Source organism: Neltuma alba, unplaced genomic scaffold (assembly GCF_004799145.2).
Source record: "Neltuma alba isolate B1F8T4 unplaced genomic scaffold, ASM479914v2 tig00011023_pilon, whole genome shotgun sequence".
Taxonomy (NCBI): domain Eukaryota; kingdom Viridiplantae; phylum Streptophyta; class Magnoliopsida; order Fabales; family Fabaceae; genus Neltuma; species Neltuma alba.
Window position 1 is genome coordinate 66307 of NW_021635776.1, and position 72089 is coordinate 138395.

The 72089-nt window shown below is 32.1% G+C and overlaps 1 protein-coding gene across 1 annotated transcript; it reads right to left on the bottom strand.

Annotated features, from left to right (window-relative positions):
* Window positions 1-30004: 30004 nt before the first annotated feature.
* LOC114760815 (GDSL esterase/lipase EXL3-like) lies at window positions 30005-35089 on the bottom strand. The gene is made up of 5 exons (XM_028950104.1): window positions 34777-35089; window positions 33900-34030; window positions 33573-33806; window positions 31168-31423; window positions 30005-30198 (listed from the first exon to the last, which is right to left on the bottom strand). The coding sequence occupies exons 1-5, from the start codon at window positions 35087-35089 to the stop codon at window positions 30005-30007; spliced, it is 1128 nt and encodes a 375-aa protein (XP_028805937.1).
* Between the last annotated feature and the right edge of the window lie 37000 nt (window positions 35090-72089).

Sequence of the window (72089 nt, forward strand, 5' to 3'; positions counted from 1 at the left end):
CTTGTTGATCTGGTAAGTAAAAACTCAAGCACTCTATAAAGGGATAACTATGATGGATATCAATGAAAAAATATGTCATGCACCTTCACAGGAAGAAATATACCTATAGTTTAAATAAGGAGAGATCTTGTCAAGACCATTGTTTCCATTGTCATAGTGATCATTGTTGTATATGCTAGCAACAACTCGATCGTTTCCTTTACTAACATACTTGAACAAATATTTTATTTCAGTTAACTGATTTGTTTCCTCAACATTAATGTGGGCATGAAATAGCTATAGCAAAGTCACATTGTAAGGAACAACATATCTATTATCCAATGGAACACCCTTCTTATTGATAATCTTACCATCGTTTCTTCTCTTCTATGTAGGGTAACCCTCCCTGTCTATCGAGGTTTGGTTAATCAATTTTTTAGAAAATTACTTAGAGCCTCTCCCATTAAGATGGCTATTTATAAGTCAGGCCTTACTTGCTTGCCTTCCAAGTTCACACTAATAACAATGCTTAGGTGTCAAATTGTCAAAGCTTCTTGCACTAATTTCCTTGCTTAAATTAATTCTAATTGAAGTCAATTTGCAAAATCAAAATCCTCTCTATTCCTAACTTGACAAGTGTCACCAAAATCCTCTTCATCCTAGTTTAACAAATGGTACAATGCTAGCCAAGTAAAGAGAAGAGTGTACTTTGTGCTTTATCAATACACTTTGTACTGAAATGAATTCTTTTTCCACAATTATAGTGTCCTGGGCACCTTAATTATTTTTTATCAAATCCATAATATATTCTTTATTTTTCTCTTTCAAAAATGCCCTCCTTTGTCACCATCACAAATAATTACTAATGGTAAAGAAGAAAACCAATTTACTTACCATAATAATGTCTTTACTCGGGAAGACACTTTTGGAGTTTCTAAACTCATAAAAGACTTCTATCTACTTTATAATCTCTTATTAATTCTACAGAAACCCTATAAATTTTCTTGAGATTTAATTATCCTCAAGAGTATTTATTTGAAATTTTTTAAATAAAAACCCCAATTAGCTTTTAAATTCTTTTAAACTTTTACTAGGGGTAGTTTGGGAATAAAACTACTTGTACAATGTCATATAATTCCCATGACACATTATCCCTATTTTTTCTCAATTTTCTGAGGCTTTAAAATATTTCTAATAATTAATTTTTGACCAATTTTTCTTAATTAGTCAATCCTCCATAATTACTGAAAATTTGATAATAATTATTTTTCATCATATTTCTAACTTTTGAGTCTAGTATACGATCCAAGAAAATTTTCTCTATTTTCCACAATTGTCTAATAATTTTGAAAATTTTCAATATATTTTTCAAAAGTACATAAACTTACCCCTAATTTTTGGAAATCACACTTTTGTCCCAATACTAACTTAACTTCAAGAGCTATATCATCTCATTTTTTCCTACCATTTTGGCCTTTAAGTGTCTAGGAACATCCCTACTCTTATTTACCAAATTACTGAATGTAATAACAACAGCGGTAGAATCAGCCACGTTGACTTGGTGGACAGTTAGACGGATGGAAGGTGGAGATTGTGGGTAAGTGAAATTTTTAATTTTATCAGCTGACAAATGTGTTTCTTAATATTTATAATAATTCATTTCTTCAACTCTTTCTAATTCATTTCTTATTTTCATAAATAACATTTCAATAATTTTTTCACTTTATGATTTATATATTTTTTAAATTCTAAATGTTATAGTAAGTATTTTTCATTTGATATTTAAAATGTTAACAAAATTTTCCTCACATAAAATTTAATGAAATTTTATCTCACAATTATATAAACCATATTTAATTTATTATATTTATCTCATAAATTTAATTGCAATCCTAATAACAAAATTATTTTTCAAAAAAATCAATTCAACATTTGTAGCCGATTTATAACCGCTACAAAGAACAGATATGGTGCTATTTTTCTCAAATTCAAACATTTGTAGTAGTTTTTTATATGACTGTAAATTCCTTTCGGCACCTTTTTTTTTCAAATCTTTGCAATTTGTAGTGATTTTGTAACCACTATAAATTTTGGCATCATTGCGAATTTTTTGGTTCCTGCCAAACAAAAATTTCACGTCATTCATTAGTAGCAGTTTTCTGTATTGTAACAAATTTTTAAATTTCATTTCCTGCCTTACATTTGCGTTTGTAGCAGTTTACAAACAGTTACAAATTGTCACTAAGTGATCTCATCCACGATGTTATTACTAGCGGTTAACGAACTGTGACAAATTTATTGTTTCTGTTGAACTTCTTGCACAGCGATTTCAACAATTGCTACAAAACCATTTGCTTCGGTGGGTTTTGTCGCAGTTGCTCAAACTGCTACAAGTAGTATTTGTAGCAGTTAAAACCGCGACAAATCATTAAATTAAACTGTGACAAATTGCTTTTTTTTTTTTGTATTGCATTAACTAACCAAATATGCTGAGCTGGTAGGTCTACGTGTGATCCATTTTATTTTATTTTTTCCAAGTTATCCACTTCATTCCTGGTTCATAACCTTAATACCATTTCTTCCCCACAAAAATAACTCTTTCTGCATATCTATTATTTCGTCATTTGCTCTTAGTTTAGTTCTTTTTATAAGAACCAAAGTAGAGCATAATAATATAGCAAATAATATATATATATATATATATAGAGAGAGAGAGAAGAAGCTCACAAGAATTCTTGAAAAATGTAAATGATGAAGTCGATTTTGAGAACAACCATGGACTTGGAAAGTGTAAAACCAATGATTTTCCCAAAGTTAGTGCTAAATCTTCACCTTCAAAAAAAAATGAAGTGGATCACATGTGGACCTACCAGCTCAGCATATTTAGTTAATTAATGATCAAATTTAACATGAATAATAGTTGGAATAATATTAATACAATTTGAAAACTTTTGGATACCAAGCGCTTCTGAGTAAAAACCAATGAACAAAAAACCGGACCGGATACTAAACCGGTCTAGCTAGTAGGTTAAGGGTCAATGGGTCAGACCGGGGTCAGACCGGTCATATTAAAATAATATAATTTAATTGGCAATGACAAAATAAAAATAACATTCATCAGTAATAACCATTCAACAAAATACAAAAAACAACCAAAGTGATTTAAACATTTAATTGTACTAAACTAACATTAACAAATATATATCTTCATCATTACAGAAAATCAAAATCATCATTAAATTCATTGGCAGGGTCAGGAATTGAGACATCAATAGTTGGAAGAGGAAAATTAGAAGGAGTAGCAACATCATCTTGCAGAGGTGGAGGTTCAACAATATTCATATCATCATCACCACCTAAATAAGACAATAATAAAGTGTCAATTAAATGTATGTAAATCAATATTAAAATAAAAATATTTATAACTTCTAAGAGACTAAGACAATAATACCTTCATTATCCCTCCCAGGAGTTGTCAAATTTGAAATGTCTTCATTGTTGACAACACTTTCAAATGTTGCCACATCTCCATCATCAAATTCTGGAACAGGATCTTCTTCAGTCACCCAAAAGTCCACCAAATCAATGTTTTCAAAGTCAATAGGATCATAGCTTGCCTTCTGCTTCTTCAATGTACTCCTGACAAATAAAATTTTAATTAGATGTAAATCCATATCAAAATAAAAATGTTCATAACTTATAAAATTACCTATACTTTAATCGCAAGTTATAGTTTGTGAAAACTAAATCATTTAGCCTTTTGTGCTCCAGTCTATTTCTTCTTTTTGTATGAATGCGTTCAAATAAACTCCAATTCCTTTCACAGCCAGAAGAAGAAGAAGTTTGACTAAGAATGCGCATCGCAACACGTTGCAATTTTGGCACTGAACATCCATAATATGTCCACCATTCATCTAAATCATAAAAATATGAAATATAAAATTAGTAAATGACCATAAATATACTATTAGCTATTAAATAAAACACTTACAAGGGTCAAGTTTCTGTGCTGCTTTTTGACATGATGGTCTACTGAAAGATTCTTTGGCTTCACGATAAGTAGTTGCTTGTTTCATTACCAAGAAGCCATCAACCTCTTCGTTTGACTAAGACTCCACCACATTAATTAAAGCCATCATTAACTTTGACTTGATAGAGCAGTCTGGAGCATATGTGATTGCAGGATTCAGCAAATATGATGCTGCATGAAGATTGGTCTTTAAATGCTTGTCCCATCGAGTTTGAATGATTGTTGTGTAGGGCTTATACAGCTCCTTGTTCTTCTTAAACATCTCCTTAATTGCCATTTTCGCCCTTCGCATGCCTTCATAAACATAAGGCAATGAAGGCTTCTCATCTGAATCAACAATTCTCAACAATTTTATGAGAGGAGATACAATTTTCACAACTTGATAACAATCATTCCAAAACCGATTGTCCAATATGATTGCACTAAAATTTTTTCCTGCTTCAGTCCTTGATAATTTGTGGTCCACAAAGTGTTTATCAACAACTAAAGCTTACAAGTCATTCTTGTGCATATATATGCTGTGCAATGTAATAAATGTGGTAGCAAACCTCGTGGCACCAAGACGCACAATTTCTTTCCAAGTTGGTCTTCTCCTCAACCACGATAAGAAAACCATATGATTATATGCAAATACAGTTATCTTTGATGCCTTTGATGCGAGGTCTGACACATGAGGCATGCTTGAAAAGTCTTTCAATACAAGATTCAAACAATGTGCAGCACAAGGTGACCAATAAATACTTTTATACTTCTCTTTAATCAATCTACCACATGCTACATAGTTAGCTGCATTGTCAGTCACCACATGAACAATATTTTTAGGACCAATCCACTCAATGACTTCACAAAATAGTGTGAATAGAGTTTTGGCATCTTTAACTAGATCTGATGCATCAACAGACTTCACAAATACCATACCATGTGTAGAATACACTAAGAAGTTTATCAAGGTACGCTGTCTAATCAGTCCATCCATCAGCCATGAGTGTGCAACCATTGTTTTTCCATTTAGCACGATGGCTATCAATGAGTAACTGACATGCTTTTCTCCAGTCACTCAACAAGTTAGTTTTAAAATCATAAGCACTAGGAGCTTTAAACCCAGGCCCTATTGAAGCAATGCCATCCACAGCTTTTTGAAATAAAGGACAATCAAACGCCTTAAACGGAATGCAGTTTACAATAGCCCATTCAGCAATCAACATTTTCACATTATGCTTTGTTTCTTTAGTTGCTAATGCACTCTTAATGCCAGGTTGGGAATCAGGAGTTGTCCTAGGAGCAAAAAAATTGTCTATGCTCCCAGAAGCTTTCCTCTTCCTCACACTACTTATGACATTTGGTGATTCAACATGAGTTTCTTCGACTTCCTCTTCTATGTTTTCAATAGTTTTCTTCTTTGACCCTTCTTTTAAAGACTCTGCCATTCTATAACGTACATCATGTGGAACTTTTTTACAAGCAGCTATTTGACCAACAGTGCCAGCAAGATGTTGCTTCATCCTATTTATCCCACCTCCTCTATAACTATTAGTACAAAAAAGACACGTATATATATTTTGTGTTCCTTCTTTTTTGTACGCAATATGTGCCCATGCTGGATCAGTTTTGGCACGTAATGAGGATGTGGGTGTGGAGGTTTCGGTAGGAGGATTTGAAGATCCAGTATTAGGAGTCATGTTGTCATTTCCAGAACTTTGGTTATTTGAAATATCCATCACTGCTACTCAAAAAAACAAATCAAAAGCTTAACACAACATTAATCATTAAACAATCAAGTTATTTAGTTTCAGATTTCATATTGAACAAAGTTGGGAACCGTCCATAATTTTACAACCGTCCATAGTTTCAGATTTCACTACTTCATTATATACAATGAAATGACCACAATTTTAAACCAAACACGTTCACAATTTTGAAACCAAACAAGTAATTCTAAACTAGAGCATCAAATTATTTCAGAGTACCATTAATTTTCAGAATATCCATTCCTCACGCATCAATTTTGGAATCCATTGATGAGTTTCAGACAATTAATTTTCACAAAATATCCATTCCTCACGCAGAAGCAGAATTCAAATTCAGAAATTCCAGAATGACAAAATCAAACCATAAAAATAATTAAAATGGCAGAGATTAATAGATTATCACCGTTACTTCCTCCAAGTTCGACTTTGCTGAGTGGCCGAGAGCAGAGAATGAGAGTTCAAAATCAAAACTTCAAACGAAAATTGGGAGGCTGGACTTGGGAGAGATCGGCGAGCACTCAGCCGCTCACTAACAATTTGGATCGGCGACGACAGGGCACCGACGGCGTGGGCAAGGCAACGAGCTTCAGGCGCGGGCAAGGCGAGGAGCTTCAGGCACGGCGACGGCAGGGCACCGAGCAGCTTCAGGCGAGGCAGGGGATGACAGTCGATGACACACCGAGAGTGAGGGCACAGAACCGTGTGCGAGCTTCAGCAAGCTGGGAGATTCAGTGAGCACACGGCGGCGAGATTCAGCGAGCTGTGACCGAGGACGCCGTAGCAAGCTGAGCACACGGCGGCTGCGAGGGCGATGGAGGACGAGATCGAGATTGCCAGAGACCGAATGAGGAAGAAGGACTGAAGGAGACGGGCGCTGGGTCGAGACTCGAGCGAGGCTGCGGTGCAGGACTGCGGGAGTTCGAGCTGGTGTTTTGGAATCAGGAATCGCCGAACCGGTTTGCAATTTTTTTTTTTAATGAAACGGCGTCGTTTTCGGGCTCTGGAGGGGGCAAAAAGGTGAACCGGATAAACCACCTAAACCGGCGGTTTACCCGGTTTAACACCGGTTCTTACCGGCTCAACCAGTTCACCACCGGTTCAAACCCTGGCCGGTTTTTTCCTTAACCCAGACTGGACATCAGGCCGATTCACCGGTTCACCAGTTGAACCGGCCAGTCCGGTCTGGTTTTTTTTCCCATGGTAAAAACTTCCAGGGCAAATGTGCACTTAACATAGAAAAGAAAATGATGTGGATGACACGTAAACATGCCGACTCAACATAGTTGGTCAACTAATGGTCATACTTAACCTAGATAACGGCTAGGGCGATATTGCTTTCGATTTGAAAACTTCCAAGACGACATTGACTCAAAAAATACTTTCAGATACCCAATGCTCTGAAGCATAAACTTTTGAGGTGAATTTGTACCTTTACGCATTAATAAATGCAAACGACTTGACCTAAGTTTTGTCCTAAATAATAAAAATTGGTTTTTCTGTTTTCTTTTCTCCCTCTATTTATAATTAATATTACGATATTTTTTTTTGGAAACAAGTATTAATAATACCCAAACATAGGTAAGGTCTTTTGTTTTTGAGAACAAGTATTAATTCTACCTAGGAATCTATATTTTGATGATTTACATAAGGACAAAAGGAAGATAAAAATTAGGACTTATATTTATGGACAAAGGAAGTATAAGTGACGACAGTATCATAATCAACAAGCTATTGATTTCTATAGTGATCATCTTTACTTGAATTGGGTCATATATTTCCCTTCATTCTTCATTATAAGTAATATTTAATTAATTCACACTGGCTCAGATTTGTAATTAGTTAAAATTAATTGATGTTCTTAAAATTACTTAATTTAATAAAATAATATTTATAATTATATATAGTGAGATTTAACCCAGTCTTGTTTATCTCTTCCAATTCATATTTCACTATAAATAATTAATAATATTCATGCCAAGAAAAATATTAAAAAGACGATATTAATTGCTTCATGTATAAATTTTATAAATTGATTTATAAATACAAAGATGAAAAGCATCTAAAGTCAAGAATGGAGTGAGGATTTGTTGTTATTATCATCACATGTAGTAGATCTAGCAAGAGGGCAGAAGCATGCTTGCTCCCACACGTACCTTTAATTCTTCTCCTTGGGACACTAATGTATTTGATTGGAGGGGCAGAGATAAAGATTTTAATGAGTTTGATTTGAAAAAAAAAAAAAAAAAATTGAAAATTTTAATTAATTTTTATTCCTTTATTTTATATATATATTTCCGATATTTTATTTTATATTTTTTATTCAACATTTATAAGTTTATTTATTTATTTTTAAATTAATTTTCATTGAAATCTCTTCACCCCTCTAACAAAATAGGGACGGAGTAGTATATTATTCGTTCTGTCAACTTAAGTTTATACCCAAGCTTTAAGTTCCTAGGGACGGAGGAGTATATTATTCGTTCTGTCAACTTAAGTTTGAACCCAAGCTTTAAGTTCTTTGGTTCTCTTTAGGTTCAAGTACACACACACAATTAGTTATATGTAGTTATTGGGCACTCCCCCTCCTCGGCAATAGGAGCGGGGCTAGCGATACTTAAAAGGTGGAGAATCAATGTCTGATTTAGAGGCTAGTATGCCTTAATGTGTTCCTAAATAAAGTTTTTAATTAATTTTCTTACTCTTTTATTTCATATTTTGTTTTTATTAAAATTCTATAGGGTAAAGATGCAAAAATATACATAAACTTTTATCTAAAATGTGTTAATCACTATAAGCTTTTTGGAAGTGCAAAAGTATTCATGAACTTGTAAAATCAGAGTGAAAATGACACATCCATTAAATTTGTCTAACATCCTTTGCTTTTTACAATCGGACCTTGAAGGTAAAAAAAAAACTCATAACTGAAAAAAGGTAAATGTGTAAAAATGCTTATAAAATTTGGAAGAATTACAATGAGATCTAAAAAGAAAAATAATTACAAAATAAGTCTCAAAAGTTGTCATTTTTTATTTTAGAACTTCTCATTACAAGTTGTTTAGGTTGTTATTAAAACTTTTTAATTATTTTTCTTTTTTGGGATCTCATTATAATTCTCCCATAAAATTTTACCTAAAATGAGTTAAACATCATATGTTTTTCTTTTCACATGCAAAAGTACCCATGACCATGCAAATAAATCAATTCTTTTAGTTTTGGGAACAAATATATGAAATTTTATTATAATATTGTAATACCAATAATTTTAGGGTTAATATATATACTTGGTCTTTTAAGTTTACATCAAGCTTTAATTTAGTTTTTAAGTTTATAAAATGTATTTTTAGTCCTTTAATGTTAACTCTATTAGTCTCATTAAAAAAAAAAACGTTGATTCAGTGAATTTAAATAGTAACTCTGCAATAAAATATTGAAATATTAATTTTCAGTTTAAAATTTGTAGTTGAAAACATTTAAAATAAAACCTAATGAAGATGTCATCTGATTTTTAATGAAATTAATGGTATTAACACTATGGGACTAAGAATATACTTAATAAATTTAAAGAACTTAATCAAATCTAGATGTAAAATTAGATGACTAAACTATACATTAACTCTAAAATTATTAATTTTATTATAATAGTATCATAAAATTTAATGGCCTTTTTTGGGCCAAAATTGAGAATTAATTTCTTATTTTTATGTTTATGTGTATTTTTATATATTTGAAAAAGTATATAGTGTTTGGCAGACTATAATTAAAAGTTTATGGATTCTTTTCATCATTACCCTATGTTGGTTTTTTTTTTTTTTTTTAAGTTAGAGGTATTTTGGTACTTTAATAATATTAGTGTGATCCCCAACACAAAAAGTAACAATAGTTAGACAAATTTAACTTATGTGTCATTTTTGTTCTTATTTTACAAGTTTATGAATGTTTTTGCACCTCCAAAAAGCTTATAGTAGTGAGCACACATTAAGTAAAAGTTCTTGAAATATTTTTGCACCTTCACCCAATTTTATAATCTCAATTTCTTTAAGTAACTCATTAAGATTTTTCTTTCTTACGCTTCATTTTTTCTCTTACCAAACAGATTATTAAAGATAAAACGATATCCCCTAAGGGAAGCTAGAAAATTTAGGTAAGAAAAATCACTATTCTATGAGATCTTAAAAATGAGCGGCCACCGTGACTTATTTAAAGTATGATTTATTACTCAAGAGACTAATACAAGATAATTTGTACAATTGAAAATAAAAATTAATTATTACAAAAAGAGTTAAAAAAATAATGTTGTCCAAGTTAAATATCAAATCGAAAAAAAGCATATGAAAGACCGTCAAAAATGTGTGATAGAGACAATCAATGACTACCGTTAGAGCAAGGCTACGTAGTTCTCATTTTAACGTTTTCAAAACGACATTGAATTTCAAAAAAATTTCGAATACCCACAGTTCTTATACAAAAACTTCTGTGACAAAATTAAATTTTAACCCTATATTTAAAAATAAAACTATATATACTTACAATTTATACATTAGGCCTTAATACTTTAACTATTGCAGTATGCCAAAAACATGTTGCAAATGCAATGACTTGTCTATGGCCTATTTGTTTATTGGAAATGTTAAGCATCGAAGTCTGTATTTAGTTTATTTCTTGTTAGAATTAGTTTGCTTTGTACTTGGGATCTTGTTGGGCTTTTTTATTGTTTTGGGCTTTATGGCTTGTAAGGCCCATCTCGCGCAGCTTAAATAGGCTTGTGCCTTTGTAATACTCGACTGATTTTTAATCTAAATAATATAGAGCAATTATTTAGGAATTCCCTTGCTCATGTTTTACATGGTATTAGAGCCATACGTCCAACGTCAATGCCTGGCCTAAGATGCTTTAGGGTTTTCCACAATGGAGTTGATCAAAGAATCAAGATTGTGCTCCCATTCACCCACATGTAGAAGAAAGAAACCCTATTAGAGTCGCTACCTTCCACGAGTGCGATGGTAGACAAGAAGACATCTGATAAACCTTTGCTTCAATTACCCCCTTTATCTCCATCCTTCGGACACATAAGGGGCGACAATCATTCAACAAGTTCTCACTGGGACAGAGAATTATACGATATGGAGCAGGGCAACGTGCGTTACATTGCACGAAAAACATAAACTTGGATTCATTGATGGATCCTGCACCAAAGAGACGAAAGAAGAGCACCTCCATGATCAATGGGAAGGGTGCAATGCGGTAGTGCTTTCATAGATATTAAATTCCATTTCCAAAGAATTAGTAGGTGGTATAGTGTGTTTCTAAGGAGCTTGAGAGGCATGGATCGATCTTAAGGAGGGATTTGATAAAGTTACTAGATCTAGAATTTTCAACATTCATTGGGAGATTTAATAGCTTCGTCAAGGCTCGCTCTTTGTTTTGGCGTACTACACACGTCTCAAGTAGCTATGGGAAAAACAAACTGTCTTGATTTCCCTATCTTCTTGCAAATGTGAGACTTCAAGAGTTTATGCACAAATGATCCAGCAACAGAAATTACTACAATTTCTCATGGGACTGGACGATTCATTCAGTCAGGCATAAGGTCAAATTCTTCTTATGAATCATCTTCCTTCTGTTAACCAAGCATACGCGATGATTCTTGAAGATGATGTTAGACTTAAGATTTTGATGATGACAAAATAGGTTGTTTTGTTTCTTTGCATTTACCTTTACTGTTAACTATTTATCGATGACCTTATTGATAAATGAGGTTTTTAAACACTTGGATAAATGGGTAAGTTTCTCTGCACTACAATCTGTTAATGCGTATTGGCTTATTGATGTGCGCATCAAATTTTATAATCTTCGATAACATGATCAAAAATTAAGTAAGGATTATTATTCTAAAGTTTTTCTAAATCACTTATGTTGTTTGAAAGGATGTTCGATAAAACTTTCCATGGTTTTATAAAGTTATATGTTCATTTATCGATAACTTCATCGATAAATATATTTATCGAATATCTTATCGATAAAAGTTAGTTTTTTGTCTCTCATTATCTCTGTCTAATCTTTTTAAGAGTCTTTTCTAAAAGCTTTTTGATAAACATAATTATCGATAACCTTTTTGATAAAATTGTTTAAAATGGATTTGAAAATTTACTTCAATTATCAATAACCTTTTTGATAAAGTAAGTTATCGATAACGTCCTCTATAAGGATCAGCTATTTTGTCTGAAATTATTCTTTGCGCTATTTTCAAAAAAATATAATATTATTCTATTTTTAAGATTTTCTCAACATTTATTTTTTATCTCATATTTTTATTTAAAGCAAAAATATCCCGTGACTCGGATGGGATTCAAGTAGCAAATCCTCATGATAAATCACTTTATTTTAACTTTCACTCTTTATCAATAACTTTTTCCATAAACACCTTGATTGATAATGACTTCGATAAATGAGTTTTATTTTTGAACTCTCACTTTTCCAATTAATCAATAACCTTATCAATAAGGCTATTTATTGATGAGATCTTCAAAGAATTAATTATGTGATTCTATGTTTTCTGATATGTAAATGTTAATTCTTAAGGTAAATTCCAAGATTGGTCATTCCTCCATTTAATTATTTGTTCTTTGATAAAGTAACTTACTACATTTATTATAAAGATATTTCTACAGGTTACAAGGCTCAATGGAAAATTATTGTAGGCTTAAGCTACCTGTCAGAAACGCATCAAATATGAAGCAACCGTTACAACTACCAACCTATGCAAACGCTACTTCAAAAGATACAAGCTCTTGTGTCTAACAGATAACCAAGATTCTATAAGTATAAAACACGAAGAGCATTGAATGAAGCAATGAATGAACTTGAGCTACCATCTGTGGAATTAATTCCTTGCATTCAGTACTCTATTTCTTAAGTCTAAGCTCTAGTGTTCATTATATATTCACTCTTACAGAGAGTCTATAAATCTTTTTATTCAATTAGTGAGTGACTAAAGAGTGTGGGACTCTTGAGGGGATTGTATTCTTACGGGAAATAAGGAGGAGTGATTGGGAGAGCTTAATTACTGTAGTGTGGTTCCAAGAGCTCATTGAATCTTGGAGTTTAGTGAAGAAACTCAGAGGTGTTTTGAGAACTGGACGTAGGCCAAGTGGTTAAGATCGAACCAGTATAAAGTCTTGCATGTTTTTTTCCTTCTCTGAATCTCCTTTAGTTAAATCTCTCTAAATTTATCTACTTTTCTTGATTTAGTTATTTTCTTTTAAGAGCAGAATTTTTTTATCACCCAATTCACCCCCTCTTGGGTGAAACTGCTACACTAATAGATGAGTCTCAAAAGAACATCGCCAATTCCTCTGTGGTGCAACTGGTTGAAGGCATAGTAATGATTAGCAAGGGAAGAGGACATGGTTGAGGGCATGGTAGAGGGACCTCATCAATGAAACATCCCTATTGTCACAGAAAGGGGCACACTAAGGACAATTGCTTTCAATTAGTGGGATACCCTGCGGATTTCAAAGGGAATTGAAGTAAAGGCAGCCAAGAAGTAAGCTTGAACCAGTCATGGAGTGAGACAGGACAACAAATTGAGCCATTAACACATGTTGTAAAAACAGTGTCCCCAAGCTTCACATTAGAGCAATATAAGAAGCTACTTGAGTTACTCAGGAAGGAGTCTGAAACTGCCATTGTCCATGTTACCTATACAAGTTTGACAAGTCCTATTCTGTATAAAAATGCTCATACTCATTGGGTTGTTGATTCTGGTGCCACTACTCACATAGTAGGAGACTTATTACTTTTAAATAGTTGTAGAGAATATATAGGACCTATAAAATCTATTAAGGAGGTGTTTGGATGAAACCAAACCATGATTTGGAGAATAGCTTCTGGAGAATACATTCTTGGGAGAATAAATTTTGTGAAAAAGTGATTATGATAAAGTGAGAGTGTTTAAATAGTTGTTATCAGTAGTACTTTTTATAGGTGCAAATTACTAAAAAAGATAAGTTAATATGATAATTACATAAAAGATAGATTTTATAATATATTTAATTTGAAGGAATAAAATTGTTAATAACATATTTTTTACCAACATAACTAATAATATATAAGATAATGTAATTGATAAATAATTAATATGTGTATATATATTTATAAAATATGAGATTAAATATGTTTATAAAAATAATAATTGAGGGGTGTTAAAATATCGTTGAGATATACCCTGACATGCACAATCATATTCTCCAATTTGAGTCAGAAACAAAATGAATTCACTTCTTTTGAAACCATGGTTTTGAGCCCAAAACAATGGTTTCTACTTTTTCCTCAGTGTTTGGCAATTTGTTTTTGCCTAAAACATGGTTTGGGCAATTACCCAAACAGGCCCTAAGATCCCTAACGGACAACGAGTTCTTGTTACTCACACAGGAGAGGTTAAATTCTCGAATGGAATTGAATTGTAAGAAGTTTGATATGCTCGTGAACTAAAATTCAACCATATATCTGTTTCTAGATTGATTAGGGAAGCATGTTGTATGGATGCATTCTTTCCTAATTATTACATTATACAGGCCCTTTAGGGTGGCAAAATGATGGGAACTGGTAAAGTTGTTGAAGGATTGTACCTGTTGAAACTGAATAAAGAACTTAAGCATGTAAATTTTGCTAATAAACATAACAATGTTGATTTTGATTCTGATGACATCTGGTTATTGCATCATAGACTTAGGCATGCCCCTATTTCTGTAATGAAACATTTGCATATTGTAAGAAATAAAGATATTGTTATGAATAAAGTTTGTGATATTTGCATTCAAGCAAAATAGACTAGAATCCCCTTTTCCCCCAGTTGTAGTAAAACACATAGCTGTTTTGAACTACTTCATGTGGATGTTTGGAGACCTTATAGGATGCCCACACATTTAGGGCATCAATACTTTCTCACTATAGTTGATGATTTTTTAAGAGCAACTTGGATATTTTTGATGAAGCATAAGACTGAAACTATAGTCAATATAAAGAATTTTATTGCTCACGTTTCTACTTAATTTTCTGCTTCTGTTAAGAAAATTCGAAGTGACAATGGAACTGAATTTATGAATAGTGATCTTAAATGTTTCTTTGGAGAAAGAGGAATTGTTCATGAAACTACTTGTCCTTATACTCTTGAACAAAATGGTATAGTTGAAAGAAAACATAGAACCTTGATACAAGTTGCCAAGTGTTTGATCATTCAATCTAGGTTACCAATTAAATAGTGAGGGGAAAGCGTTAAGATGGCCACTTTCCTTGTTAATAGATTACCTTCAAAAATCTTAAAGTTTCAAACACCTTATGAAATTGTGTATGGTAAACTAGCTAATTGCATAAATTTGAAAGTCTTTGGATGTTTGGCTTATGCCACTGATTTAATTAATGTAGACAAACTTAAACTTAGATCAATACCTTATGTCTTTTTGGGATATCCCAACAATCAGAAAGGTTTTATCTTACTCAATCTAAATAGTAGGAATATTTTTGTGAGTAGGCATGTAAACTTTGTAAGAAACGAGTTCCCTTTCAAAGATGCCATGAGTATTAACCAACGGAGAGTTAGCATGGATTTTAGAGAAATGTTCATGTTTGATCCTAAAGATACTCCAATAAAATTAGAAATTAACAAAAGAAATAATCCTGAAACTGAACATGATCAAAGAGTAGCCAGTCTTACATATATGGAGGACAACACAGAATTCCCACTAAACCATAAGGTTAAGCTCACCAAGAACAAACTTCAACTAGGCCAAACAGAGATAGTTGACCACCCATGTGGGCATAAGATTATGTCTACAGCATGGTAAGTTTTAGATAGAATCAAAAACAAGCAGGGTAAGCTAAATGTAGATACCTAATACTCCTTCCGTTCCTTATTATAAGAGACATTTGATGCTTATAGCATGTTCCTATATATAAGAGACACTTAAAAGTTGTCTCTACTTTTTTGTGTTGATTTCCTATTTTACCCATATTTATTGTCTCTAACTCACACTCTCTCTCCTTCCCACTTCTCTTTCTTTTAATAATTTACTATTATTCTCTCTCATGTTCTCTCTCCTTATTAATGAGGGTATTTTTGGAAAAGAAATTATACTTTTTACACATTGATTGTTCTTAACTAATTTTAACTGTTTTTTTGATCAACGTAATTCTGTTATTCGTCTCTTATAATAAGGAACGGAGGGAGTAGCAAAATACATGTCTTATGAAAATGTTTCTTCCCCTTATTTGTGTTTCTTGTGCTCTATTACCTCTAGCAATGAACCTTATACCTACAATGAGGCTGTTAAGGATGTTAAATGGATCAAAGCAATGAAAGAGGAAATAGAAGCCCTAGAGCATAATAAAAACTGGGAACTAGTTGATTTGCCAAAAGGAAAAAGAGCAATAGGGTGTAAATGGGTATATAAAGTGAAATATAAACCTGATAGAACAATTGATAAGTACAAGGCTAGACTAGTAGCCAAAGGGTACACCCAAAGGGAAGGAATAGACTTTTATGAGACCTTTTCCATTATAGTAAAGATTATTTCTATGCGTATATTTATGAAAATGAGAGCTGTTAATAACTGGAATCTTTATCAAAAGGATATGCATAATGTGTTGTTGTAGGGAGATCTTGATGAGCAAGTTTACATGACCATACCCTAAGGTTTTGATAATAAGGGGGAGAATATGATCTATAAACTCAAAAAATCCTTATATGGGTTGAAACATGCCTCTAGACAATAGAACCAGAACCTGTCTATGGCCTTGGTAAGTAGAGGATTCACTCAAAGCAAATATGACTACTCTCTGTATTTTAAGAATTATGATGATGGTTTTGTTTTTATATTAGTTTATGTAGATGATATCCTTGTTATTGGAAGTATAAAGCACCAAATTAAGGATGTTAAAGAATATCTTCATAGGAATTTCAAAATCAAGGATTTGGGATAAACAAAATATTTCTTAAGAATTGAAGTTGCTAGGTTCGGTAAGGGTATAGTGAAACATCTTTACTTTAATCCTTGATAGTACGCATTTAGAAGTGAAATGGAATACTCAGATTATAACTTAAGCCCAAAAATTAAAAAATTTCATTTAACTCCCTAGGTACTATTTACTGTGCTTTTTTTCAGATTACAGGTTTAACTTTAAAAAATTATAACTAATTCTACAAAAATCGTATGGAGATACTCCAAATTTCTACGCAAAGCTCTTTCAATGATCTTCAAGAAAAAAAAAATATAAAAATGGACTTGTCCCTGGCCAATTTGTATAATTTATTATCCAAATTTTACTATTCATTTGGTCTAATTTGGAACTTCCAGCTTCTGTGCCTCAACTTTAGAAAATCATATCTCCTTGTGTACACATTCATTGAGGTGATCTACCTCTTATTTTAAAGCTTAGGATGTGTACTATATTCCTGTCAAAATTTGTGGCTTAATTTTTTGCTAGGTCAAACTAGAGCTGGAAGCTGATTGTTCCAAGACCTATGTTTGATCCCTTATACAATTCTTACTTTGATTCTTTCAAGAATCCAAGCATGCATAATTCAATCTCATGCATTCTCATTACATCACATACTCATTTTTACATGCCATCAATGTCATATATAACTAAATTACATAAATTGGTATGTTTTATAATTATTACATCACTAGAGAATTTAAGTATCACATAGTAATCTTTGCATCTTTCTTTTGGCTTCTCTTCATGCAACCATTGCCCATCGTACTTGACCTAAATGGTTGATTAGGGAGAAGGGAGATTTGAGCGAATCTCAGTAGCAAACAATACCATATTAATCATGCTAGATGGATTTTAATGAATTATATGCAACTTGCTAATTCGCTTGTTAATTAGTGCATATTAGCATGCTTAATGCTACCTACTTAATGAATGGCAATGAAGACATAAAATACTCATCATAAATAGTAATTACAATAGCCAAAACATGTCACAACATCAACCAATCATCGCATACATGTCAATACACAAGCATAAAACATCAAGCAATATTAATATGTAAGTCCACTACCTTGCACCATAAGCTTTCTCTTATTCTTCAACTTGCTCCCTAAGCTTCCCAACCATCTAGCTTTCAATCAACCACATCCAAACCTTCTCTCGGATGTCTTAAGGTCCTAATCATAGCCACAAGGGTCACATTACTCACTAGGACCAAGAGATCACACAAAGTTCAAGACTTGCTTTGTGGGTACTGTTTATCGGTATTTTTAGAATTTTTGCTCAACATTGAAAATTTGAAATTAGTCTTAGGAAAATCAAAACTAAGTGGTTCTAAGTCCTACTGAAAGCTCCTTAAGTGATCTTTAAAGGAAAAATAGTTTTAGGAACCAATTTTGTGCAAAACAGTACCAAAGTTGTACGAAAGTTTCTTACTACTCTAGTGATCAAAACTGTTTCCAGATTTTAAACCTTAATTTTGAAAAATCACCATAAATCGTACACATATCCAAATGAAGTGTTCTACCTATGGGTTTAAAGGTTAGATAGTGTACTTTAATCATGCCAAATTTCAAAATCAGATACAAATAGTAACTTAATCGAAATAGGCATCAAGACATGTGCTAGAATCACCACATACCTTGATCTTGAACTTTGAATCTTGTTCCCTCCTCTTGGCCTTCACCCCTTCGTTTTTCTCTTGAATTTTTGGCAGAAGTTTTCCTCTACAAATGCTTGCAAAAATGTTCTTCCAAGGTGGGGTATTTATAGCCAAAACTTATATCTTGAATGAACCATTATGGCATTGAAAGCTAGTAGAAATTGTAAGGGCAAATTTGGAACTTCAAGTGCACCTTTACATCATCAATACATCATTTCTTATATCATCCCTTATATCATCCTTCTAGAAGAAAGCTAGGTGGCACAAATCTAATGGAGAAGAAAGGAAGAATAGATCTTGGCCCTTGGATCAAATTTAGTCTCTAAGTTTCCTTCCAATTTACTTGGCTCACATTTATTAGGCTTTCTTAATGGCCTTCTAAGGGGCAAACGTGTTAAATTAACGAAAATATACACTTAACTTACTTGCTGAAATAAGGATGAGTGGGTGTAAGCCACTCTCTTTGCCTATGTTAACAAAATATGAAATTGCTGGCCTATGAGGAAGGGAAAGACAAGCCAGATGATTTGGTCAAAAATCTAGAAGGATATAGATAGTTAGTTGGTAAGTTAATATATTTGACAGTTACACGATCTTACATTTCCTTTCCTATACAAGTCTTGTCACAGCTCATGCAGAGTCTACTGAAATCACATATGGCAGCAGTCTTAGGAGTACTAGGATATCTAAAGCAATCTCCAGGAGTTGCTATCCTTCCCAACCTAGAGGGAAAACTGGATCTAAAATATTTCTGTGGCTCAGATTGGGGAGCTTATGACAACACAAGGAAATCTGTCACTGGATATCTTCTCAAGTTAGTGGATCATTGATAGCAGGGAGAACAAAATAATAAAACATAGTTGCAAGGTCATCAGCAAAAGTTGAATATAAAGCTTTAGGAGCATCAATTTCAGAGGTGATTTGGGTGCTTAGGTTACCTAAAAATCTTGGAATTGATTATACAAGTGGAGTGCCTTTCCTGTGTTGGCCATATTTTGCAGACCAATTCTTTGACAAGAATTGTATTTGTAATGAGTGGAAGTTGGGACTGGGATTTGATTCAGATGAAAAGGGAATATCTTAAGCGAAGAAATCAAGAAAAAAGTGGACATGTTGCTTGGTGATGAGAGCATAAGGGCAAGGTCCATGAAGCTAAAGGATATTATCATGAATAATATAAAAGAAGGGGCTACTTCCATAGAGAACTTCAGGAAGTTCTTGGAATGGGTTAAACAGTAAGATGCTCAAGTTGGAAAATTCATTTTTTGATGGGAAAAAAATCTAGATAAATTGAGTCTCTAGGGTTAAGCTTAGAAAATATTTATAGATTGCCCATCAATAAGTTTTTCATATCAGCAAGGAGATTTGAACTCATAATCTTACGATTTATAAGCCGACTTATTACCAAATAGACTAGCTCTTGTTGGCCACGTTGGAAACTTCTATAAATTAATAATTATGTATTATACTTTTGCAAAAAAAAATTATGGATTGTCATTAATTAATTATGCGAAGAAATATTTATTTAAGACAATTAGTTTTTTTAATAACCTTATAGGTTATGAGTCGACTCTTTATCAAATAGACCAATTCTCTAGGTATTGGTTTATAACTTGCATTATTACATAAAAGGCTTACTAATCCATTATTTTTAGTCTTATTTCACAATTTTTTGTGTTCAAGTATGTTGGAGTTAAATTCTGAGTCCATAATTAACCATTTTTAGCCGTCACAAAACTTTACAAGGTTGAAGGGGAACTAATTAAATTCTAGGATATATGTCACTTATACAGGTTGCTGTTGCAAAACTCGATTAATTTTTTATGAGATGGAAAAACAAAAATCTTATTTGTTGAGACACTTCGCCAAGCCTTCATGACTTTTAAATGCATTTGAGCTTTGAACACAATTTCAGGGCCCATAATCTTCCTACTCTTCTGTTTAATTCCTGTGATCTTCACTTAATGGTTTCCATTCAGCTTATCTTTCTTTTTTAAATTGAAATCATATTCACAGATGGTTTAGCTTATCTTTGAACAACACAAGATCCATAAGGAAATATTTGTTCATGTATGATGGAAACAAGCAAAAGGAAAAGGATCCTCTATTTTTTATCCCTAAAACAGAGGCAACAAAAAAAATATTATAGTAGCATATTATAAGTATTTGGGCATATCTTGAGAGTCGTTCAACTTTAGATAGCCACATAGAGAGTTACGATGACGAACTCAGATATTTTGTTTCACAACAAATGCACCTTTGAGAGAAAAAGAGAGGGAGGAAGAGCAATTTTTCAAATGGTTTTCTAATTGTATTTTAAAATGAGAAAAACAACCTCCATATATCCATATTTACATAACCGTTCCCTCCTTTTTTTTCTTTTGTAGTTTAAAAAAAGTGAAAATCACAATTAGAGACCCGAATGTTTTGTTATTTGTACTAGAGTCCAAAGTTAATGGGCTTGGGTCCAATCCACCAAGGGTGGACTGGCCCATTTTCCTACATCTCCCACTTACACTTGGTGGATTAGATATTGTGGGTCTAGTCTCTTTCTCTCCCCTTAATTTCATACTTAGTGGTTTGTTGTGACCACGTGGGCATGGCATATTCACTCAGGTGCTTGTACTAGAAATCTTTTTTATAGGGCAGTCAACCTCTCCTTCATGTAGCTTGAATTTTAAAATTATGCCTCAGATGTCCTAGATTTACCTATATATACCTTTTCATGGCAAATCTAATCCCTCTCGAGTCAATGTTTAACTCAGATTGCCTTCCCCGTATGTCTAGTGTCCACACTTACAACAACGAAATGTTATAAGGGACATATCATAGATACTAGCATAGGTGTGTATATTGCAGTTAATCTTCCTTTCGCCTAAATATTACTTTGATATGAATCAGTCGATTTCTTAGCATAATACCTTAGATTACATCTATCATGACCATATAATACATGTTAAAGTAGTAGTCACTAAAACATATCTTCATGATATTGTCAAAGTCAAAGGACACCAATAGGAGGATTTTTCCTCCTTGGGACTCACACAGCAATGAAACAGGGATCTTTCACTTGCTTCCCTTTTGTGGTTCTTCCGAAACATGTGGTATGGAACACATACTACAGTGTTACTCTTTTACTATAGGAGCGTATGTTGTTTTGAACTTATAATTAAAACTGTACAGACTTAAGTTCAGAGACACTCAATATCTAAACCCAATTTCTTCAACTTTGCTTATATCTATGACATCGACGTTGAAGAGTTTGTTATTTGGCTACAGGTATTGTAGAAGTAGGATTCCAAGGTTTGATCTAATTTTATTTATGTGGATCTCATCTTGACTTGCTAGACTTTAGTCAAGGCAACATATAGTTTTTGTTTCTTCCCTACCATATCAGCACTCTTTACTGCTTTACTAGTGAACACAAATGTCTTATCTTTACACACTCCACTTGAGCGTCAAAGGTAGTTGCCCGTCTAAGAGAGCCAACCTTTTTTAACCTATACGACATACTAGACATTGTATAATTCTATACAGATACATAAAGTAATGGCAAAAAAAAATATCATTCCATTAATTATAAAAGCATATTACATAAAGTTTGCATATCACACTTTATGCATGCCAAGAGCTTGCACATGTTTCTTAAAAACTTTCTTGCCTATTGGCTTTGTCAGGGTGTCTACTACCATACATTTGGTTGACATGTATTATATAGTAATAATCTTTTGTGCTATGTAATCTCTAACAAAATTATACTTGATGTCAATATGCTTGGTCTTACTGTGATACTTGGGGTCTTTGGCATAGGCTATGGCTACAGTATTGTCATAATGTACTAACACCAAATTGGTACTCTCATTTCTAAATCCAAGGTGTTTTATGAATCTCTTCAGCCATAAAGCCTCTTGCACTGTTACGGTGCATGCCATAAACTGAGCTTCCATTAATCTTGCTGCTCTAACATATGGTGCCATTGTTCAGCAAGAAGGTATAACTTGAAGTCGATCTTCGCTCTTCCCCATCTCTACTTACATCAGCATCGGAGTACCTAATAAGGCATAGATCGCTTTCTTCGTAGCACAATACATCATTAGAACTGCCCTTTAATATCTCTTTACTGCTTTCTGATGCTTTTCACTAAGATTAAACTGGAATCTGCTTACCAGTCCTACTGCATAACAAATATTTGGTCTTGTACACATCATTGCGTACATCAAACTACCAATAGTACTGGCGTATGGAACTCCTTCTATCTTCTTTTTGGCAAACTTTGTTTTGGAACATATGTCAGGACTCAAGGCTACTCTAGTAGCAACTAGGATACTCATGGGATTGTTGTCTTTCATATTAAATTGCTCAAAAATCTTGTTGATCTAATTCTCTTATGAAAGAGAGAGGATTTATTTTGAATGATTTTTTTGGATCTTAACTCCAAGTATATATTCTATTTCACCCATATCTTTTATCTCATAATTCAATGAAAGCTATCCTTTAATAGCCACCACCGAAACTAGACTATTTTCGACCAATAGTATATCATCTACATATAAAGATAATATAGAGTCAGTGGTCTTCCTCTATCATTTGGAAGTCATATAAGGTTATTGCTTTGTGAAACCTCAAATACCACTATCTAGATGATTGTTTCAATCTATTAATAGACCTTTTAAGTTTACAAACTTTGTTCTCCTTTTCTTTTTTAATTAAACCTAATGGTTGTTCCATATAAATTTCTTCATCTAGATCACCATTTAGAAATGCAGTTTTTACATCCATCTGATGTAATTCCAGGTCTAAACTATTTACTATTGCCAGAATAAGTCTAATAGAGTTAAAACAAACAACAGGTGAAAAATTATATTGATAATCTATGCCTTCTTGTTGTGTGTATCCCTTTGCCACTAATCGAGCCTTATATTTGTTAATTGATCTGTCCACTTTTCTTTTAATCTTGAGAATCCACTTGTTCCCAATAGCTTTACGTCCTTTTAGAAAAATCAATTAATACCCAAACTTGGTTCTTTTTTATTGAGTCTATTTCTTCTTCTATCGCCTTCTTCCACTCCTTCTTGGTAGGACTTGACAAGACTTCTCATACAGAGTAGGGCTCATCATCTCTTTTTGGAGTAACTAAGAAAGATTCACCTTCTATATGAAAGCTTCTTTTGGGAACACTTTCCCTATTACTCCTTTTGACGGGAGCTACTTACTTATCTTTCTTTCTTTGTTCAGTCTCAATGTTGACCTTTCTTGGCTCCCACTTAGATTGATACACCTAGATGATTCTGGTTTGTCAATTTGTTCTGTATTATCCTCTTCTTGTGTCTTGTAAAGAAAGACAGTGCGGTCAATATCTCCTCTATTAGGAAATTCAATCTCAATGAATGTGGTATCTCTTGATTCTATTTCAGTCATCGTTCCATCTTTGTTTTCACCTATAAAAATGTGTTCTTTTGATTGTTCAAAGTACCTGATAAAGATACACTTCTTTCCTCTAGGACCCAACTTCCCATGCTTATGGGAATCATCATGGACATATGCTGCTAACCCTTAGGGTTTGTGTTTCATCCATAACTCGTAGGGTGTGGAAGCGACTGATTTTGAGGGCACACGGTAAAGTATGAAGGTTGTCGTTAATAAAGCATCACCCCAATATGAAATTGGCAGGTTTGCTTCAGCCATTATTGACCTAACCATGTTTAGAATAGTTATGTTTTTCCTTTTAGCAACTCCATTTTGTTGTGGAGTACCAGGGATAGTCAATTGTATAATTATTCTTTTTCTTCACAAAGTTGCTTGAATTGTTCAGACAAATATCCACGACCTCGATTAGTGCGTAATGCTTTAATTTTATTATTCATTTGATTCTCTACCTCGTTTATGTATCATCTGAAGCGCTCAAGAGCCTCAGACTTATGTGAGATCAAATGGACATGACCATATTATAAAAATTCGTCAATAAAAGTAATAAAATACCAAGCTCCATATCTCGCTCTCACACTTATTAGACTGCATATGTCGGAATGGATTAATTATAATGGATTTTTAACTCTTATTCCCTTACTAAAAGGCCTTCTTGTTGCCTTATCAGCCGGACAATTTTTATATAGTGACATTTCCATATATGGAATAGAACCTAGTAACCCTTCTTTGGCTAATTTAATCATTCTATTTTGATTAATATGTCCTAGTCTAGCATGCTAGGTATTTATATCAACATTACTTGAAGAGATAGCAAAGTATTCATTAAGATTAAAATCACTAACAATATCCAAAACAAAGAACTTTTTGAATAAGAAAGCTGAACCATAAAAGACTGAGTTGCTCATAATGTCTACAACTTTACCATGAAAGTTTACATCAAACCCAAATTCTAAAAGACATAAAACAGAGATCAAGTTCCATCAAATGTCGGGAGTGTAAAGCATATCATGGAGTATCAAGGTCTTTCCACCACGCAAAGTAAATTTGCAGGTGCCAAAACCTTTAACCTTGATCCTCAAATTGTTCTTGACAAAAAGCCACTTGTTTTGATATGGCAATTGACGGTACTCGATAAAGGATCCTTGATCTCTGGTCATGTGGTCTGTGAAGCTTGAGTCAACAATCCAAGAAGAAGAAATAGTTTCTGTTAGAAAAACAGTACTAGAAACATATGAAACATGTGAATTCACATAATTCACTAATACCTTTTTGCTCTCAGCCTGTTTTGAATAGTCACGTACGAAATGACCCATTTTCTGGCAGGTAAAGCGCTTGACCTTCTTCAAGTCCAGCTTCTTTTTCCTGCTTTTCTTTCCCTTCTTCTTGAATTGTTTCTTTCCCTTTTTAGATTGAGGACCCCCTTCTTCCCTTTCTTTTAGAACTTCTTACTGAATCAGGTTTTGATTGGGAAGTGCCAGCATCCTTAGTGAAATAAGCTTGTTGAGAGGCCTTGTAAGCCTCTAAACGTTCATCCTCTAGCTCCAAGTGCTTAGCTACATCGTTAAAAGTAACGATATTTTTATTATTAGTTAAATTAACCTTCATATGCTCCCAACTAACAGGGAGTGATCTGATAACAACTTACACTTTTTGCTCATCAAACAGAATGTGTCCAGCTTCCTTCAATTCCCTAACCATGTTGGCCATCTCTCTCAAATGTTGTTTCAAAAGAGTGTTTGGCTTAAGTTTATAGGTGTCGAACTTAATTGTTAACCTCCTAAGTTTAGTACCACCAAACTTATCCTTCAATGTTATACACATAGCCTGTGCAGTTTTGTGCTTCTCAAACTCACACATTATGTCATCAGTCATGACACTCAAAAGTGTGATTCTTGGTATGCTGTTTTTCTTCTTCCATACTTGGTAAGCCTCTTGGTCTCTCCTGTGTTGGACCGTAGTCCCAGCTTCAAGTTTGATTATAGCAGTTGTTAAAGGTTTAATAGCATCTTATTCCTCTAAGATGTATTTGATCTTTCAGTGCCAAATATGCTAGTTATCCCCATTAAGTTTTTCCCTTTTATTAAAATCAGTAATAATATTCTTAATTGCTATTTTCAGTTCTATGACAAATCTATCCCACATTAATCTATGTTCTCTCTAAAACAGAGACGAACCATAGAATATTCTAGTTATATAGCACAGTGAAGTATACAATGTCATGTACTTATATTATTCTTGATTCGAAAATAATGACACTACAAAATCCATGGTTAAGAGTATACGTTTGTATCTTCTATCACACAAATACTAGCAATAATCATTATGTTCTATCAAAAAATTCTATATAAGCATGTCAGTAAAATTGTGACTCTTAGAAGTCTCATCTTCTAAAAGCTCCCACTTATAAAGAGCATACATAGATTATTCACAAATAATCATTTAACAATAATTTAAATATCCTTCATTGAATAAAATAAGACATTTAGTCTATTTGCAATACATGAACTTAAATCCTTAACATAACAAACATTAAGAAAGCAAATACAAATATTACATCATTTGATATGAGTATGATAATATTCAAGCATTGTTTTCCTTAGCTTCCTAAGTTTGTGTGATTTGGTCATATAGGAGGATACTAATTCCATAGACCAAATCCAGTAAGATTTCCTTATAGGTTTGCCTTTAGGTCTGCCTCTAACTCTTGTTGCTCTTATATATTCCATTATGACTTTAAGGTAGAATTCAGTATTCTTCTTATTGGTCATGTATTGGGTGTAACTAGTGAGCACACCATTGATGTCTTTTATATTTATCAATTTGGCTACATCTCTTTTAGCTATACTCATAGCTAAAGCAGGGGTATATGGTTGATTAATCTCTTCTCCTTCCTCAACTTCGGATTTATCGGGAAGAACAAGTGAATCTATAAAGACCAAGTGAGGTTCCTCACAGAGGGGTTCAATGGGGAATAAGGTTTTTGACTCTGGTTCAGAATCTTCATAGACCACTTGAGGTTCCTCAGGTGGCTATTCTTCCATTAACTCCTCTGGGTCTTCTTTAGGGAATTCATCGAGATCATCCTGATCCTCTTTAGGGTCCTCCTTAAGTTCATTATCCTCTTGAAGTTCTTTAGGATCTTCTTCTTCAAGAAGTTCCACTTCCGAACCATCGCTATGAGGATCATGTTTTGGAACTTCATCGTCCAAGAATAAGAAGTTTAATGAATCATATTTAGTAATTTCAATGCTGCTTGAATCCCCTTAGCTCTTTTTTTTTTTGCCTGGGAATTAAATAATATAAATTATTAGAAGTATTCTGAAATTTTTAACCACATAAAAATACCAAAAATGTACAAAAATGCTATAAAAAACAATAGACTCAAAATTGCCCTAAAAATGGGCCAATTATATATTAAAAAGAAGATCTTGATATTTAGGATTTAGGGACAAACCTTACCTCAAACAGACTCCCATGCTCCCTCACGTGCCCCTAGAAGATAAAATCTAGGAAAAATATAAAAAAAATTGGATAAGCGCACTCTCAGCCACGGCGCGTGTACTACAGCTCTACTGTGGAGATCCCTAATGACAACACACGCTGTCCTCTCTGGGACAAGCCTAGCCACATGTTTATTGGCTGTGCCACATGGCCTCATGCGCCACGTGGCATTGTCTGCCAAAAAGAATATAGTTTTTATTTTATATATTTTTAAATGTTTAATGTTTTTTATTTGGACTGGTTGGGCTTAGTCCAATTCGAACCTAATAGGCCTCCAGCCCAACCAGTGTCCCTTCTTCCTTTTTTTTATGGTATGCCAAAATGACGCTGTTTTGGCATGCTGGAGGTTGTCTTCAACCTCCAGGCAAGTCTAGCCAACCCGGATCCCTTTGCGGGTTGGGTCTGTCAGACCCAGAACCTTCTCTCCTCCGTATCTCCTCTGTCTGACGTTTGTTCTTCATGTTCTTAGAGTCATTTTCATCATTTTTGTGAGATCTTTCCAATAGGACTAATTTTGAAGTCTAAATCCTAGGTTTTCAAATGACCCAATTTCATTTTTAATTTATTGGGTTCTGTTTTTGCCTTAACCATGTGCCATTTGCTTCTAGACTTTCATTTAATGCTCTTATTATGTGTTTATGTATAATTCAACACAAACTCATCACAATGAACACAGGTTATATGGATAGAAACGAAAAAAATCTAGATCATACATGTATCTACTAAAGAAAAGAATAGCAGACCATTTGAACAGACACATATTTCATGTATCATACAGATCATAGTGAAAAAAGCATAGTCTACTCTCTAAACAAACCATGCTCTGATACCAATATAAGTTTTCAAGCATACCTAGAGAGTCGTTCAACTTCAGATAGCCACACAGAGATCCGGTTACAATGACGAACTCAGATATTTTGTTTCATAACAAATGCACCTTTGAGAGAAGAACAGAGGGGGAGGGAGAGCAGTTTTTCGGATGGTTTTCTGATTGTATTTTAAAATGAGAAAAACAACTTCCATATATCCACATTTACATAATTGGTCCCTCCTTTTTTTTTTCCTTTACAGTTTAAACAAAAAAAGTGAAAATCACAATTAGAGACTCAAATATTCTATTATTTGCACTTGAGCCCCAAAGTTAATGGGTTTGGGTCTAATCCACCAAGGATAGACTAGCCTATTTTCCTACACATATCAATACATAATTGGTCAATTATTGTTCTTTACACCATATACTTTACCTCCGTGGTTAATATAGGGGTCTGATAGCTAATTTATAAATATTAAGAAAATTAGTTCAATTAGTTATTTGTAATAAATGAGTGTTGTATTTTCTAAAATATCATTTTTAATTATATGCATTAGAATAGATAACTTTTAACATGTATAATTATCATGAACACTACTTTGAGGAAAATAAATAAATATGGGAGAAAATGTGAATTGTGTCTTATATTAGAATTAAATTTAATTTTTACCTAGTTCTTATATTTAAAACTCAAAGTAATATAGTCTTTATCAAGTCAAATCTTAACACTCCACTAACTTAAACATGATATCTATTGTTTTATCATTGTGTTTTTTTTTTTTGTTAGGTCTGCTTATTTCATTTTCCAAGTTTGGGAAGTATGCACTGAACAAGCATTCATTTTCCAAGACTTCAAAATGTTTCTAAATTTGGAGCACTTGGACAAGATGGAATAGGCTGACTCTTTTCTTTGTCCATACTTCGGATATTTTTGACTTGCTGTTTGTTTTGCTTGTGTTTGTGGACTTATAGATACCACATTTTCTTCTTTGCCTTCTTTTAATACAGCAGTATTTGAGGTGCCAAAAAAAAAAGTCAACTGAAAAAAAAAAGGCTTAATGTAAGAATTCAATTTACTAATTTGAATATATTAAAGAAGTTAGCTAAGTTAGTTATTTGTAATAAATATGAGTTGATTTTTTTTAAGGTATGCTTTTAATCATTACTATTCTTAAATGAAAATCCCCTTAATATATGTAATTAATAGACACTTTAGAGAATGAATTATTGGAAAATTTGGTTAAAGTCCCTATTTGAAAACTTAATCAACTAAAAAGACTTAAATTTGAAAGAGTGTAACTATGATCCGTGAGTGTAACTTTTCTTCCGTTGTATGTAACGTATCATCAATGATGTGTAACAATTATCAATATGAAAGTCATTTACACACAACGGAAAATATATTACATACAAGAGAGAAAAAGTTGCACTTACAAATTATAGTTGCACGCACTTAAATTTATGTTTTTTTTAGCCAATTACATTATCAAACAGGGATATTGCCAAATTTTCTTATAAAGTTGGAAGACACAATGAGTTAGTATCTTATATTTAGAATCAAGTCTAATTAGAAAAAAAAAACTAACACGATTTTGGCTACTGCTGACAATAGAGAACACAACATATAGACTCTTACAGTTTATTTCAAAGGCCACGATTGATATCTAATGGTGGCTTATAAATAAATCACCAAAATGATCTCACTTATCACAATTGCTCTAGTTGATACACATTTGCCGAATATTATTTACTAGCTGGGAAGGAAAAATATAAGGTTTAAGTAATAATATAATAAACAATAATATAATCTGGATGAACTATTTTGGATTATTTGTGATAGGAAAAAGGTATGTTTAGAAGAAATCCTTGATTTTGGGGTCAAGCACAAGGGAAGCAAGGATGGAATAGGCCTTCTGTGTTGGATGGTAGCTGTCCCAGAAAATGTAGGCTGAGTCATTTGAACATAACTCTAGAGTGTAAGGGTTGCACGTAATGCTCACCTCTATGTCTCCACTACCACAGCATCCTTTCTCTGTTACTTCAAATCCTAATATCAATAACCAAACATACAGTAAATTTGGTTATGCAACCTTATCAAAAGATGATCAAATTAGCCGTTGGTGAAATGTCAATTAAAATTAGCAAACTTGATCTCTCATTATTTCCTCCTCCACAGACTCTTACCACATCTCGTGTAGTGTACTCCTTTCCGTCGTTATCATAACACATCATTTATAAGAGATATATAGATGGTCCTGGTTATATACTCATATGGTTTATTTATAAGTCTCTTTCAATGTGTTTAATATAAAACGAATCTTAAACCTCATTAAATCTACTTTAAAATTTGATAACTTTTCAATTTTATCCTTATTTAATATATCCACTTTCTAGTAAAAAACAATCTATATAATAATAAGTGAAGGGTAAATTTATACATTCATACTAAAAATTTAATAAAATGATTTATGAATAGAACAAACAAAGCCTTTTTTTTCTTAATATTATAAACAAGACCTGAGGAGTAAGTCATTTGATGGGAGTTTACTTAAGTTTTTTCAATATCATTCATATTTAAAGTCATTAACTATATGTAATACAAAATCTGAATTTTTTTCTATTTAAATAAGGGTAAAATACAAAAGTATTGCGAGAATTACAATCAAGTCCTAAAGAAGGGATTTAATTATCTAAATCCATTGACAACTAAAGAGCATGCAATAACAAATTATAGAGTAGGGAATGATAATAGGTTCATACTGGTTATTTGTCATTGAAATTTCTTGGTAATTAAATTTCTCTGTTAGGACCTTATGATAATTCTTCCAAATTTTAATTCTATTTTTAGATAAAATTAATGACTTAACCACCTCTTCTTGGTTTCGATAACATATATAGTTGAAGGTACCTCAAACATAACAAGTTACTGAGGAGGCATCTAAGCTAGTGTGTGCTTTTGGTAAATGCATTAATGATGAGTTTGATGTAGGGAAGTGGAATGTGAATATATACTGACCATATTGAGCTGGATGTTGAAGCATATGAAGAAGTGAGATATAGCAATCCAAGTAAACAAGCCTGGCGTCTGGCAAGTTTTTGTTAAGCATATCAATCTGAGAGGAGAGTTTAGAGTTAAATAGGACAGCTGCTTGGTTCTCAAAGTCTGAGCAATCTCTCTGTAGGCCTCCTCCTATTGTTCTTTGTGAGGGCACACACCCTAAAACGGGCAAGTTGAACACCCCAATCCTTCTTGCTCCTAATCCATAAAGTTCCTGCAAACACATCCACACATGTATACAATTCAGTTGATGATTGTGACTCAAAAATAGTGAAAATATATTAAAGTTTTAAGGTTTAAAAAGAATAATGTTTTCTTTTAGGGAGTATGCATGGGGTTTTATCAATTACAAAGATTTGGACATTGGGAAAAAAGGAATAAAAATAAATAGCAACTATATATAACAAGTATTTCCATATCTCCTTGATTAATATAAGAGCTAGATAATTAATTTATAGGTACTAAGAAAATTAGTTAAATTAATTATTTGTACTAAATATGTGTTTGTTCTTCTACAATATTCTTTTATAACCATGTGTATTAGAAGTAATTATCACTTCATGGAACCCCTTATTATCATGTGTAATTAATAGGAATATTTTGGAAAAGAATTACAAATTTAAAAGATAAAATAAATTGAGGTTTTATATTCTAGGCAAAAATAAATCTCTTGTCTATCTCTTATATTTAAGATAGGACGTAGTAATAATAACGTGAATGAATATTATTTTTCAATTTTTATAAATATAATAAAAATGGTATATACTATATCTCTACAAGTATTCCGGTTTAATTTTATTGACTATACCAAGGGTTTGATTACAGTTTTCCCATTGACTAAAAACTTGGAAGTTGAGCTAACAGTGGAAATAAAATGCCTTTGAATAGTAACAGTGGGCAAGTGTCATCTGCCAGCCTCATTATTGCCATACTTGAAAACATCAATATGCATGTGCTAGGGTTGAAATTGAAGAATCAACACTTTAGATCTTGATTTTGCAATATATTGTTTTTATTCCCGAGTGCACATGGAATAAGAAATTTTTAGGTGGATAAATTCAAAAATAAAAATATGCATGGCATAATAATGTTGGTCACACTAAAGACGTAAATGATCAGATAAAAATATTTGTTTCAATCGACATTTATCAATATCATTAAATTTGTCTTATAAAACTTATATAAAACAACTATGCGAACAGCGTGCCTCAACCTCAAATCTTCTACAACTTGGAAGTCCTTGCATATGTATTTTAGGGTTTTAGTCGTTATTTTTTTTCCTCAAAGTATTCGGCTATTCGCAAAGAAATTATGGGTATCTAAAAGCATTTTTTGACTTAATATTACCTTAAAAGTGTTTAAAAAAAGCACTTTTATTATAAAAAAAATCAAAAATTGATGGTGTTGGTTTTTTTAAGAGTTTAATATTTAACGGAAAGGGCGGCGCTGCTCTTATTTTAGCATGCCTGGGCCGATATTAACTCAAAAATCTTTTGAATATTCTCAATTTTCTCGCAAATACTTTCAAGATAAAAATGACCCGTAACCTTATCCTACTTCTAGTCCTTAATAAAAGATCTCGTTTGACTTTTACTTTGATCCTAAATATAAGACTCCAATCTACTTTATCTTTTTTTTTAAAAAAAAATAGTCCTTCTAATAATAGTAGTTTTAACCACTGTTGTTAAACTCGCGAGTTGACTCTCCGAGTTTAATGTTTTTACCTTTTCAACTAACAAAAGCATGTCAATTCACTCATAAACTCATGATAACTGTAAACTCAGTTAAATTTACTAGTTCATTTACTGAGTTTACCATTTTTAAGTTTCTAGCTTGCAAAATTGTGTCAACTCGCTCTTAAATTCATGCTAAATTTTTGGATTTGATTATGTTTAGTGACTTTATATATGAATATGAATTTTATAAAAATTTCTTTGTTGAATGTGATAAATTATGAACATTGATGGATATAATTTCAATTATTTAAATTTAAAATATATTTAAATGAAATTGTTCTCATTTTTTATATATTAATTATTTGATTATATATTTGTAATACTAGTTTATTAATAAAAGTAAACTCTTATGAGTTTACAATCTGATTTTACGATCCGAGTTTACATCATTATCACGAGTTTGTTTAAACTCATGAGTTTGACAACCTTGGTTCTAACCAATAAAATTAATTAGCAAGGATATTTTAAGAAAGACAATACCTATTTATTACAATCAATCAACTTAACTTATTTTTTTAATCTACTCAAATTAGTTAATTAGCTCTTATATTTAGGACCGGAAGTAGTATTTTACAACAAACATGTCTTCAAAAGATATCCAAAAATAGCATAATGGAGTATACATACTTGGAAGAAGCTTGAGGCTTGGGCAGCCATGAAGTCAGTGTATGATGAAATATCATACTGAGCTCTCCTGATGCCATATTGAGTATAAGTATTGGCAATGTCATCACTTCCTATACACACTATGTATATGCTCTTTGATACAATGCTTCCTGCTTTGCTTTCTCCAACTCCTTCTTTTATCTTCTTCTTGTACTCTCTGAACATGTCCAGTTGACCTGATAATGGTATCACCGACTAAAACAAAAGAGGCAAAAAAAAAAAAAAGCATCAGAGGAAGTTCCAACAAACTATAATTATATTCATGGAAGCTGTAATTATAGTATATACCACTAGTTCTGCAGTGAGAGGATCATATCCAGCACCACCAGAAGCAAAGCTCACACCAGTGAGAAGATCATCTAGTTTCAGATTAGGATCAAGATATGGTGGCAAAAGTTGCTTCACCCCAAATTTTCCAGCTGTAAAAGAGAAAAGAAAACACAATAATAACCATGTAACACGAAGAATATATATATATATATATATATAAGAGTAATTAAATCAGACCAACCTTGAAGTTTTCATAAATAATAATTATTGTTTAAAGTTAGTAAAAATTTAAGCAAAGTTTATTATCAGCAATTGGAATAGAAATTCTAATTTTATAGATAAAATCAATCAATATAAACCAAATCTATTAAATCCAACACAAAACAAGTGGAGACAAAACCTAAACCGCGCCAACTATATGGCAAAATCAATTGGATTAGTTAAACATGATTTTAACCCAAATTGGCAGTTAACAAAACATAAGAACATTCTTACCAAGTTCCTTAGAGGCATATCATTTAGGAGACAAAATTGATTAAAATTTTATATTTAAGACCAAAATAAAGCTTTATACTACTTTTTCTACTTTTTTGATAATAAGATTCAAATAATTGAATTATGTAGATTGAAACGTTGGTTAAAATTGATTAAAGGCAACAAATATGTAAAAGAAAATCGTAAGTTATTTTTCAGAAGCATTTTCGTTTTGAAAAAGATAGGTGTGTGAGAGAATGGGTGAAAATAGAGACAAGAGAGAATGCGTAGAAAAAATAAAAATGAAAAAAAAATGCATTAAATGTTTGGACATCCTCAAATTCAAAATGTAGCTCATAAAAAGTGATGGGGGAGAGTAGTTTTTACAACTAAGACCGAAAGAGTACCAAATTTTACGTACCAATGATATCTGATGGCACCAAACCATTGCTAAACCTCCCTGTAGGAAGATCTCCGGTACCAAAATCTTTGCCATAAGGTAAGAAATTGCACTTAACCAAAGTGGTTATGAAGTTATTGTTACCAGCATCAACAATGGAGTCTCCAAACACAATTACAGCTGGGATTGTTTCATTGTTTGGTAGACTCACAACAGCTGAAGAAGAAGAAGTGCTTTGTTGAAAGATGATGAGTACGGCACAATACCAGAGAAAGACGACCACAGAAGGAAATTGAAGATGAAGAAGAAGACGACTTTGAAACGGACACCTCATTATGTTTCTGTTATGGATGAACTTTAATGTTTGCCCACACTTCGATGTAATCTCTCGAAATTAGGCAATGGACGTTTTCCAATGTGGGTGTATGTGTTTACTCATCCTGGTGCAAGCTATTTATATAGGACAATGGCCTCTTATGTTACTGGTTTTATTATTATTATTATTATTATTTGGCAGGATCTGATGTGTGTTTTAAATTTAATAATAATGTGGGTGAGCGAATAGAACAGCCAAGACAATTTGAGCAAAATTACTTTTGGCACAGACACATACGTATGCATATTATATGTATATATATGTTCCATTACAAAATGTTCCATATTTCATAGTGTTGCCCACACCTTCGGCACATGTTTTGCTTAAAAAAAAAAAAACCTTTTATGAACATCTTTCTTTTCATTTTTAGCACATTGCAAGAAATGAAGTAAATTTAATCTGTACATATATAGTGGCGTAGATTCAAAATCTCCTAATAATATACATATATGTTAGGGTTAAAATGTAAATTTATCGTAAAAGTTTTCACTTAAGTGCATTGGGTATTGAAAAGTTTTTTTGTGTGCAAATTTAATTTGTCCCTAAAGTTTAAAATCATAATAGTGTTACGTTTATCATTAAAATGTTAATGGTCAATGTTTTTCTTTTGATGGTCAATGTTAGTTTTTAAATAACATGGGACAATATTGCAATGGTTTTAAATTTTCGGGGCTAATTTGCACTCAAAAAAATTTTGGACGCCCAACGTTTCTAAGTGAAACCTTCAAGACAAATTTACATCTTAACCCTATTATTTTTAATTGAGGTTTTCAATCACAATAAAGAAATGTGTTTCGTACATAATTGCCTTGTGGTGTGGCACCAAAATGTTTGCGATCGTTTGTAAATTGATTGAAAGCAACGCGTAACAACATGAGACACGCATGAGAAAATACGTCGAATGATAACTGTTTGCATGTAAACCCTTTGGATGTTAGGCACTATTTGCGTTGGTAGCGTTTGAACCAAACGCAACCCATATTATAAGGAGCTACTAGAGTCTGAAATATAATACTCCTCCGGTCCTTATTATAAGACCCAATTTGACTTTTTATTTGGTCCTAATTATAAGACCCAATCCATTTTGTCTCTTATATTTATGCATTTTTTTCCAAGATAATCCTTCTAATAATGATAGTTTTAGCCAATATACTTAATTAGCAAGGATATTTTAGGAATGACAACACTTATTTATTATAAATAACCAACTTAATTTACTTCCTTAATCTCCTCAAATAAGTCAATTGGGTCTTATAATTAGGACCGGAGGAGTAACAAAATTTAGATCAACCTCCTTATATTCAATAAATCAAATTTATTGGTAAATTTTTAAGTGTACATATGTATTTTAACAACTAACAAAATAACAAGTGTTCATATTTCGTAGGTGAATTTATAAGTGCACGTATATACTTTTTTTGTAAAAATAATTTAAGTGAGTTGAGGTCCGGGACTCATTAGGACCAAGACATCCCTCTAAACTTAAAAAACATTTATAAAATACGTATACATATTTTAACAACTAATAATAATAAATAATAAGTGTGCATAAGAAGATTTATAAATACTAATTTACATTATAAGAGCTTATATAAAAATTTGCACATATTTAAAGGAGAATTTACAAGTGAACATTAGCATTTTAACAACTAACACAAAATAATAGGTGTGATTAGAAACTTAACCTAATAAATGCAAAGAAAACAACGTGACTTAAGTTTTTTCCAATGTAAAAATTGGTTTTTCTATTTTGTTTTTTCCCCTCTATTTATGATATCACAATATTATTTTGTGGAAACAAATACTAGTGATACCCACACATATGTAAGTTTTTTTTGTTTTTGAAAACAAGTATTAATTCTACTTGGGAATCTATATTATGATGATTTACTTAAGGACAAAGGGAAAATAAAAATTAGGACTTATGTTTATGGACAAAGGAAGTATAAATGAAGATCATAATCAACAAGCTATTGATTCCTATAGTGATCATCCTCACTTGAATTGGCGTCAATCATATTCCCTTGGGAAAATTGCATACTTGAATTGGCGTTAATCATATTCCCTTGGGAAAATTGCAAATGAAGACCCCCAAATATGTAAAATTGTGATTTGAGACTTTTAATTTGGAAAATAGCAAATAAGGACCCGGTCCTATTTTTGCAAATATGAAATCGTGGTGAAATGCCTGAAATGCCCCTCAGCCAAATGACAAGTTGACTATGAAAAATGACAAGTTCACTTTAACGAATGACAACTTTAGTAAACCAAATCACAATTTGGCTAAGGGTATGCTAAATGACGAGTTGACTATGGAAAATAAAAAATTCACTTTAGCGAATGACAACTTCAGTAGAACAAATCACAATTTGACTAAGGGGTATTTCAGACATTTCATCCACATTTCATATTTGCGAAAATGAGACCGGGTCCTTATTTGCTATTTTCCAAATTCAAAGTCTCAAATCACAATTTTACATATTTAGGGGTCTTTATTTGCAATTTTCCCTATTCCCTTCATTCTTAATTATAAGTTATATTTAATTAATTCACACAATCCCAGATATACAATTAGTTAAAATTAATTTATGTTCCTAAAATTACTTAATTTAATAAAATAATGTTTAAAATTATATATAATGAGATTTAACGAAGTCTTGTTTATCTCTTCCAATTCATATTTCACTATAAATAATTAATAATATTCATGGAAAAAAATTAAAAAGATAATATTATCTCTGATTTTAATTATAAGATCTCGTTTGTAGACTATAGATAGGATTCTAATTTTATAAATTGATTTATAAATACAAAGATGAAAAGCTTCTAAAGTCAACAATGGAGGGTGTATGTGTTGTTATGATCACATGTAGGGGAGCTGGAGGGCAGAAACATGATTGCCCATGCGTACATTTAATTCTTCTCCTCGGGACACTAATGCATTTGATTGGAACTCAGGAGATAAAAGTTTTAATGAGTTTGATTTGAAAAAAAATAGAAAAATAAAGTTGGAAAACTTTAATTAATTTTTCTTATTATTTTGCTTTATATATTTTTTTCCAACATTCTTTTATTTTATATCTGTTTTTTGGTTAAGATGCTTCCAATACCTCAAAATATTTTTTTGAGTGAGTCCAACATTCAAAAGTATTTTATGGTGCATCTAACATCCTAAAATACACTAAAAAAATATTTTAAGGTACTGAATATACCTAAAAAATACTTTAAGAAATTGAATGCACCAAAAAATATTTTATTACCCAAAATATTTTAAAATACTGGATGCACCTTAACCTTTTATTTTTTAAATTAAACTTCATTAAAATCTCTTACCCCTCCAACAAAATTAGGAGTTATATGATATTCTGTCAACTTAAAGTTTCGACTCTGGTTCTCTTTTGGTCCTACTTTATATGTATATGTATGCATGTGCGCGTGACTAGTTATATGTAGTTCAACAAACAAATCAGAATGGTTGGCAAAAAAAAGTAAACAAACAAACCAGAATGACAAGAATTATTGCCCACTCCCCCCCCCCCCCGGCAATGCGAGTGGGGCTAGTGATGCTTAAAAGGTGGAGAATATATTTGATTTAATAATAGAGGCTAGTCTATTTTAATGTGTTCCTAAATAAAAATTTTAATTATTTTTTACTCTTTTATTTTATATTTTTTATTAAAATTTTATAGGATAAACTTGAAAAAATACCCATAAGCTTTTATCCAAAATGCGCTCATCATTATAAGTTTTTTGGAGATACAAAATTACTTATGAACTTGCAAAACTAGAGAAAAATGACACAACCGTTAAATTTGCTAAACGAGTATTACTTTTTGCAGTTGAGCCCGCACTAGTATTTTGTACTACCAAAATACTCCTAACTCAAAAAAAAAAAAAAAGAATAACTGTGTAAAAATACCTATAAAATTTTACCCAGAATATGACAAACACCATATGTCTTTTTCACGCATGCAAAAGCACCCACTACCCTTCAAACAAATCAATTCTTTTTGGGGAAAGAATCTATCAAATTTTAATATAATACTAAAATACTAATAATTTTAGGTTAATATATAAGTTTGACCTTCTAAATTTACATCAAGTTTAATTTAGTCTTTCAGTTTATAAAATATTTTTTTTAGTCCTTTAATGTCAACCCTACTGGTCAGATTAACCAAAAAAAATTGATTCAATGAATTTAAATGATAAATCTGCAATTAAACATTGAAATATTAATTTTCAATTTAAAATTTGTAGTTGAAAACATTTAAAATACAACCTAATGAAGATGTTATCTAATTTTTTGCAAGACCATTGATGTTAACATTACGGAACTGGAAATATACTCAACAAATTTAAGAAACAATTAAAACTTGATGTAAAATTAGAAGACCAAGCGTATACATTGACTCTAAAATTATTAATTTTATTATAATAATATCATATAGTTTAATAGAGTTTTTTTGGGGCTAAAATTGAGAATTAATTTATTATTTTCACGTTCATGAGTATTTTTGCTTCTTTGAAAAAGCATATAGTGTTTGATGTATTATAGTTAAAAGTTTATGAATATTTTTTCACCTTCATCTTTTTTTTTTCCCGAGTTAGATATTTTTGTACCATGATAATATTAGTGTGGTTTCCAAAGCAAAAGTAATGGCAGGTGGACAAATTTAACAGCTATATTATTTTTGCTCTTGTTTTACAAGCTCATGATATTTTTGCACCTCTATAAAAAGCTTATGATGGTGGGCACACTTTGGCTAAAAGTTCATGTAATATTTTTTGGACCTTTACCCAATTTTATAATCCCACTTTTTTTTTTCAAAATCAAACTTATTAAGATTTTTCCTCCCTTACACTTCATTTATAATTAATATTTTTAAAAAAAAATAAAAAAATGAAATTCATAGACCTTGCCCTTATGTTATATTATTCATGATTATATTCTTTAGCTTTATGGAACTTGACCTTATGCTCTCATCTTCAAGCAACATATCCACTTTTTTGCTGATTTCTTGGTGTGAGATTAGTCCTCTTTCATCGAAATCAAGTTTCAACCCCACCTTCTACTCATTACAAATACAATTCTTGCCAAAAAAAAAAAAAGTCTGCAAAATATGACCAACACATTAAAGGCACTCCATTGCTCAAACCTTCAATGGTGGAATTCCCACCACAATGGCTAGCAAAGCAAGCTATGGTAGTGTAACATCTCAAATTTTGGGTTTAAAAGTGCAAAAAATGGCTTGAAATAGGTAGGCTATCAGACCTCTTAGTAAGAGTCCCAAAAATTTTCTAAAAAGATAGAAAGATTCTTAGAGACCAAATTATAAAGTAAAAGTTTTCTGAAACTAAGGAACAAGGAAGATAGAGACCCCGATAAAATCTTAGGAGCTAAGTATATGAATTGAGGGATTCACAATCGACTGAGGGCTAGATAAAATAGTAGAAACAGAGATAAAACAATTTTTGAAGTAAAACTCGGGGAGGGACTGAATGTTCATTTTGAAAATTTTCGGTTAAGAAAAGAAATTATTGGAAACTATGACCAAAATTCCTAAATTTTTTTGAAAATTCATTAAAAAAGAATAAAGTACAAGGTTTAGAACAGTATTTGAGTCCCAAAAGGCAAAACAGAATGAGACTGATTTATTAGATAATTTTATGTAATTATGAATATTTTTGGCTAATTAAGGGAATATTAGCCAAGGTTCATTATTTTAAATCTACAGAGGTCTCAATTATCTAGACAGAAATCAGAAAAAGGTAGTTTGGAGTTTATAACATATTGTAAAATTATCTCCAACCCTTGAAAGTACAAAGATTTGCTTTAAAGAAATTTAAAGTCAAATTTTATAGAATAGGGTATCTAGAAAATCTATAAAAAAAGGTATTTACTGGTTGAGTTTTGACCTAAAAAAAATTAGAGAAATTTCTCTCAATAAAAGGGAGTTAATGAAGTAGAGGAATAAATTTTCAGAGCCAGAAAATATCAGAAAGTATTTGGTCAAAGTCACAGTGGAATAAAATGATTCGATGTTTCTTTTAAGGGACAAAAACCCTAAAATCTCCTCTTGCCTAATATTTAACATTATTATAACATATGGAGTTATTTATAATGAGAGAAGCATGCCATAACACATACCAATGACACTGGATAAGTCAAGACCCAAGAAAGTAATTGATGTTGTTTCCAGTTATGAAATAGGTAGAGGGATAGGTAACGGTATAATTATTCATATATTTTCCTTTTGATTTCCTCCCTGTTTTGGTGATAATTTGATGAAGAGAACAAGGTTGAAATTATATGTTTTGTCAAAATCAAAACTTAAAAAAAGGATTAAAATAATAGATTATAAGGCATATGACAAATAAATTAAAGACATTTGGCAAGAAGAGAATGTGCATGAGTTCAATTGGGTTTTCTCTTCTTTCTTCTTCTTCCAAACTGCACCACCTAGCTCGATGATGTAAGGGAGATGAGGTAAGCAAGATGATGCAAGGGAACACATGGCAAAATCATGGAAGACAAGGCCTAATCAAGAGACAAATGTGTTGTGGTAAAATGGTAAAGGTAACTTAGACTAATCCTAGATAAATGATAACTAAAACATTATAAATATCCCTTCCCATCCCTTTGCTTAGAGATTTTCAGCCAACATAGAAAAGAAGAGAGGGAGGCCGTGGAGGAGAGGAAGAGAAGAGAAAGAAGAGCGAAAGGGGAAGAGCTTCAAGTTTCATGCAAGACCAAGCTTCAAGATAAGGTAAGATCATGATTTTGGATGTAGTTCATGATGCTTTATGTCTTGTAAAGCTTGGCTATGGTTTTTGTGAGATTCAGAAGCATGAAACCCTAAGGAAAGGTGCTATCCAAATATGTTTTAAGCTATGAAAAAGATTGATTGATGATAGAATCATGTTTAAAGGTTAGAAAGGAACAAGAATCAAATGATTGTGTGATGAAAATGAAAAGAATTCAACTTCCCCTTATGTTGATGCTAGGGTTGAATTTTAATGATTTTTATGCTTTCAATGTGTTTAGAATGAAAAATTGTATGGGATATAGATGAGAAAACAAGTTTGGAAGTATTGGAATTGAAAATGAAAACTTTGAACCCTAAGACCTGATTGTTCAGCCAAGGCTTGTTTAGGGGAAGGAGTTAGGTTTTGTTGAATTTGAGCTTGGAAATATATTCTAGATGCAAAATTATGTGAGAATAGCATGTGGAAATAATTTTTGAAAGATTAGAATTAAAACTTAAAAGTTAAGGTTAAAAAATTAAAGTATATTCCAGGGAGCTATGTATGAATGTTGTTTGTTACCATGGCTCTAATAAATGAATGGCAATGATATATTGATGTATTTAGGATCATAAGATAGTAAGAAAGAGAAAGGGAAAGGTTGATAAGCAATCTTGATAGTTGGAAGTAAAAGGGGGCAAAAGGAAATGCATAGAGTTACAGGGTGGTGAACTTACCTTTATTGTGTGCTTGATGTGTAAGCTTGTGTGTTGATGTGTATGATGTTAATTGATAGTGAAATGAGATATATGTGAATGAATGATGCTCTGTTTCTAGTTGTTCCACAGACATGCATGAAAATATAAAATATTGAGTATAAAAGCATATTAATAACTAGCTTGTGATAGATAAGGTAAGCATGTCATGCTCTTATATTCATCTTGCATACATATATAGTAATGGTTGCTACTGAGATTCTTCTGAATCTCACACTCCCTTATCCAACCATAATAGGTATGATATGCAAGGGAAGAAGAATGGCTGGTAAGGAACAAAGAAAGAAGAGAAAAACTTGAGAAATGTGTTAAGTTACATATCTCCTTACGTGATGTATGATAAGAACAATACCATTGATACTATGTAATGATGAATGAAGAGATTGGCATGTGAAATTGAGTATGAAGATGTATGAGAATGATATATGAAATGTGCGAATGGCTGCATGCATGATTACGTTTAATTGTAGTATGCTTGATAAGTCCATATTTTATAATTAAAGAGGTGTATATTTTGATTTATTTGGTTAAATTTATGGATATCTTATACCTATTTAATTATCTTTAATAGATTTTCCTCTCTTTTATCAATTATGGGATAAAAGATGATCTTGCAATAAATCTACTCAAATCTTTTATTATCTTTACTGCAGGAGATATCAAATTATTGAGAGAAGGAAAAATCACAAATAAAAGATAAAATAGAAGGAGAGTAATATTTGCTCAGGGGCGTGAGGCATTCAGATTTAAGGAACAAATCAATTGCAATAATATATTATATTATATTATATTATATTATATTATATTATATTGATTGAATGCAAGGAAGGAGATAAAAGGATAACGGTGGCAATAGTAACGCAAGGGAAATCATCTAATAAATTATATTATATTATATTGAAGATATATGGATATGGATAAGAGGCGGTGAATTCAAGGGAGAGAAGATACAAAACCATTATAAATAGGATCAGAGGAGGCGAGAGAGGAAGCATTAGAGAGCAATCCCAGAGGCAGCAACAAAGCATTGTTTGCGACAGTGAATCAGCAAAGTTACTACCTTTGTTCATCCTGTGACAGTAGCTGAGCAGAGGACCTCTATTGGATCCTTTGACAGTTTATTCCTCTTTTCTTCTTTCTTTGTTTTGTCATGTTTGGGGATTTTAGAACAATACTATTTATAATTTATTTTATTATGAGTTTCTAAATTTTTTAGTTGGGGTAAGGATGTAGCCCAACTGGGAAGCTAGTTTTTATCAATTCTATTTTGTATTTTTTTATGGCTTTTTTGAATATCTTTTGATTTTTATATCTATTTCTCTTATTCTTCATGTTGATTTTATAACTGGCCACCATTGAATATAAATTATGGGTGATCTTGATGGACTGGGACGTGAAGAGAGAACCTAGATCTAGAGAAGTAGACATAAATAGTTAGGCTAGGGATAGTTCTAGATATTTATGGTGTCTTACAACTATAGCTTCAAGATTTAATTAGTTGTTTGGGTGTCGTGGGAACGAATTCAACTCTAATTAAATAGGGACTAATAATTCGAGAGAATATTAGGACACTCTAAGAATAGTTATCACTATAATAAATTAAAGAATCAATTCAAAGGATAAAAACTAGCAACCCATAGGGTAAATCCTAAACCCCAACTCTTTAAGTGATTGATTTTCCTCTTATATTTGATTTTTTTCCTGCTTTTAATTTATTATTTTATATTATCTCATCAATCAATTCATCTATTCTCATTATTACTTATTTGAATTAGTAAAAATGCAACCTCCCTGTGGGTACGACCCTAGATTACTCTAGGATTTTTACTACATCGAGCTCGTACACTTGCGGGAGCGATCAAGTTTTTGGCGCCGTTGCCAAGGAGGCCATGGATTTACTAATTCTTCAAATTTTATTTTTCTTTATTTTGTATTAATTTGTGTTTGTATTTTTTTCTCTTTATTTTATTTTAATTTTTTTTATGCAATTAAGAAGTTCTGGTAACTCTACTTTGACTCCTATTAGTTTTGCAGAAAAAATAGAAGTCAACGAAGAAGAGAGATGGCCGAGGGTGTTATTGTTCTAGAGCAAAATATCATGTTCCATGACATTCAACGCCCCCTTATTACTTCTAATCCCTCTTGCATTAAGCTAAGTACTGCTGCGTGCAATTATGAATTCAAAAATATACAGCTGAATGCACTACCCAATTTCAATGGGCATACAACTGAAGATGCCATGGATTTTATAATGGAGTATTATGCAGTAATTGACACATTGCCGTTGAATGGCTTATCAAATGACGATTTGAAATTGCGTTGCTTTCCATACTGTATGAAAGGAGATGCTTGTTAATGGCTTCTGTGCTTACCAGAAGGTTCTATCACATCTTGGAATCAGATATACGAGCAGTTTATGCTAAAATATTACTCACCACAGAAGACTTCAGAGTTAAGGGACAAGATTCATTTCTTTACTCAACAGGGTGATGAGTCATTCCATGAAGCATAGGAGCTGTATAATCTCCTCATTAGCCAATATCGTCATCATCAATTCCCACATATACTCTTAATGGACTTTTTCTATAATGGGCTCACATCGGACAATCAAAGCAAAGTTGATAATGCAGCTCATGGTGATCCAAATAACATGACAGCTGAAGAAAGAGAGGACATTTACAAGACTCTAGCATCAAATTCAAGTCAATTCAAGGAAGGAGGGTGGTGGCTAACAAAGTCACTACTTCATACCTCTCTCTTGACTTAAGGGATTTAACAAAGAGTTTGAATTTATTAGTGAAAAATTTTAATCCTATTAATTCCCTTTCTACTTCATCTGTTAATAATTCTCTTCATGCAGGCAATGATGGTGATTATGTGGAGGAGGCTAACTATATGGGTGCCAATCCCAAGAACGACCCATACTTCATCACATATAATCTGGGGTGGAGAAATCATCTTAATTTCACTTGGAAAAGTTCTACCCCTCAAAGGCCACAAGCACCACCAGGTTTCTAACAGCAAAGAAACACAATGGAGGATCACACAACAAGGTTGGAGGAAGCTTTAGCTCAAATGGCCACTCACTAAGCTAACCACATGAAGAACATGAATCAAGAAATTGACCAACTCAAGCAAGCAGTTGCATCAACTCAAGCCTCCATAAGAAATATAGAGTCGCAAATGGGAAACTCTATGAAAAATGTGGAAGCTCAAATAAGCAATTTAGCTAGCTTGCTTACTGGACAAGGTCAAAACAAATTTCTGAGCAATACTGAAGTCAATCCAAGGGAGGGAGTCATGGCAATCACATTACAGAATGGTAAAGAACTTCAAGAAGCTAATATTGGGGCTAAAAGGACTTATAACAAGGTAAGTGATAAGAAGAATACTGGAGATAATGATGAAGTAATTGAAGTTCCTAAAGCCAATAATGTGATTCAAAGTAGTCATTTTCCATCTGGACTCAAACCTTATGTACCTCCTATCCCATATCCTAAGCATCTTAAAAAGAAAGATCAAGATTCAGGCTTCCAAAGGTTTCTCAAGATGTTAAGAAATATCTAAATTAATGTGTTATTTATAGAAGCCTTAGCAAGGACACCTTCTTATCTCAAATACATCAAGGATATAGTTTCAAACAAGCAAAGGTTGGAAGATTATGCCACAGTGTCACTTACAAAGGAGTGCAGTGCAATTATACAGAAGAAGCTACCACCCAAACTGAAAGATCCGGGGAGTTTCACTATTCCTTGTGATACTGGTTCTAATATTATTGAAAATTATTTATGTGATTTAGGTGCTAGTGTTGATTTGATGCCTTATTCTTTATGCAGAAAGCTTGGGATGATAAATATTAAACCGATCAATGTGACCCTCCAGCTTGCAGATAGGTCAATTAGATATCCACGAGGTGTGGTTGAAGATATCATATTTAAATTCAGTAATCTTTATATTCCTGCTGATTTTATTATTTTAGATTTTGAGGATAACTTGAACATCTCTCTAATATTAGGGAGGCCATTTTTAGTAATTGGTGGGGCTTTAATTGATGTACATGAAGGAACATTACTTTTTCTAGTAGGTGACCAAAACGAATTATTTCAAGTATCTAAAGCTATAAAGTTTCCTTGCTTTGATGAGAATGTTTTTAGCATTGATGTTATTGATACACTAGCCCAAGAACATTTTAATAGGTACTAATATAGTGATCCTCTTGAGGCATGCATCGCACTAAGCTTAAATAAAAAAGAAAGGGAGGATGAGTTCATAGAGACAATAATGAGTTTGGATGCTTTTGAAATTGAAAATAAACATCATACAAGGCATTATGAAGATCTAGGATTAGGCAATTTATTGCCCCTCCCCTCCCCAGACTCACCACCCTCTGTTGAATTGAAACCCCTACCCTCTCATTTAAAATATGCATTTTTAGGTGATTCTAACACTTTTCCTCTTATAGTTTCTTGTGCTTTAAATTATGAGCAGAAAGATAAGCTGTTAAGCATCCTGAGGGAGTTTAAGTTGGCCATTGGATGGTCTATAACTGACATAAATGGTATCAGCCCCTCTATTTGTACACATAGAATCCTTATGGAGGAAAATTACACACCTAAGGTGCAATAACAAAGAAGGCTTAACCCACATATGAAGGAAGTGGTTAGAATAGAAGTTTTGAAATTGATTAATTTAGGTATTATTTATCCTATCTCTGGTAGTTCTTGGGTGAGTCCTGTGCAAGTAGTCCCAAAGAAGAGAGGTACAACTGTGGTAAAAAATGATAAGAATGAGCTTATCTCCACAAGAGTGGTAACTGGGTGGTGCGTTAATATAGATTATAGAAAATTAAATGAAACAACACGTAAAGACCACTTCCCTCTTCCATTTATGGATAATATGTTGGAAAGAATAGTAGGGCATAGTTATTATTGTTTTCTAGATGGTTACTTTAGGTATTTTCAAATACCAATAGCACCAGAAGACCAAGAGAAAACAAGTTTTATTTGTCCTTATGGTACTTATACTTACCGTAAGATGCCCTTTGGGCTTTGTAATGCCCCTTCTACTTTCCAAAGATGTATGATGGCTATATTTTCTGATATGGTAGAGGATATAATTGAAATCTTTATGGATGATTTCTCTGTATTTAGTGACACCTTTGATTTTTGTTTGACCAATCTTTCTAAAGTTTTGCAGAGATGTCAAGAGATGCACCTTATACTTAATTGGAAAAAATATCACTTGATGGCGAATGAATGTATAGTCCTAGGCCACAAAGTTTCTGAAAGAGGAATTGAGGTGGATAAGGCAAAGGTTGAAACTATTGAAAATATGCCTCCACCTACCTTAGTGAAAGGCATAAGGAGTTTCCTAGGTCATGCAGGCTTTTATAGAAGATTCATTCAGGACTTTGCTAAAATTGTTAAACCTCTTACTAACCTTCTTGTGCAGGATACCCCTTTTATTTTTGATGATGCTTGTTTGAGTGCTTTTAATAAATTAAAATCTGCCTTGGTTTCTGCTCCCATAGTTGTTCCCCCTGATTGGAGTCTCCCTTTTGAAATTATGTGCGATGCTAGTGATTTTGCTATAGGGGCTGTTTTAGGACAAAGAAGGACCAAGAGCTTACATGTCATCTATGCAAGTAGAGTCTTAGATAGAACATAATGTAATTATGCTACCACTGAAAAAGAATTTTTGGCTGTGGTTTTTGCATTTGAAAAATTTTGATCCTATCTTTCTTGTTATAAAGTGATTGTTTATACTGACCACCAAGTTCTAAAATATCTGATGAAAAAAAAAGATGCTAAAGCTAGATTGATTAGATGGGTTCTTTTTTCATAGGAATTTGATGTTGAAATTAGAGATAAAAAGGGTGCAGAAAATCTAGTTGCAGATCATCTCTCTCGACTAGAACATCTACCCTAAAATAACACTCCTATAAATGAAGAATTCCCAGATGAGAGACTTTGGGTGGTTAAATCTCAACTTGCTTCTTGGTTTGTAGATTTTGTTAATTATGTTATTACAAATATAGTCCCTGATAGCATGAATAATTATCAAGGGAAGAGATTCCTAGCAGAAGCAAGACATTACCTTTGGGATGAGCCACTTCTATTTAGAAGGTGTGCAGATGGGATCATACAGAGATGTGTGCCAAATGAGGAGATGGTCCAAATTCTTGAAGGATACCATTCATCACCTTATGGGGGCCACCATGGGGCAGACAGGATGACAGCTAAAGTACTTTAAAGTGGGTTTTATTGGCCTACACTATTCAAGGATGCAAGGACCTTTGTGACAACTTGTGACAAATGCCAACAAATAAGTACCATTAGTAAGAGGCATAAGATACCCTAGCAAGGTATATCAGAGGTTGAACCTTTTGATATTTGGGGCCTTGACTTTATGAGGCCTTTTCCTCCCTCCTACGGTAATCTCTATATACTTGTTGTTGTTGATTATGTTACTAAATGGGTAGAAGCTGTTGCATTACCAAATAACAAAGCATCTAACATGGTTAGATTTGTTAAACAGATTTTTTCTAGATTTGGTGTCCCTAGAGCTATTATATGTGATAATGGGTTGCGTTTTAGGAACCACCAATTCAAATCCTTGTTAGGCAAATATGGGTGTCATCTTCGAGCAAGCACCACATATCATCCTCAAACTAGTAGCCAAGTAGAAGTCTCTAATAGGGAGCTAAAGGGCATATGGGAAAAAACTATAAGTGCATCTAGGAAAGATTGGTCTCTAAAGTTGAATGATGCATTATGGGCATATCGAACTGCATATAAAACACCATTAGGTATGTCCCCTTATAGACTAGTATATGGCAAGTCATGTCATCTTCCTATAGAGATTGAGCATCGAGCATATTGGGCTGTGCGTGCTTTGAACTATGATTTGAAAGCTACAGGCGACAAATGTGTTCTTTAACTCAATGAGTTAGATGAGATTAGAAGGGAGTCCTTTGAGAATGCTCGTATATACAAGGAGAGAACTAAAGCTTGGTATGACAAAAGAATTCTAAAGAGAGGATTTAAAGTTGGGCAAAAAGTTTTACTATTTAACTCCCGCTTGAAGTTATTCCCAAGTACGTTGAGATCAAGCTCGTCTGGACCTTTTGAAGTTATAGATGTAAAGCCATATGGAGTTGTTGCAGTTCAAGCCAATAATGGAAGGACATTTGTGGTTAATGGACAGCGCTATATTATGAAGGAGTCCAAGTTGAGACATCAAAATCCATCTCTCTTAATGAAGTCTAAGCCCACTACAACTGCGTCTAGCTATAGATATTAAATTAGCGCTGGTTGGGAGGCAAACCAATAACTTTTCGTTTATCTTATTTTAATTTATTTATTTTCCTTAATTTGTTCATATTTCATTTTATTGTCTATTATCCCCATAATTTTTTCCACAAGGACCTCACTCTAGGTTTTTGTAGGAAGATGATGCATTATTGAAGAGACTTAAGGAAGAATTCCAAATCATAATAAAAAATATAAATCAGGGGAGTACTATTTCCTTTCTCTTTCTTTACTTTTTGTAACATAAGGACAATGTTTTATTTAAGTGTGGGGGAGGGAATGAACTGATTGATTAGTTAACTTCTTGAATATGCCTTATTAATTGAAAATTTCTCTGAATTTAAATTCTTGACTCCTGTTTTTCATTAAAATTGTCATCTTGATTGCACAGATACTTGCATGAATTTTTCAAGTCCAATGCTGATTGTGATTATTTTTTTTATTGATTAAAATTCTAATAGCCACTTAGAGATAGGTGATTTAATGCATTGGGAACAATCGAAGTCTTCAGTGAGGCTTTGTGAATAGGACTGTAAGAGAAATAACCTTGTTAGAAGTATTCTAGGCCTTAAATATTTTAAATTGTGTGATTACCTCCTATGCTAGTTTCTCTTCAGAACTTGTCTTAATTATCTTATTTGTTGTCTAACTCATGTGCAATTCTTTAATATGATAGAGGCATTCTAATTCTAAATCCTTTTTTCCCAAACACAAGCAATACACATAATATATTCCTAGTCACCTCCTTCGGGCCTATCACTTTTCATTAGCCATCAATTTTATAGAAAGGTATATATGCATGAATTTTTTTATATAGCATTTTTATTCATGTTAGAAAATTATTATTATCGAGATATTGTGCTACATCTTTTATATATAGGGTGCAAAAAAAAAACGAAAGGGAAAGAAGAAAAATGGTGCAAGAGAAAAAATATAAGAAAAAGAAGGAATGCTCAAGAAAAAGAAAGAAAAGCAAAATAAAAGAAGAAGAAGAAGAAGAAGAAGAAAAGAAAGAAGACACCCGTATCAACTCATACTAGCACACTTATCAGTCCTACATCCCTTATGACATGATTTCATGCTATTTAATTATTATTACACCCATGCTATTACTTTCTATTTTTCACATTCGATTCCATGTGGCCTTTCTCCATCATTACAAGCCTATAAAGATCTCTTGATTAAAAAACACACATGTAACTGACTGCAGATACTTAGAACTATTACAAGCTTATGGTAGGGGGCTAGTCTAGGTAGGATTGACTGAAAGAACCTTGAAAAAGATGAGATGAGCGAAACAATTATATCCCTAAGAGTGCTCTCTTCCATCTTGTTCCTCTATCTTAATTGTGTTCATAGAGATTGATCTCATTACATTTATTATTTTGTAACTAGTGTTGGCTTGAAGAATTTAATTAATTAGATTATCACTCTTGTGCTCGAACTTGATTAATTCATTTACTTGTTTTCAGTTGTTTATCATGATGTTTTTCTGTATCTTTGCCCAAGAGTGCAAAGAATTCAGTATGGGAGAATTTGATAAGTCTATATTTTATAATTAAAAAGGTGTATATTTTGATTTATTTGGTTAAATTTATGGATATCTTATACCTATTTAATTATCTTTTGTAGATTTTCCTCTCTTTTATCAATTATGGGATAAAAGATGATCTTGCAATAAATCTACTCAAATCTTTTATTATCTTTATTGCATGAGATATAAAATTATTGAGAGAAGGAAATATCACAAATAAAAGATAAAAAAAGGGAAGTAATATTTGCTCAGGGGCGTGAGGCATGCGGATTCAAGGAATGAATCAATTTCAATAATATAATATATTATATTATATTGATTAAATACAAGGAAGGAGATAAAAGGATAACGGTGGCAGCAGTAACACAAGGGAAATCATCTAATATATTATATTATATTGAAGATATATAGATATGGATAAGAGGCGGTAGATTCAAGGGAGAGAAGATGCAAAACCATTATAAATAGGATCAAAGGAGACGAGAGAGGAAGCATCGGAGAGCATTCCTAGAGGCAGCAACAGAGCATTGTTTGCGACAGCAAATCAGCAAAGTTACTACCTTTGTTCATCCTGTGACAGCAGCTGAGCAGAGGACCTCTATTGGATCCTTCGGTAGTTTATTCCTCTTTTCTTCTTCCTTTGTTTTGTCATGTTTGGGGATTTTAGAACAATACTATTTATAATTTATTTTATTATGAGTTTCTAAATTCCCCAGTTGGGGTAGGGATGTAGCTCAACTGCGAAGCTGGTTTTTATCAGTTTTGTTTTGACTCTTTTTATAGCTTTTATGAATATCTTTTGATTTTTATATCTATTTCTCTTATTCTTCATGTTGATTTTATGATTGTCCACCATTGAATCTAAATTATAGGTGATCTTGATAGATTGGCAGGTGAAGAGAGAACCTAGATCTAGAGAAGTAGACATAAATAGTTAGACAAGGGATAATTCTAGATATTTATGGTGACTTACGACTGTAGTTTCAAGATTTAATTAGTTCTTTGGGTGTTGTGGGAACAAATTCAACTCTAATTAAATAGGGACTAATAATTCGAGAGAATATTAGGACACTCTAAGAATGGTTGTCACTATAATAAATTAAAGAGTCAATTCAAAGGATAGAAACTAGCAACTTATAGGGTAAATCCTAAACCCCAACTCTTTAAGTGATTGATTTTCCTCTTATATTTGATTTTCTCCTGCTTTTAATTTATTATTTTATATTATCTCATCAATCAATTCATCTATTCTCATTGTTACTATTTGAATTAGTAAAAACGTAACCTCCCTGTGGGTACGACCCTAGATTGCTCTAGGATTTTTACTACATCGAGCCCGTACACTTGTGGGAGCGATCAATGCTAATTGCAATAAAGGGATAAACTAGCCTATAATGAGTAATTAAAATGAGACAGAGCAAAAGTATAACAAACTAATGTATCTGCTCATAAAATTTAGCAAACAACTAATGCACATCCTAAGTTTTAAAACAGGTGATAAATCCTTAAAATGGATGTGTATGCTAAAGATATGATTGTTCAAAATCAAGGCAGACAATCTAAAAATGTATTATTTGACCAAATAAACAATACAACTTTACGTTTAATTCTGAAATGAATGAGTAAAGAAATAAACCAATGAGTATTTTTTTTCCTATAGAGAATTAAAAGAGCTTTAAATAGAAACTCGAATCACCTCAATACGATTTTTCTATAATTAGTTATGGATTTTTAAAGTTGGACAAAAAAATCTAAAATTTACTAGTAAATAGTAAACTAATAATCAAATTTCAAATTTTCAACCTATAGACTTACTTTATGATTTGATTAAACTATAATACATCTGGATGCATACTAAAGTGAGTAAATAGAAGGACGTTTTAGGTAGGATGGCTCAAAACCTTACTATGAGGCGCCTATTTAACCCTTTTTCCTTTTTTTGCCTTCAAACTCACCTTGGGAATGCTATTTTTGCGCCTCTCTCATACTTATCTTCCCAAAAAACGCAGAGAAAAGGCTTTTGGGTAAGCTCAAGTCCTAAAACTAGCTCTTGAAATTGGGTTGGATCAAACACAGTGAAACTACCAAAAGCAACGTAAATGACTGAAGAAGGTGGCTGCTGGGCTAGCCATCTCAAGCAAGAAAGATCCTCTTTCCAAAACAGCCCAAGTGACCGAATGCTTATCCTTACTTGTTATAGGGACGCTTGGGTAATTATATTTTCCTATACATTATGGAAAGGCATAGGTACGGAGAGATTTGGGGAGCTGGCCAATGTACAAAATTTATAATTACTATATAAAGTTAAACAGAATAAAATTTATAAATAAGTTTTGCGAGTTTATTATGTTTAATTGTTCCGATATTTAGAACTATGCGCATATATTACGATAATAATTATATAGTCATTTTAGACGGTAAGAAATTTTAGCATTAATAATTTAAATATCAATTTTTTTTTCTCCTTGTAAAATAAATAGTTGATAGTGGGATAGTAAATTAACATTTATTCCAAAGGAAAATCAAAATTATATTGTTTTGAAATAAACTAAAAGATGGTTTGTTTAAACCAAAAAGGGATGGTTTCTGAAAATTAATAAATACTTATTAAAATGACTTTGAAAATGCCAATAGGTTTTCCCCCAACCCTCGATATTTTTTTCTTCTCGGCGGACCCCTCGGCCCACGACTTTAGATATGCGTACAGCGCACTATTGTTTTTTCTTGACCAGTAGTGTACTATTGTCATGCAATTTTCAGTTTCCTATAAAATTGATTTTATAAATTGAATGATTCACAGAAAATTAACCAAGATTGTGCTTTTTTCTATACACTAAAAAATGTACCCAAATTCCAAAGTAATTCTTTTTTTTTTTTGCCAGCAATTCCAAGTAATCATAACATACAACATCTAGTGTTTAATGTAAGAGTTAGATTATTAATTTACAAATATCAAAAAAATTAATTGAATTAGTTATTTATAATCCCCTCAATTATGTATATTAGAACTACCTTTAAATTTGAGGCCAAAATAAAGATATGCATACCAATGACTTAAGGTACTGAAGGACAAAAGATGAGAGGAAATAAAAAAGGGGGCAAAAATCATATTATCATTAGAATCCATCAATCCATGTTGAATCACCTTGGGCGTGTGAAGTTCCAAGGCAAAAACAGCAGCAGATGTAGTGCAATGTGGGGCAAATGACAGCAGCCCTGATACCCAGCTTAGGTGAAACTTGCAAGGCCCATCCCATTTTACATCAACCACCCCAGGCGTAATGACTTAATTTGTAACTGTAATGGTATAAATGATAATCTAAATACTAATTTTGAAAGTGTAAAAAATATCTCTAGCCCCTTAAAAAGGATAATTTATAAAAAAAAATTTTGACATTACGGGTCTTAATAATTTTATATTCATCGAAGTGTTTAAGAAAATTGCAATCTTTATGTTGGACCCTCTCATTTTATTTTATTTATTGTTAAATAATATTACCTTTAATATCCATAATATAAAAACTAGTTAGGGGTTTAATTTGGTCATAAATATAGTTTATTAATATATTTCATTTCTCAAATTTATAATAATTTTTTTAAAGTATTCATGTTGATGGTATATATTAAATGAGTTCCTATCAAGAACAAATTTCAACGCACTAAGTAATTTAAAAAAGCTAACATATATTTATCACATGTAATCAATTTAATTAATTTTTTAATTATTACAAATTAATTATCTAGGTTTTATACTAAATTTTTTGTATCAAATGGCGTGCGATTAAGCTGTCAAGAAATCCAAGTTGCCACTTTCTCATAGCCCGACCCCAACAGTGAAGCCACTCGAGTCACATTAGAACTACCGCCAAATTCTTGCCTTCCAAAATTCTTCACCTCTGTTGTAAATATTGCATATATGTGGATGTCTGTAATCAGCAATTTTTAGAATTTTTTATAAGATTCTTGATCTTTGAATGTCTTAAACTCATAACCCCCAATGAATGACCTTAGAGGAGTTTTTCATGTTTATTGTCATTATTCGCTTATTCATTTCTTTGTAACTCTTGGATTAGACTTTTATGATTGATGGCCTATAAATAGAAGCCATATACAAGACATTTGCACCTATATATGTATATGAGAAATACTCCTTGTTTTCTCTCTCAATTCTTGTTTTGCTACTCTCTTTCTTATTTTCATAACACGTTATCAGCACGAGTTTGCTTTGAAGATTTGAGGTATGCTGTAACGATCGTAACCTTTTTAGATAAAATCAAACAATTTATTCGGAAGATTAATTATGATAGAAAAGAAGAAACCTTAAAATTTTAAAATTACTATCATGGTTAAAAGAAATAAACTTATATTTCAAGCTATATTGATAATTAACTTGGGCCTTGGATTTCCAGAGTCCAAAAATACTATTAAATTATTAGCTCAAACCACACTCATATTTTCAAACATACGAACTGACAAATCATTTTAATATAAGCCATAGAACCCATTAGTCAAAAGTTCACGCTGTCAAAATAGCATAACACGCAAAGTTTTAAAGACCTCTGGCCTTCTAATGGCCTCCCATATCAGATAATAGTAGTTAAAAGTATTAATTTATAACATTAGAGTAGATGAGTCCTATGTGGCAATATATAACAAATCAGCATATATAACAAAAGAAGGGAGGCTATACAAGCTATAACAGCACACTATGCCTCCGGAGCCTTCCTTGATAGGCCACCACCTGAATCACCTGAAGATAGTAAAAACCACGGGGTGAGACAAACGTCTCAGTAACCAACTTTCCAACTCATCATACATATTAACACGTGCTCGTGAGGTGTCAAGTGGGATATTTATTAATTCTCAAAAAAACATAGATATATCCATAGAAATATAATTTCAATCATCCAAACCCTCTTACTATGGGAGCTAACACACAAGCCACATAAGTCTATCCCTCACTATGAGGGATCAATCAGACATATAAGCTTATCCCTCACTCTGGGGGACGAATAAAAAGCCACAAAGGCCTATCCCACACTATGGGGGACGAAAGAAGCCAACCAATGTGCACCAATGGTGGCCTTATCACGTGGTAGGATAGGGCTAAATCTTTTCTCAGTATAGTCCATAAGATACAAATCATATATCTTTTCCAAACTTCTCAATCACAATTCCAAAAATCCCACAAAACAATTTTCATAGTTCAAAAGCTATAATATATCTACTTACATCATATGGTGATCTTTTATAAAAACTCAATACTTACATCATATATAAGTTTCAAAATTTTCTCCAATCACTACAGTAATAACGTCAATAGGAAGTTTAAAATATATAGAAAATATTCATAAAAAAATTTTGATAAAAAGAAGTAATTTTATGTACCTAAAATATCTTTAAAGCTTATTTTCTCCTTCACCAGTCTGTTCCTCTCTCTCTCACCCACTCTATCTCTCTTTCCTTCTTGCGCCTGAGGGGACGAATTAAATTGTGGTACACCCCCACACATTTATTTAGGGGAGATTTCAAACCCAACCCCCAACCGCCCCAACTTTCTACCGAATTTTGGCGAAAAGTTTGACTTTTTTTAAAAAATATTATTATTATTCTATTATTATAAAAATATTTTTTACATAAATCCTAAAAATTAATTTAGGATATTACGTATGTCTTTTGTAAATTAATATATTCTTATGGTATATTCTCTCTATTAACTTTCCCTTACTCAATAATTCTTTTTTATCCCATTATCATCTGTAATTTTGATTTTCTATACATTTGCTATATATTATGTTATTTATTAATTTATTCTTTTTATACATTTTAATTCTATTATCTCCCCATTGTGATATTATGTTATTTATTTATTTTTCCATACTTCTTGTTTTATTGTTTGTTTACACATGTCTGTTTGGTTTATATTATGTCATTTTAGATCTATTACAGTATTCTATACATGATTATATAATGTTATGTATATTTGATTATGAATTTGAATTTATTTAATTTATTTTGTCATAGTATTATTTTAATCTCATTTTATTGAATGGCTAGAAGTCATAATACTTTTAATCCTGTGATTAGATGACCAGAAATCATATCACTCTTATAATTGTTCTTTTGTTAAAGAACACTATGAGTGCCTTTAAATGGCATGACAATAAAAATCTATGGCACTTTGATGATTTAATGGTGACAAATATCAAAGCCTGATGGCTACATGATGACAAATATCAAAGCCTCGAAGGCTAATAGTTCAAATGTCAAATGGCATAAAAGAGTTTTATTTGAAAGATTTTTATTATAGTCCTAAAGACTAATATTTGAAGAAATTGATTATGGGCTAGTGAAAGTAAGGAACATGTCTATAAGAGTGATAAAGAGCATGCCCACATTGTACTGTTGGAATTAATAATTAAAAGGCTATAATCTTTGGTTTTTGCTGTTGAACCATAATTGAGGAAATAGTGATACCTCTATAGTCAAAAACAATCATTAGCAAATATCATAATATGACTAGAAGTCATATGGACAAATATATGTACTAATCTATTGAAAGTAAATGTTAAAATTGGTTATGACATCAAAAGATCAAGAGATATTATGAAAAGTATAAAAATGTGGTTATGATGCCCAAGGTAATGTCTTATAGAGAAATATACTCAAATTAGTCAAGGTTGAAAAATATAATCATTAGCCCAGAAGGCTATATCTAGAAGGTTATATATTCTTGTGATTAATTGGTAGAAATACATTATTATAAGTATTTGATATTAAGATGTTGATAAACATTAAAAGCAGTTATTGGTCACTTTGAAATGTTAATTTATTGTGCCAATTTACTTGCATATTTATGAATATGAATTGTGAATATAATTTATTTTCATATCAATAGAATAGCCAAAAAGATGGTCATATTATGATATTGGTACTTGATTGTGCTATTTGTAAAACCCTTAACCTTAAAAACATCATAAATCATCATAAAGTCCACTACTATGGTAGAAAAGGAAAGCTGTTAAAACGAGCTACCATAGTAGAAGGAAAATTTTATATTTTTAGAAATTGACTTTCAAACTCGGGTCAACCCGATAGACGTTGCATGCAACTAAAATAATCCATTCATATCTACTGGGCCTCCGAGCCTCCGGCCCGGGTAACACATACATCAAAAATCAGCCCATCCAAATAGTTTTCCACCAAGTAAAACAAATTCCATAAAACAATAGCCATGGCCTCCGGCCAACTAAACAAGGAGATAACGTATCCTCCAATTACAATAGATCAACAATCAAAATATCACAAAAGACCCTAACTGTGGTAATATACAACAGATCATACATAGACAAAAGCAAGAGGCCTACAGCTAACCAAGCTCAAGCCTCTGCGTCTCTTCCCGAAGGCGCACGCCTAGAACCTTCTCCTGAAAACATTGTAAACCACGGGGTGAGACAAAGTCCCAGTAACCAACCTTTCCAATACTAGGTACTACTAAATAGGTGCTCGTGAGGTGTCAAGTGGGGCAGTTCACAAATAATATAAAACGATAGCCACAACAATTCATGCAAGTGCAATGATACAATCCCATCAACCAAATCCCTCACTTTGGGGGATTTTCAGGAGCCGAAACCGGCCTATCCCTCACTATGGGGGACGTAAGGAGCCATAAAAGGCCTATCCCTCACTCTGGGGGACGTAGGGAGCCCAAAAGGCCTATCCCTCACTATAGGGGACGTACTAAGCCACCCATCATGCATTAATGGAGGCCTTACCACGTGGTAGTAACTATCAAACTCTCACCAAATCCCAAATCATGCATCATGCTCAAATCATAATCAAAGAGTAATAATCATTTCACAATTAACCTCATTCAGTGGCATATCTTTCACAACTTCAAGATTTCATTCATCATCAATCAAAACCCCACAAGACGGTTTTCCTTTTTATACACAACATATAGTTTGAACACAATTACTACTTGGAGCACAAAACACAAATCCACTCACAATACCACAGAAGCAAGTACTAAGGATTGGAAAGTGGTTACCTCTCGCCTGAACAAGGAACAACAAACCAACGATGTGGCCCCGTGCACCACCAAGACTCACAACCGGTCTACACAAACACACAACCATCATATATTAGCTTTCAAACTAATAATGTGGCCAAAACAACACTTGGGGACACAAAATTCCTATCTCCCACCGAACTCTACCCAACTCAAAGGGTATAACTATCAAGGCAACACTCCAAAGTCATACCAATCCATAAAAACCTTAATTCCTTTCCAAACCTCAATTAAATTCATAACCTCAAGGACCCACTATAGACTTCTACACCCAAACATCCCATTTGAGCAATTAAGGTTCCAACAACAATTCTAAACTGATTAAACATCCAATTTAACCCTCCTTAACATAACCCAATTCACAAAACTCAAAATCAATCTCTACATTATCATCCTCAATCCCAAATCATCCATTTCCATAAACCCTAGCTCCAAAACTCAAGATTCTTTAAATCCAAGAAAACTACACCGATTAAATACTTAAACTAACCCAATGCAATCAATTAAACTCAAAACAATCGGTCAAAACCTCAGTTTCCTCACAACTTAGAAAATCCTAGGGTTCCACCAAAAATCCTCAGAAATTCCAATCAAGAAGATAGATTAGAGGTTAAAATCACTTACTTGAGGTAATGGATCCTTAGAAATGTCTCCTCCAAGCCAAAAGTTCGAAACCCTAGCAGAGCTCCTCTCTCCTCCTTCAGATTTTTCTTATTTTCGCACGCTGAACCCTCCCACGACTATATAGATTCGCGACCTTTCGCCGCGGCGAACTCCATCTTCGCTGCAGCGAACTAATCCCGAGAGGGATTACTCGCCTGAAAACCTGACTTCGCCGCGGCGAACTCCCATCTTCGCCGCGGCGAAAGCTTCCCGAGAGGAAACTCTCGCTCGCCCAGAAGAACTTCGCCGCGGCGTGCCCTTACCTTGGCCGCGGCGAAACCTTCCCGAAAGGGAAGCCTCGCTCACCTGAACAACTTCGCCGCGGCGTCCCCTAGACTTCGCCGCGGCCAAACCTTCCCGAGAAGACACTCCCCTCTGAAACTCCCGGTAAACTTCGTCGCGGCGAATATACCCTGAGAGGGGTACGTTCACCTATTTCTCCAACAAACCTCAAATTCAACCCAAACACCCAGATCAAGATTAAATCACTAATCTATCCTCAAAATCAACCCAAAAGAGGCTATTAAAACCCGATAAAAACTTAGGATGTTACACTATTTGTGCCCAAATTAAAAGAGATGATATATTGTTCACATTTTGTTTATTTATATGCTATTTGTATGATCTTAGTTTGAATGATTTATTGTGATTTATTGACAATAAATTTTATTATGAGCATTTGAAATTATTCTGAGTTTAACTAAATAAGAAATTAGTTGAAAAAGAAAAGTTAAGCATTCATACAATATGTAAGTAATTTTTCAAATGATATATTTTGAGTATTACAAATTAAATAAATAATATATATTAATGTTAAGAAGTTTTGACAATAAATTCAATTTTACACTTTATTCTCAGAAAGTTTATTTTAAAAGATCTTCTATATTTGTGTTCTTTTTAATTATATGAGTTTGTTTATGAGAATAAATTATGCACGTGCAAATAATAATTATAGTTTAAAAAATTATGATTATTGGATTAATTCAAATATTATTTAATTCTTTAAGTTCATACATTTTGAAAAAGTATAAAAAAATTATATATCTATAATTAAATTAGTTTTTGCTATGACATTTGAGAGAAAAAATCATATATTTATGTCGCATTTGAAGTGAGAAAATAGAAAGTTATTTAACTTTATGAGAAAATTTATTATAAGTAGTTGATATTAATTTTGATTGGTTGGACAAAATCATCTTTGCAGTATTTGTAAATTCTATATATATTACAAGTTAAACTTATAACTATTTATTATTATGTATTACGATGTTATTGAGATGAATTTGTCTCCTTATTCTTCTCAAATTACATAGTTCCTAAAGAACTATGTGTAAAAATATTAATATAGTTCCTGAAGAACTAACACATATTTTTCTTTATGGGCAGATAAAGAACTAATGGTAAAAAAATATGACCCATTGATCTACAACAGAACTTCGGTTTCCAAAGAGTCTGAAAAGTAATAGTCTAATCGAATTAAAATCCATAATTATATATGAACTAAAAAGTACTTGCACTTCTAAGTGATAGAGATTATGCTAGTCACTGTTTTTGAAATACATGAATAAGAAAAATATGTTTTTATGACTCACACTTGAGGGGGAGACTGTTGAAATACAAGTATGAGTTGATGTTGGATAGAGCTTTACTAATATGAAAAACTTGTTACAGTAACCCAAAAGTTTACTCGCCAATTAATGTATAGTTGGGGTGGCTTGTTTGATTATCATAAATAATATATATTATGTAACAAATTATTGATGATTATGTATCGGCATTCATTGAAAAACCATAAGATTTTTTATGAATAGCCAACATATTATATGATCTAAGAATTCATATGCTGCTTGTTCTCAATGAAAAATTGATTACGTTAGCATCACTAGTTATGATGTAGAATGGATCTCTATATTTCTAGAAATATATCAAATTTAGATATATGGGCCTATAAAAATAGCATATAAACCATACAAGTATTCAATAAATTTGATAGATGTATCTATAAGATGGTTATATGTGTTATTAATAGGTTATAACCTGAAGTATGCAAGGTTAATTGAGTAAATCATTATATATGTTGAGTACACATTTCCAAAAAAGTGTGATCCAGAAAATTTCTATAACAAACACCAACGAGTTTATATCTTAGCTTTTGAATGATTATCCTATATTTATTAGAAAATTGCTAAAAAGCCTACTTAATAGAATGATGTAGCAAAATAATTTATTAAAGCCTTCAGAAATAGCTAGATCAATACTATTGAGAGCAAAATCTTCATTTCAGTATTGGCATATTTGATTTGACATTTTATAGCACTTATACATATCAAGCCAACAAATTCTCCCAATAAAAATTGGCTTTTGGCCAGGAGCCAAATATTTCCATCTTAGAAATTTAAATGTGCAATATTTATTACTATCAGCCTTCCACAATGCATATAGATGGATATTTAAAAAAAAAAAGTTGGAATATATGTTAAGAAAGAATCTCCATCTTATCTCTAAATGAAATGAAAGGATGTTTCTAAATGAAACAAATGAATTTAGGAGACTTATATGGTATGATTAATGAATTGTTATTCGATAAAATTTTTTCAACATGAACAAAGTTTTGCCAATATGAGGGGGAGAGATTGAGTAGTTGGAAAAGATAACATATAGAATGCATTATTATTATCAAGTATAGATCCTTAAATATATGATAGTATGAAGCAGAAGTTCATCAAAGAATGCATTCATGAGATATTACAAAATATCCGCCAAATATTATTACTGATCTAATTAAGTGAGTATTACTAAATCTCATATTCCAGCTGAAAATGCTCCAATTAGTATAAATAAAAGTGAGACATATCTGAAGCATGAGAGATTAATTGGTTCCAATGTAATTATATTGGATAAAAAGGAGCATGAAATTTAGAAGTCATATTAAGAAAGCATGCGCTTTAGAAGAGTGCCAAGATATAATTTATTGAAAAAAAAAAAGCCCCAGAAGAGGTTTAGGTATCTGAAAAGTAATGAAAAGATCTTAATAAGTTATGTCACAAGAGGAAAAATGAAACCAAAAAAATAAAGTTGTCAACAACGTTTTTGATAATAATATCATGTGATTTCAAAGAGGATCTTATATGAAGATAGAAATTTGGCCAAAAGCAAAAGGAAAAGAGAAAAGATGCAATTGAAATATAATTATTATTTTAATATGTGAAAATTATAAACCTACAGTCCAAACACATCAAATACAAAGTTATTACGTGACATATGAATATTTTTGTGAAAATAAAGAATTTCACAAAGGTCCAGTGATTATAATTAGGCATAATATTTTGTGGTGGATGCAATAATTTTTGCATATATTACTAGTTTGGCAGTATATGAAAAATGAAATATACGTCTGTTAGATATCATTATAGCCTATGCATGCAGCTCACTAAAAATGAAGTTTACATTAGAATTCTTGAAGGATTTAAAATACCAGAAATATATATATATATATAGAGAGAGAGAGAGAGAGAGAGAGAGAAGAAAAGCATCCAATATTTGAAATATTATGTTGATTAAGATAATCTGAGTATACATATTTGGCTCAGAAAAATGTATTAGAAAATAAATAATTTTGTATCTTACTTGACCTGTAGATCAAATTATTGAATGCATCAATGATTGCAAAATGATTTATTTTTGTTATGACAATTTTGTTTGCAAAATATATTCAACTAAATAGACTAGAAGTCCCATATATTTATTATATAATAATATTTACATATAATGTGAATATTATGGTAAAGATAAGTTTCTATAAGTATGCATGTGAATAATGAAACTGAGATTAGATATGTAGTTCTATGAAACTATTACGTGATATCATTTTGTTCAAATTAAATTAACCATGTCGATGCAAGATATATTATGGTATTTTTCAGAATACCCTTTCTTTGCAATTTTCTCAGTGCAAGTGAAAAATATATTGATAATTCCATATATCTATAAGATATGTTAGAGGAATACATTTCAATATAATTTGATGACGACGTACAATGCATAGTTTAGCTAAAAAGAAGACATGCTTGAAAAAGTATTGGACAACTTGAGAAATTAGTATACTCTATTATGATAAAATAATAGAGAGTGATGCTGTTCACAGGGGGAGTAAAAGTGATGTTGTCATTAGGGGGAGTAAAGATCATGCTATACTCTTTTCTCTTAGCCAATATTTTGTCCCACAAGGTTTTTCTTGCAAAGGTTTTAACGAGACAGCTCTAATATATATATTGTGTACTCTTTTTTCTTTACTAGATTTTTATCCCAATGAGTTTTTCCTAGTAAGGTTTTAATGAGGCACAATATTTGTTCTGGACATCCAAGGGGAGTGTTATAAATATTGTATATATATGGATGTCCATAACCTCCAACTCTTAGGATTCTTTATAGGATTCTTGATCTTTGAATGTCTTAAACCCATAACCCCCAGTCAATGACTTTAGAAGAGTTTTTCATGTTTATTGTCATTATTCCCTTATTCATTTCTTTGTAACTCTTGGATTAGACTTTTATGGTTGGGGGCCTATAAATAAAAGCCATATACGAGGCATTTGTACTTATATATGTGTATGAGAAATACTCCTTATTTTTTCTATGAATTCTTATTTTGCTATTCTCTTTCTACTTTTTCTTATTTTCATAACAATCGCCAAATTCTTCAACCCAGTTAGCCTATTTTCCAAGTCTACATCTCCTTGAACCCTAAACTTGGCTGGTTCAATTTTGATTCAGAGCTTGTCGGGGTTATCTGTCGGTAATGTTTACGAATTGTTTATTAACCTTTCTTGTGCTTTGTTCAATTTCCTCCTTCCTTCCTTTCTTTCGCCACCTTCCAAGCAGCTTCCCTTCAGTATCAAGTAATGTAAGGATTGATCTCCAGAATATTAGATCATAAAAAAACTTTTTCTACTTTTTTTGTTTACATCGGTATCGTTTTTTCCCCCATTAATAATACATTTAAACCTGTAAAGAAAAATCTTCTTTTTTACCTCCTAATTAGAAGAGATCTTAATATCCTTTCTACTAACAGGTTTTTATGATTTCAATTATTATAGTGATTGAGAGATTCATGGATTGCTCTATCGGATTATCTAGCATGACGAGAAGTATTTATATAAGTCTTTTGCTACTATTCTGATAATTGCATAATTCCATTTGGTTTATTCTAATATGTGGTATTAGAGCCAAGTTTCACTGCCTGTTATTTTTTGTATATGATGTCTTTGGATATATCTTAATTTTTTATTTGAAAATTAATTTAAGAAAAGCTTTAATGTGAATCCCATTATTCCTTTGATCTATTTACTTTTCCTAGTTGGAAAATATTTTTGAGCATAATACATGTTTTGTTTGATTTGCTTGAGTTGAAATTTATAAGGGATTTCGGATGGTGGATGAGAGAAGCATGTTTATTCACTCTCCAAATGACGACCGCCATCGTTTTTCTCGTCGAGAAAAGTCCCAAGTCTATGGTCAAGTTTGGGTCTATGAAATCCCTGTAAAAATGATCCGGCTGCCACATCTTGAGTTAAATAAATAAACAAAGATTTACAAGTCTTGGATTTGGATTCAAGGGTGAAAGAACTCTTCTGTTTTTGGCTCGCTTTTGATGAATCAAATTTGTAAAACTGTTTTTCGTTGATTTCCGTTATTTCTGCCAACAAAAACTATCACGAATAATGTTGAAATAGGTCAAAAACACTGATTAAATCTATAGTTGACCGCGGGTGCGTGCTGGGTTGCTCTGACAGCGGGGTCGAGTCCCAGGGATCTGATTGGGTGGACAAGAAGATCAAAACCCCAAGTCATTTTTGTTAGATATGATTAGTTTTGACCATAACAAATGTTTTTGTTTTACAAGTTCTTTATTACTTTTCTTGATAACGTTATCAAGTTTTGTTAAAATAGTTTTGAAGAGTTTTTTTCTATTGATAATCTTTCACAATATCCTTCTCAAAGTTCTGAAGTGTGTTTTTTTTTTTCCAAATTTTCTTAATTTTTGTTTGAGTCATCAATTTTTTTATAATATAATCGAGATTGGTTTTTTCCCCGAGTTTCAATATTTTGAATTAAAGTTTAAATAATGAGAAAGAGTTTTGGTTCATCGACTCCTTGCCGAGAACCTGATTTATTGGTAAACTTCTCAAAAAATATGTTTTTAGCATATCAAATGGTTCTTAATAAACTTACTGAACAACCTGTTTCTTGCATATGACTTCGAGTTTTACAATCTCAGTTCTTTTCTTAATAAAAGATTCTTTCTATCTTTTCTCAAGTATCTTATTAATAATCTTGCTTCACTAAAACCTTATCGAGTTGTCTTCTTCTCGATTAGGAACTCAAGTAATAGTCTTTTTGTTTTAAACTTAAAACCGTATGTGAAAATGCTTTATTTAGTATGTTCGCAAAAACATCTTTAAGTTAGCAATTAAGAGTCTATAGTTTTTAAATTCTATTCTAAGCTTACTTAAAAAACAAAAAGTTTTCATCAAATATTTATCTTCTGCTTTGACCAACTACTATATTTAATGAGAATATCTCCTGTAGATTAGTCAAGTAAAGAAATGAGGTATTATGTTGAATTTTTCCATGTTAAATGATGAGAAGAAGAAGAAATAAGATAGCTCAACTAACTAGCATGATCTTGAGTAAAAGTGGTCGAGAATAGAAAAGTCGAAATCAAGTCATCTAAACAACATTACTCGATAAAATAATCGAGTAATATCTGAGTTAATGAAGTTTTCGAGCAAAATCATAAACAACAGAAAGAAGAACTTTCAAAATCAGATAGGAATATCAAAATTCAAGTTCTTAGATTTAATATTGAAAGTTACTATGTTCAATAAGAAGTTGGAGTGGCTCAATTAAAAGTTAAAATGACCCAATTAGAAGTTATATCATCACATCTTGAATCACCCTTCACCGAAACTCAAATATAACCTTCAGATATGATTTTTACATTTGTTTCTTGAGTTAATTTTCAAGTTCCATGTTTCTCCAATACTATATCGAGAAATCACATGCTATATTATGCTCTGTTTTTTTATTTAGTTTTGACACATGTTCAATATTTCTCAAATATATCCTAAATTACAATTCTGTTTGAGGTGAAACTTGATTCATATAAAACTAGACTTAGAACGCAATTCATTGACACCAAGATCAACCCCAATGAGTTTCATATATAGGAGATATGGTGCTTGAAATATGGTACTAAGGTTTCATGCCCTGTCCTTGACCTTCAGTAAGTGTGATGAAGATAACTTTGAAACTACAATGAATTTTGAAGTAGGACTTGTTACATTTGAAAGTAGAATTGAAGAGCTTTCTATTGATAGGTCATTTGCCAAATTTGAAGTTGAATTGGAAGATTTATGATCACTCAAATTTGACATTCATTTTGTTTACATTAGAGTTTAAATGTCAAAGAGCAGGAGTTCTATTTTCTACTTCATACTCGAACAAGTTATTGGGTTAAGGCATAATTGAGTCAATTATCAAGTTAAAGTAAGAAAAATAAGTGATATCTTTATAAACTTTTATGCTTACCCAAATAAGTATTCAAGTAAGAGATAACTTCTTCATACTTTATTTTTTTGATGGACTTAAAATCAAGTCTAAATCTTTTGTTACTCCATTTAAACATGTTTGATACTTATGAAAATATCTTAAATCATCCAACAACATGTTTAGCAAGTATTTAAGCAGGGATTAAGCCACAACAAATTGATAACATTGCTAATCTAACTTTTTGTCAAAAGTTCCCAACAACTAGTTTTAACGATCATACTCTTCAAGCTGAATGAGAAAATGCTCAATGTTCAAATGCCCAACGTCAACTATAAACAAAAAGAGCATTCAAAGTCAGAATAACAAAAAAAGCATGACCTTACAACGTCAAAGTGCTAAAATACCAAATCAACATATCTTTATTTGAAGCTCTAAGAGAATACTCTCTTTCCTTATTCTTTAGAGGTTATGCACATATAATTGTGAGATAAAAAGAAAAGTTTCATATGTACTTAAAGGTATGTTTGGCTTAATAGAGGAGATGGGAGGGGAGGGATTTTAATATAGGAAAAGGAGATGAAAGGAAGGGGATGGATTTTAATATTATCTTGTTTGGATTAATATAAGAGGAGGGAAGGAGAAGAATTTTAATGTTACATTGTTTGGTATAGGAAGGGAGGGGAGGCAAAATATTTTTATATGGACAACTTTGCCCTTATATTATTTAAGTTGATTTTCACAAACTTTATAGAATAACTAATAAAATATAATTATAAATAACATTTAATATATCATATTAACTTTTTATAATTAGCAAAATTAAATAAATATAATGGTAATACATAGTTAATAGCTACTATATATCCAATAACTATATTTATATCAAAAATCTGGTTTAATAAAGTAAATATGTTTCATTTGAATATGTTTTTTCCAGCTTTCATTTTTCTTTATATTGTTGATATGAGTAGTCAAATAACTTTTTCAAAAACGATATAGATGACTTATTTGTATGTTTTTGTTGTGAAGCTTGATTTGCATTGGGAAATTAAAATATATTTGATAGCAATCTTTTTTTATAATATTTGATAGTATATAAATGAGGGAAGAAAGACATGATTGAATATACAAATATACCAAATCACATACAATTTAGCAGTGAAAAGTAACATGAGATTATTAGAAAATAATATGAGTATATTAGTCAATACAAACCAAAATATTATCCTTTCCTCCCAAATTTTTCCAATTTTGAAGGGGAGACTTATGAGGGGAGAAGAGGGAAAATGTTAAAAAGATTTTCCTCATTTATGTGAGAGAATAAATATTTGTGTGTAAAAGGAAGTGAATCCTTATGAGTGTGATAAAAAGTGCTTACCTTGTATGAGATTGTTATTCATTGTAGTGGTTCTAAGTACCCATATTAAATTTAAGGGAGATAGTAGATTGAAAATCTCAGATAGAATCTAGGATTGGATATAGGTCTATAGAGAGACCAAACCAACATAAATCACATTTTGTATTTTCTCTTTCTATATCTTTTTATATTTCTAGCTAAACTATTGTATTTTTTTTATTAAGCTTTTACTGTTCTTTGTTTTTATACTCTTGAGTTTCTTGTAATTTTTGCTGCATCGTGAAAAGGGTTTTGATTTTAATGAATACCTAATCAATACCTATTTTTTTGATTAAGCCATTCTAACAATTTTGATTGCCGAGCGCGATTCATTTCATTTACTTGGCGGAAATAGGCTTTGCATTCTTGCGCTTGTGCTTTTGGTTATTTGTAGGGGTTCAGTTTTTCAATTCGGTTCAGTCCAAAAACTGAAAAAACCAAAAACCGAAATGAAGAAATTTTCAAAACTGAACCGAACCAAAATTATACCAATAACCGAAATAAAACCTAACCAAAAAAATTCAGTTTGATTTGGTTAAAACCGTAGTTTTTAACAGCAGAAGAACTTAGATGAAAAAGTAAATAGCGGCCAACGAATTAAAGAAAAAGCAACAAGAACGACAATGAAAGGAAGCTTTTTTCATATTTCTGTAATGATTATAGCACTGGTGAAGATCAATCGCCAGAAATCTATGGTGCAATCAAAGGTTTAAATGCCTATAGTATTGAACTCTGGGGGAATAGCATGAGATTGCCTCGACTTCGTCTCCGTACTCAGATCTGGGAAGCAGGGAGACAACCAGTTCTCAAATGGCAAGGGAAGAACGAAAAGAGGAGGAAGGAAGGAGAGACTGAGATAGAAATAGTAATTAGGGGTGAAGGAAAAAGAGAGAATGTGAGCACAAGTGATGGGGTGAGATTACGAGAGTGAGAGATGGAAACGGCGGCTGTGAGATGGGAGCGGCAGAGTGACTGAGAGGAGCATTTAGGTTTAAGCCTTACCCATTAAACATATCATATTATAATACTCCGATCCTTAATATATGATCTAATTGTTGAGTTAGTTTTGATCCTAAATATAAGACCCATTTATCATATTTATCAATTTTATTTAAATTACCCCTATAGATACTCCCTTAACCATAATCAAGTAGAAGAGAAAAGGGGTATTAAGAAAGTTGATTATAGTGCTTTAAAAAAAACGTGTCACATTTCTTATAATTAACTAACTTACCTAACTTCCTTAATCTAATCAAATTAGTTAAATGGGTCTTATATTAAAGACCAGAAGAGTATATATTAAACATGAATACATAATATTATATTATATTTTAGTTTTCCAGTTTCAACCGAATTATTTTTAACTAACCGAACTAAAAACCAAAATTTTTAAAATAAAAGACAAATGCCTAACTGAAACTTGAAATAACCAAATTGAAAACCTGAAATTGAATTAGGTTTAGTTTGAAGTTGTTCCAGTTTGGTTTTGCTCACTCTTAGTTATTTGTCTTTTCTTTAATTTATTTTTTGTTTTTGCAACCTGGGTTGAAATTTGTTGGGCTTGCTGCATTTTCCTTATTTTGTTCTTCTAGAAATTTTTTTTTTCTAGACTTAGGCCATTATGTTGTTTGTGCTCAATATATAAAGGAATTTAACACACAGTAAAGTTATTGACGGGCTGGGCCGTTGGGATTGCACTGGGTCGAAATATTGTTTTATTTTTCTTGACCCTTTTCCAAGAATTGGGCTCTAACCGTTTCGGGTCTTCAGATTTAATTTATTTTGTTATTTTAAATTTTCCAGATTTGGGCTCTTTCTAATTTGGGCCTCTAGTTTTAATGAATTTCATTTAATTAACTATTTCCGGTCTAGGCCTTGGGTTTTTGCTCCAGGAATTTTCTTTTTTTGAGGACATGGATATAATTTTCTAAAATTTTCAATTTGGGCTTTTGATTGGGTATCCTGATTATTTATAGTTAGGACTTTTTCAAGAATCGCATATTTTGCATTTTGGTCTATTTACGTTGATTTAAAAAAAAAAAAAGTCTAGTGAGGTTGTAATCTAAGTTTTGGGCTTTCACTTTTTGTTTGTTTGTGGAAAGAATGACTTTCTGGAATTTTTCCAGAGGTGGGAAGTGTTGTTTCTGGTTTCTAAAGTTGGGTTTTGGGCTCTCATAAGGGATTATTGTTTTGGGTCCTTTGGTTTAATTTGAGAAACTATTTTTGGGCCGCAGAAATTACTTTGACTTCTGGAAAATTGGAATTTGGGCCTCTCACTTGTTTGATTTGTTTCTGATTCACTGTTGTTCTTTTTAACTGTTTTTTGGGGTTTATGGTTCCTGTTTAGGCCATTTATTAGATTGGTTTTATTTCTGAAAATTCTCTGTTTGGGCTCATATCTACTTAGGGATAAGATGCATTTTTACGCTGGAAGTATGTAGGTAGGAGCTGTGGGTGTCAGGAAGGTTTTTTAGTCTCAATGTCAACCCAAGAGTATAAATTTCGTAGTAATATCGTTTTGAGCAAACAGTCAACTAATGTTTAATGTTAAATTGACATGCTAGGAGGCAAACCTACACGATGGCATGTGAAAGAATTACATGTGGGTCAGCTCAGAATGATGTGACTTGAAAAGGTTGGAGTTGCCAAATATATATATATATATATATATATATATAATTAAAAAGAAATGGAAAAAAGGGGGAAAAAAGGAGAAAATATTTGAGAAAAGCTAAAAAAAGAAATATCAAAATAAAAATGTCGCCAAGAAATAAAATTTTGAAATAAGGCAATTTCTTGGTGGTTTTGAAGAACAAGGTGTGCTTTAAGAGAAATTAAGTAGATGTTAGTGCCTGATAATATCTCAAATAAGATTGCCTGTAATAGGAAGATACATATTCATAGCAAAAAAAA

Bases quoted from the DNA above. Each gene is read 5' to 3' on its own strand.
- LOC114760815 (XM_028950104.1), bottom strand. From the start codon at position 35,089: ATGAGGTGTCCGTTTCAAAGTCGTCTTCTTCTTCATCTTCAATTTCCT. The intron at 34,031-34,776 runs GTACGTAAAATT...TCTCTTTTACAG, and splicing joins GGTGCCATCAGATATCATTG to CTGGAAAATTTGGGGTGAAG. The intron at 31,424-33,572 runs GTATGTATACTC...ATGTGTTTGCAG, and splicing joins AAGCCTCAAGCTTCTTCCAA to GAACTTTATGGATTAGGAGC.